Raw genomic sequence first — 72089 nt, 5'->3', positions numbered from 1 at the left:
GGTACTGAATCCAGCATATGAAGATGTTATTTTGTGTAGTAAATTCTTATTGGATTTAACCATCCAACTGTAGTCAGTGTGACTCCCATTTGTGATTGAGCAGTGAGCTCTAGGCTATTGGCCTTTCTGCATGTGCAGACCCCTTTTGTACACTTACTATCTGCAGTAGTATCATCTGATTGTGGGTAAGGTTTCCCATCGTGGTTTTTTCCCTTACAGGGTTTCCACATACAAATATTGGTGTCATGTGTTGTGGATGACTTTATGTTTATGTTTCATGCATTAATCCTTACCAGTATAGCGATTTATTGTTAACACTGTCTACCGGCATACTTAACTGGTTTACCAGCATTAAGTTGGTTAATTAGTTTTTGGTTTGAATTTATTAGACAACCGATTCACCCCCCCTCTTAGTTGTCTCCGGGACCTAACATAGATGTAATGCCCATACCCTAGTCGGACTTGTAAAAACTCGTTTGACCTTGATTGACTTCCTATGTGGCATCCTTGAATGGTAGTTAACCGTGATGCAATGTGTAGTTTAGATAATATAAATAACTGTGCATACTTATTATTGTGCTTTTGCATCGATTCTCGTATAAATGTAATTGTTCCTAACCCTTGTGATAAATCTTGAGCTAACGCCTTCATTGAATATGTATATGTATATGCATGCTTGTATGAATTCATGGGTGCAGCAGATTGCAGGTACAACACCGCTTAGGGCAAGGTTCATCTCCTTTGGGAATTGCAAGGTTGAGTATGCCTCCTTCATCTTTAGAATTCGGATTTGGTGGTCATATAACTCTCGTCTTTCCTTAGCCATGGTTAGGTGAGCATCGTGTGTGGATTCGTGGGGCTTTCTTTTCATTGGGATGCATGTCGAAAGATTTGGAGGACTTCCTCGATTTGCGTGCCTTGCACGAGGTAAGTGGAGTTTGTTATCCTAAGTATTAAATTCAATTTAATGAGTAAATGTACACATTAGTGATATAGAAATTTAAATAGGTAGTTTCTTCTATACGAGTAATCGTTAATTTAAAGGGATTGCTTTAATTATTATTGTAGCAAGCTTAAGGTATTTAACTTGGGTTAGTGTGCTCATTTACGCATTTGTAGTTGAGAAATTAGAATAAATAAGACTCTTGCATTAGATTAGTCATTTATTTAAAAATGTCGCTTTATTATGTTATAGCGAGTTAATTTAATAGCTAATTTTAAAATAACGAATTTATTGAGTTATGCTTTTTAGAAAAGAAAAAATTTAAAAGTCAATTGAGAAATAGAAATAAATTAATCATTTTCGCATGTTGGAAGAGAAAGGGTAAATTTTATTACTTAAAAAGAAATTATTTCCTTTTTACTTGTATAGTTGATATAGTATAAAAGTTTGGTTTTTAGAAAATTAAATTAATCAAAATGTAAAGTGTTGGCTAAAGTGATATGAAGAAATTTAAATTAGAGTTAAATAAGAAATGGAAGCTTTTAAATTTAAAAGAAAAATGAATAAGAAGGATTGAATAGTGGTTTCCATTTTGATTTTCATTTATTTTATTTTAAAAATAAATGCCTAAATTTGAAATTGAAAATTAGGGCAAAATTAGGGTTTCTCATTTTAACCTAGTTTTGGAAACATTTTGGGGGTTCTCTCTTTTGGGGAGATCTTTTTGAAAAAAAAAAAGGGAGATTGGGGGATTGGTTGGAAAAAAATGGAGTCTTAGAGCAGCAGATTGGGGAAGCTCTTCATCAAGATTCTTGCCCGGAATGCATTATGAGGTAGGATTCGAATCTACCTTTTTAATTCTTGTTGGATTTAAAAAAAAAAAAAAGAGATATTCTCCATGGATGTTTGGTTTGAAGGATAGATTCAGTTTTTTTTCTTTACAAGTTTGGTTGTTCTTGAAACAAATTCTTGTTCTTAATAGATTTGGTGGCTTAAAACCTGATGTGGAGATGTTTGTTCCATAATGGAATATTTGGGTAAATCTGGAAACGAATAGACCTGTGAAACACAAAAAAATGAATGATGCAACAATGAAGGATTTCATTCTGGTTAAATTTTTATGCAAAAAAAAGGGGATTATCTCGGACTGTGCAAACGAATTTTAAAAAAAAAAAATTAATTAAACAAAAAAATATATATATATAAATTTAGGGGTTTCGGGGGGGGAGCCGAAGCTCAACCCGCCCCTCCCCGCGCGCCGCTCGCAGTTCACTATCGGCGCCCACACACAGTGGGGGCCGAAGGGGACTGCGTCTCCATTGGAGGCCACAGACCCTTCCGGCACCACTGTGTGGGGGAGCCGTAGGGACTGCGTCCCCCATGGCGGACGCAGTAACCCCCGGGCTGCGCCTGTCATGGTGGCCGCAGTTCCTATCGGTTAGGGCATGGCTAGGGTTTGGCCGCCCACCAATTTTTAAATTTGTTTTTTTTGTTTTGTTGTTGTTTATTAATTATTAATTAGTTTTTTAGGTAAGTTAAAAATTGGTGTTAGTTTGTTTTATTTTATACAATCAAAAAAAAAGATGCTTATTAATATAAATATATTATAAGCAATATTTTAAATTAAAATTTGAGTTGAGATGTACATTCTAATAAGTAATGATTTTCTATTTTAAATGTTAAAAAAAAGAAGGGGATAAATAGATATGTTAAAATATATGTTAATATAGGTAACATCTAATTAGTATATATACTTTGATGACCTATATGGACTTTTCTTTTTGAAATATAATATGGAAATGATTTTCATTATCTCTACAAATGTTGAAATGTACATTTAGGCTTAAATTCTTTTATGTAGGGAGATGTTGGGACTCTCGTTAAGGTGCTAATTAGTAAATCGGATGGTGGTGTAGTCCTTAATTTGTTTTTATGTATGCAGTAGAAGCTTCATTTAGCTTGGAAATGGTTTTCTCATTTCTTTATTTACTCTTAATTTATTTTGTTCCTATATAGTAAAAAGGTAAATTTTTTTGTGTAGTCAGAGAAGGGGCTAGATTGTTTTTGTAAAACCAACTTGTCATCTGTGTGACTAAGGATTGAATAATCTGTTCAAATTTTTTAGTCAACTTCAGAAAATGTAGTATTTAACCGTTAACGCTTGAGCATGGCTTATTAGTTTGGTAATTTGATGCGTCTGTTATAATAGCACGGCCTTGATAGGTAGGTTGGGTCCCCGTCATCTGATTGCTTTGTCTGACCCACGTTGGTCAAGTCTCCATTTAGGGTACCACCAGTTAAGAAATCCTTGTTGTTTTTGCTTTGAAGTGTTTCAGTTGGATCCACTCTAGAAGGGATCATTATGTAAACTCCGAATGAGGTGTCTATTGTTTATTGGTTGAGTTCGCCTAAGAGGCAAAGATGTAAAGACATGTAATTTATGTATTCCTGACGATATTAAATGCCAAAGGGGTCTTGTAGTTGAGCAGACCCGGAGATGTAGCCCTTTAGGGGTGAACTCCGAGATCATATCTGTGTTATGCGATGTTTTTAGCTTACTTTGTTTTATGCTTTAAACTATCATGGATGGTTGTATTCTTGCATAAGTGTATGGTGGAAATTTAATGAATTCAAATCTAAGTGCATAACATTATTCATCTGGATAAATGTAGTTATTTAGGTTCATAAAACATTGTAAATTATGATGATGGCAAAGTATTTAAAATATTGTAATTAAAGTTGTGGAAAAAGTATTTTGATAAGGTTAATTAAAAGTTGTAATAGTGGAAAGAATCTTGCTAGATTACATCATTGGATTAACTTGTTATTAAGCATGTAAATTGAGCAAATGAGTAGGGGAAACCAAGATAGAATTAATGTTATAATTTCTAAGTTGGAATTTAAAGGGGTGATCAACATATAGGTAATTACTTTTATCTTCTTAAATGGGCAACGCCATGTTAATTAAATTCCACTATATTGGATGAATATATTTAGTTAATTATGTTGTAATTGTAACCAATAATCCTCACCAGATTAATTTTATAATTGGGTGAACTCAACTAGATATCCATATTTTAACCCTTATAAAAGGAATCCCTCATGATTGCTAAAATTGATCTAAAATGGGAAATAATTGATTAGTTGTTTATACATTAAATCTTAGTAAAAGTATCTCCCTCCTATTAACTTCATTTAACAAAAAAAAAGAGATATGCAATAAGATAATTGTATTTTAATCCTAATAGAAGAATGTCACTATGATCTTAATTATTCTAATCTTGAAATGATGAATGCCATCTAGCTAATGATATTTTAATTTAAAGGATGCTCTCGTGTGTCCTAACGCATATCCACCTTAATGAAATTAGTCCATTTATTTGCATTATCAAAACTTCAAATGAAATCTATGGCTACTCACATTTTATCTTTCATATAAGAACTGCAACTCATTAGTTGGCTATGCATGAAATCAAATGAAGGGACCTCACTCTATTAATTGTAGTTAATCCTTAATGAATGAATCTCGTCTGATTAACCATACTTTTAATATTTAAGAAAGATATCAATTGCGGGTGGTTACCTTAAAACCAAATGAATGAACTTCATTATATTAAACGCATGAACCTTTTTGGAGGCCTCTTAATGTAATTATGAATTAAAGTGCAATGAATAAATAACCTCTCAATGGCCTCCTAACCACCCAGAGTAAGTGAACGCTTCCTAAAGTTATAAGGTGTCAAACCATTGAACACATATATAATCAAGATCTATGCATTATCTCGTAATTAAGATATCCAGTTTAATGGATCTAATGACACAAGTTGAGTTAGGTGTAAGGTTATGTAATCACGTTGGGAAACTCCTTAGGATCGTTTTAGCCTTCCGCTGTGTTATCTAGTTAGGGATAACTTGAGATAACTTCAAACTATCTTAATATTGTAACTTTTCATTAACGCTCTTAACTATTATTATAAAAAATATATTTACACTCTATTTGAGTGTTTTTAACTTAAACCCTTAGGGGTTTCCTGGCGGGGCATGACAATAGACTCGGTGTCTCCACCAATGTCTATGTCCTCATCTCCTCCCTCATCTCCTCCCTCATCTCCTCCACCCTCCTCTCCTCCTCTTCCCTCCTCTCCCCTGTCATCTCCCCTCCTCTCCCCCATGTCTATCCTCAGTCGTTGTCTAGGATGGTGTATCTATTGTGTTGTGATCAAAACAGTTAATGGAATAGGCCTATGTCTAGCCCACCATGCATCATACTCCAGAGTAGTCCCTAGATCTACTGCACCTACACTCCAACCCCACAGTAATGCTTGAAGAGCATCAAACTTGACAGTCGCCACATGTGGTTGTATACATACACCCCAATCAGAAACCTCACGAGAAACACAAGCAAAGTACGTTGTAACAACATGTGTCACCTATATCTCTCCAAATTATCTGAGTACCCATCCTAGAAGAGACATCTCAATAATCCTCTACCTCAACGGTCCTCCCAATAAGATATCTTTGTTGTCTGCAGAAAGGCAAGTGTCATGCATCATCTGCCCAACCGAGGCAATCTAAATATGGTCTCCAAATGAAATGCTGCAAGATATCAAGTTGATGTCTCTAGTACAAGGTGTTACCAAAACCCCTGTGTCTAATACCAGGTGTGTATCTGAACGTATAAGGCTCACCAGGCTACAATTCAACATGAATAACAGGTCTCGAGATAGAAATGTGCTCCCAAACCCAAGTCTAGAGCAATGTCACACCACAATTGATAGATCGGTATCCGAGGTATACAATGTCGTGCATCTGATAATAAACCATGGCTAAAAGACAAGGACCCCAAGCATATACTCGACGATGAACAATCATATCATGGAACACTTTTCCCCATCCAACTGGAAAACCATGACCCCGTCTGTCAGGAATCAAAAAACCACCTATGATACTGCATAATATGATTGTCAGATCATCATAGTCCAATCGAGCCCAAGGGATATCATAATGTCCACTGATCTGTAAATCCTGCTCCTCACACTCAAAAAGGGCACACAGTCCAACAACACCATCATCATGATCATAAAAAACTCTTGCACCATGAATGGGAATATGCAATATATGCCATACATCCTCTAAGGTAATGGATGCCTCTCCAGTAGGAAGATGGAAGGAACACATCTTGGAATGCCATTGTTCTACTAAAGCTGTAATCAAGGCCCTGTTGGTCGTAACCTCTGGCAAATGTAAAACATGATATAGTCCAAGATGTCGGATATGTACAATCTCCTCATCAAGTAAATCAGCATGAAGATCAAGTCCGTTGGGTTTGCTCTGTCGGCAGTATAACTCCAATATTCTCTTGCACAGAGAAAATATTGAAAATGTCAGATATCGAAAAACGGGATTGAAAAAAATTATCAAGCGTGGGACAAAAAATTCAATTACCAACAAATGCGTGAAGTTAAACACTTATGTGTGACATTTAACACCATTGTGATATAATTAATGCTTATGTGTGACAATTACAATGTATGCATGGCATTTGCAACTAATGCATAAACAGAAAAATAAATGCGTAACACTTAAGTTTTTGCGGTACATTTAGAGCATTTGCATAACACTTAATGCTGATGCGTTAAAACTGACAGGAGAATGCATGATGAATAAAAATTAGGTCTCTGAAATTTTTTTGAAAAAATAGGCAAAAAATCAGGCAAAAATTTAGAAAAATACCATGCCGCCAGTCCTCGAAGGTCTCTGTTAAGAACGTACTCGGTCAGGCAAGTGCACTCGTGCCCTATAGCCAGCCATGATGATCAAATACTCATAGGAAAGCACAAAACTCATAAGGATTCCCAAGAACTCACCACAATGCAAATGAGAAAATGAAAAGCTAAAATCTCTATTTATAGCTCAAAATTAGGGTTTTTTACCACTCTGACGCCTGTGGTCCACATCAACTTCAAACAACTTGTAGGCTACTCAAAAGATCTCAAAAATGCATGAAACTTCACATGATTTCTCATTATACTGATATCAAAAATATGGTCTCAATTTCTGAATTTTTCGACCACCTTTTGCGAGGGGGCATATTTACACTATACAGTGGTACCAAGGCATACTGGGGCAAAAATTTTCCGTTTTCTTTGAAAAAACATCATTCTGACTTTGTCTCAAAGAGGGTGAAATGTAGACACCTAAAATGTCTCATTGATCATGTACTAATTATTCCTCTAATTGATTATATAATTATTTAATTATTTAATTAAGTTAATTAATCTTATTCTTCTAATTTCATATTTCCTCGTCATTTTACTAATTATTCTATTTCCAATTCTATCATCATTTAATCATTTTAACCACTTTCTAATATTAATTAAATATTTATTATTTAATTAATTCTGATTAATCCCTCAATTTAAATAATCTTTATTATTTAAATAAATTAATTCTCAATCTCTATCTCTATTCAACTAATCATTAACCCTTTTCTAAATATTAATTAAATATTATTATTTAATTAATTTTGATTTAATTCTTTTAATTTAAATAATCTATTATTAAATTAAAGTCCATTTCTAAATAATTAAATAGTTTCTTTAAATTATTTAATTAACTAATTAATTCTTCTAATTTCATTTAATTTCATTAATCCCCAAATTCTAATTTCATTTAATTTCTTCTAAATTCTTCTAATTTCAAATACATGTGCATGATTTCAAAAATCAAATTGAAAATCAAAGTCAAGTTCTAAATATATTCAAATAACAAATTGAATATAAAATAAATTCAATATTTGAATTAAATCTCATGCAAAGATTAAATTGAATATCAAAGTCAAAGTGCAAGAACATGCTAAATTAATTAATTCAATCAGTTAATTAATTAAATCAATTATCTTTTCAAATCCTATTTCTATCTTCCACTTTTCTTTTTCTCAATCAACTTTCAAATAGTTAACTATCTCCTCCTCTTTATTTCCTCCAATCACTCTTTTTCATCTTTCAATCATCTTTTTCCTCAATCAGTTGACTCAATTAATCTATTCAATCTATTATGTTTCACCTCCAAATCAGCAATTCAACTATCAAATAGCATGTGAGCTCACCTAAGTTTCACCTCTTGATCAATTTGTTCCACCTTTCAATCAATTCTCTCCAATTATCTATAAATTGAGCATTCAATCTCCATTTTCAATCCTCTCACAATTACTCTCTGAATCACGAACTTTGAATCTTTGTATCAATTGCAGGTTGCTAGCGCAATATCTAAGAGCCACCATACCACAAAGAAGAGAAGAACAATGGAAGCTACATGCGATCATAGAATAGGGAGTTTTAATTAATAATTTTGTATTCCTATTTGATTGATTGCATTATTTCATTGAGTTTGTTTAGAATTCTTTGATTAGATAGGGATTCATGATTTCCTTTTATTTCTAGTTGAATTAATAATGAATTTTACATACGACAAGACTGTTTGGGGGCAGCTTGGAATCTTGCAACCATGCACACTGCTTGTACTATATCCGGTCTAGATGTTGTTAAATATAATAGGATACCAATCATAGACCTATACAGTGTCTTCTCTACATCTGGTGACTCGTCATTCTTTCTCAATTTACAACCGGTCACCATGGGAGTACTTACTAGTTTGTTGTCCTCCATTTGAAACTTTTTTAACATTTCCTTAGAATACTTGGTTTGGGAGATGAATATGCCTTTCTTCTATTGTGAAACTTGCAAACTAAGAAAGTAAAACAGCTCACCCAGCATGGACATCCCAAATTTTGTCTTCATCTGATCTAGAAAATCCTTGCACATGATGTCCTTGTCTCCACCAAATATGATGTCATCCACATACACAACAACTATAATCATATAATCTCCATTTACCTTGATGTATAATTTGTTGTCAACATTTCCTTTTTGGAATCCTTGCACCTTCAAGTATTTGTCTAACCCGAAATACCATGCTCTCGGGACCTGCTTCAAACCATACAGGGCTTTCTTCAATCGGCACACAAAAATTCATCATCGTGTAACTGAAACCCTTCTGGTTGCTCCATGTACACTTCTTCTTCCAAGTTTCCATTTAAGAATGCAAATTTTACATCCATTGGATAGACCTTATATCCCTTGTAAGATGAGAAAGCAAGAAACATTCTAATAGCCACAAGCCTAGCAACCAGTGCAAATGTTTCTTCAAAATATATTCCTTCTACTTGAGAGTACATGTTGCATACTAGTCTGTCCTTATGCCTAACAATCTTACCTTCCTTATTCATCGTGTTCTAGTAAACCCACTTGGAGCCTATGACATTCTTGTCTGTTGGTCTAGGAATGAGTTCCCAAGTCTGATTTTTCTCAATTTGTTTTAGCTCTTCATCCATAGCATCTACCCATTTTTCACTTTTGCAGGCCACATCAAAAGTTTTGGGTTCCATTTTTGTCATGAGGCAGAAATTGACCTGCTCACTGTTCTGAGCAAGTCTCCTCCTTGTCTGCACTGATAAGTCGATGCTTTGACATGTTTTTTTATTAGGACTCTTAGGTTTTTGGTATCTTTTGGGTTGCATTGTGATATTAAAGTATTGTGAATTGATTATATGTAATCCATGTTTTAAAACTGAACTTAAGAAATCATGTTTGAACTTTGTTGGTTAATTCCTGCAGCCATGCCAATTTATTCCTGCAGCCAAATGATTTGTCCCTGTGATATGCGGATTATTTAGGATAATGTCATATGTGAGTTAATGAATGTATTAATTAAGTAAAATACATATGCATGTCCTTGTATGTTGTTTTTGTTTTAGTGCAGATAATAATTGATGTTGCGGTGGATGATTTTCTTTCGCGCCTAAGAATTGGAGAATCAAGTTCAGATAACTGGAGGTCAAAATGAAAGAGATTCAAGCAAGTGCAATGTATGGCATAATTAGAGCATTTTTACTTCACCATGGGAGTTTAACTCTGGTGCATATTGAATTCGCAAAATATCGCTTTGGCGTGCAAAGATTGTGGTTCGGTTTCAGATCCACGGTTCCTGCAGCCAAGCTCTCAGTTATCTCCTTCATTTGACAATTATCCACCTCTTCTTCTGGACGTAAATTGAGTTGTCCATTGTAGTTGATCTTTTCTTTATAATAAGCTCTTCCTTCTTTCTGAGAGTTAGACAGAATGGAAAGGAATTGAGCAGAGTTTTGTTAAGCATTCTGAATTTTTCTCTTTGAGAATATGTAATCATTTTCAGGAAGAAATGAATAAGAATATGTTGTTCTCATCTATTAATAGTACTTTGTTGAGAGTTTGATATCACTCATCCAAGGGGGGCCACTTGGTGAGTGATCCTATGTTTATGATCATTGAAGTTAGTTTTTACTTAGTTGTAGTAGAAGTTCATGACTGGATTGTTCCTGCAGCCACTGGAAATAGATCCGTTGACTATTTCTGCAGCCAAGACAGAATAGTGTGATTTCTGTTACTTTCATTAGATCATTTCATCATTGTTTTGTGAAGCTTTCATGTAGCCTTTTATGATTTCCATTCATGCCTTTCCTTTCTGCATAATGTTAGTCACTGCAGTAATGTAGAATAATCATTTAAGGAGCTTAGTGCATATATATTGCAGACCCGTTTCAAGTTTTATGTTCTTGGATTGACAACTAAATGAACACCAGCCATGAAAATAGTAAACTCTACCATATGAATGTCCAAACTTTGGATTGAGATTTCAATTAGAGGTATTATTATTGTCATTATAGTTGGGGTATACATTTTTGGCGCCGTTGCCAGAGATGGTGTCAAGCTAAGAACCTTTTATGATTATTTTAGTTTTTAGTTAATTGTTTGAAATTTCATGAATCTGCATGCATAATAGAAGAAGAGATGTCAGAAGTAGATTTCTGCCCACTCATACTACTCATGCAGAAGATAATTTTCCAGATATAAACCCTTTTACTAAACTGTATCAAGTCCCACAAAATTTGAATAACCCTGAGTCTGAATTTCCAGAAGGTAGTCTTCGGTTCCTTTTTGGTCCACAAGAAGAAGAATTGCCTATTGTAATAACCCCCACAAGTCCAATGCAAGGGAACCCACCTCCTATTGGAAATAATCCACCACCACCACCTGGTCCAACATTTAAGTTTCCCATCTCTGACCAGCATGATAATGCTAACCTCAAGAACATTCTAGCATCTTCACTTCCTAAATTCTATGGGTTGGTGACAGAGGATCCGGATACATTTCTGTTTGAGTTTGATGTTCTCTGTAGGAGTTTTGACTATACTACAGATGCCCATAGACTCAAAAAATTTCCAGCCACTTTGAAGGAGTCATCCTTGAGATGGTTTATGAGCTTGAGTAGTAGCACAATCAATACATGGGATGAGATGAAATGGTTGTTTCTTGCAAAATACAAAGATTATTGTAGAGGCACTGATCGTCATGGGGATGATATCTTTAGAATGACACAAATTGAAGATGAGAGCCTTGAGGATTATCTGGAAATATTTTTGTTTAGTGTCAAGAAGTCCAAGCATAGTACTCTGAATGAAGATTCCCTCAAATTGATATTCTTGAGGGGTATCAGTGATGAATGCACCGATTCCTTAGATCTCATGGGGGGAGGTGACATTACACAATCTACTTGGGCTAAAATAGGACAAATTTGCAAGAAGTATTTCAAATCTACTTCTAAGAAGAATAGGAGATTTAAGCCAGGGGCACCATCATCATCATCTAGAACTGGAGTTTCTAGATTGGAACTTAGCCATTTGTTAAAATATTTCAAGGAGGACATTATAAACAATATTGCTACTCAGTTGGATACATTGGCAACTAAGAAGAAGCATGAGGAAGTTGATGCATTTCTTGTAGAATTTTGTCCTCATTGTAAGCAGGGAAAGAAAGATTGCAGATGTAAGATGGTTGCAAATGTTGAAGTACCTAATTTTAAACCAATTCAAGGTGAGGATGAACAAGTCTTCTATGTTGCTCAAAGAAGACCAAATTTTCTAAGACAAGGTATGCCACCTGATCCACTTTCCTTTTCTGGTTATAGTGGTAATTCTTATGCACCAAATAACCAATGGCAACCACAGTATTCTCAAAATTTTGGTAATTATCCACATTGGTATGGATCGCAAGGCCAAGGACAGCAATTTGCTAATCAAATCCCCCAGTGGCAGCAGCCATAGGGAAACTGGTATCCACCTCAGGGTTTAGGGAACCAGTTTCAAGGGAATTGGCAACCTACCTCTCAATGGAGGGGAAACCCATCATGGTCATCCCAATCTTCTGGATATCAGCCCCCTTCTTAGCAGCCACAACCTCCTGCTTTAATGCCACCTCTTGCAACTATAGCACCACCTCCTAAGCCAACATGGCTGTCTACTCAATCGTTGCCTAATCCAAATATCAAATCTCAGCAACAACAACAAGCTTATTCAGCTAATGCTAATCAATACCCAACCTATTCTTTATCACTAGATGATATTCACCTTTGATCTGGCACAACTCTACCTAATCCCTCTCAACTAGTTATTACTGAGCTACAAGAAGAGCAGCCAATCTCTGATCCTAAAGATGTAATACCTTAGAATCAAATATTACCACCATTTCCCCATAGACTGAAAGACAAAGAAGTTTCCACTGAACAACAGCAAAGCTTTGATATTCTTGATCAGCTGAAGCATATTTGTGTTAAAATTCCATTGTTGCAAGCAATAAAGGATGTCCCAATATATGGTAAGGCATTGAGAGAAGAATGCCTAAAGAAACTTGGCAGAAAGAAAAAGGATACACAAACAGTTCATGTTATGGGTCAATTGGCTGATATTATGTTAGGAAAATTTTCTATTTCAAAGTATTCTGATCTAGGTAGTCCTGTTGTGAGTATAGTCATTAATGGAAGTCAAATAAAAAATGGTTTAGTTGATCTAGGGGCAGCCATTAATGTAATGACACGGGAAGTAATGAAACATCTAGAGATAGATAGTTTGAGGGCTACACCCATAGTTCTCCAACTTGCTGATGGCTGTATAGTAAGACCTGATGGTATCATAGAGGATATAGTAGTTATTCTAGATTCCTGGGAATATCCTGCAGACTTTATGATTTTATCTCTAAAAGCAATATTGGGGGGATATCCAGTCATTTTGGGAAGACCATGGCTTGCCACAACTGATACATATATTGGGTGTAGATCAGGAGACATGACTATTTCAGATGGCAGTTCCACAAAAACATTAGCCTTGTATTCCCCTGCACAACCTCAACTTGAGCAGCAGCAGGTTGTTTTGCCTATTTTGGGAGAGGAATCTGAAGAAATTGACTCTATTAATTACCTTATGATGATTAATCGAGTGCCACTCATGCAGTTATATGATGAAGAAACAATTCTTTATAAGGTCTTGATAAATGAATTAATAGAAGACCAAGAATTGCAGGAATTGGTTCTGAATATTGCAGGGTTGGACTTTCCTGTAGCCACTGATATTTTGCATACCTTGTTGCCGCAAGAATTGTCTTATTCTCATTTTTTTGATATAAATCAGATTGATCTTACTATCAAGATAGAGGTTGAATTGAATAAATATTTGAACATCAATAAGAATATAGCAGATACTCAAAAGGATAGCCTAGTGGACTTGTTGAAACTCCATAGAAATGCTTTTGCATGGGATTACAAGGATATGAATGGAATTGATCCAACAGTTTGTACTCATCGCATTTACATAAAGGATGAGTGTTGCCCCCTCAAACAACCTCAAATAAGAGTCAATCTTGCCTTGAAGGAGATAGTTAAAGAAGAATTGCAGAAATTGTTGAAAGCTGGATTTATCTATCCTATCTCTGACAATCAATGGGTATCACCTTTGGTGATAGTTCCTAAAAAGGGAGGCAAATGGAGAGTATGTGTTGATTATAGAGCCTTGAACTTAGCCACAAGGAAGGATCATTTTCCACTGCCATTTGTGGATCAGGTATTGGATTCTCTTGTTGGTAAGAGATATTTTTCATTCCTGGATGGATTTAGTGGCTATAATCATATACAAATAGCTCTTGAGGATCGGGAGAAAACAACATTTACTTGCCCATGGGGCACTTATGCATACTATGTTCTTCCTTTTGGGTTGTGTAATGCTCCAGCCACTTTTCAAAGGGCAGTGATCAGCATTTCTTCTGATATTTCTCAAGATATTATGGAAATTTACATGGATGACTTTACAACTTATGGTTCTGAATTTGATCAAGCATTAGGTAATTTGAAGAAATTTTTGCAGCGGTGTGAAGATTACAACTTGTCTCTAAATAGTGGAAAGTGTTTCATTGTGATGGAAGAAGGAATAGTCCTTGGTCATCATATATATGTACACGGCATACAAGTGGATCCAGCAAAGATTGAGTTTATTCAGCATATTAATGACCCTGTGAAGCAGAAATATGTGAGAAGTTTTCTTGGCTATGCTGGATACTACAGAAGGTTTATCAAAGATTTCAGCAAAATTGCAAATCCCTTATATACGCTGCTTACTAAAGATGCAGAATTTAAATGGACCTCAGCATGCAATCAAGCTTTTTTAAAGCTTAAGCATGTTTTGACTCAAGAACTAGTTCTAAAAGGACCTAATTGGTCTCTACCATTCCAAATCCATACCGATGCATCTAATTATGCCATAGGAGTAGTGCTGGGACAAAAAGTTGACAAGTTGGAAAATGCAATATATTATATCAGCAAGAATTTGCAAGGACCTTAATTGAATTATACAGTTGCTGAAAAGGAAATGCTAGCTGTCATATATGCCCTTAACAAGTTTAGACACTATATTATAGGGTATCCCATATTTGTGCATACAAATCATACTGCAATTAGATATCTCATGAATAAGCCATCAATCACTGGTAGACTAGCTCGCTGGTTATTGTTGATGCAGGAATTTGATATCACAGTTGTTGATAAGCCAGGGAAGTCTAATGTTGTTGCAGATTATCTTTCACGTCTTCAATCACAGGAAGATTCTACAATGAAAGATGACATTTTTCTAGATGAGCATTTGTTTCTCATACAGGCTCATACTCCTTGGTATGCTGATATTGCCAACTATTTAGCTGCAGCTAAGATGCCAATTTCTTTTTCTCCTAAGGAAAGAAGGTTGCTAGTTGAAAAAAGTTTTAAATTTTCATGGATTTTTGATTGTCTATTTTATACTAGACCTGATCAATTCATGTGAAGATGTGTCAGAGAGGATGAAACATATGACATCTTGCATGCATGTCATGATGAGCCATGTGGAGGTCATTTTGTTGCCAAAAGGACAGCACTGAAAATACTCAATACCGGTTACTATTGGCCTACATTACACAAGGATGCAGCTCAGTACACAAGGAAGTGTGATAGATGTCAGCAAATGGGCAGACCTACAAAATCTAATGAGATGCCACTGTATCCTCAAATATCTGTTACACCATTTGACAAGTGGGGATTAGATTTTGTTGGCCCCATTGATCCACCTTCTAATGACAAATCTTATATCTTAGTATGTACAGACTATGTGACAAAATGGGTAGAAGCAAGAGCTATGCAACATGTAAGAGATAATAAGGTGGTTGAGTTTCTCTACGAAGAAATATTTACAAGGTATGGAGTACCAAGGGAAATTGTCTCAGATCAGGGACCTCAATTTATATCAACATTGATAAGAGCTTTGGTCAATGAATACAATATAAGACACAGGAAATCTACTACATATCATCCATAGTCTAATGGACAAGTAGAAGTTACCAATAGAGAGCTTGAGGCTATTCTTACAAAAACAGTGTCTATCCACAAGAAAGATTGGTCTCATCAACTTTCAGAGGCGATTTGGGCATATAGAACAAAATGGAAAACTCCAATTGGATTCACCCCTTTTGAGATGGTTTATGGTAAAACAACAATGATGCCTATTGAATTTGAGCATAAAACCTTGAGAACAGCTCTACAACTGAATATGACATTGTCTGAAGCACAGAAGGAACACATTCAGCAGTTAAATGCTCTTGATGAATGGAGAAAAATAGTTGTTCAATAGACAGAATTGATTCAAAACTAAAGAGCCAGATGGCATGATAAATATACCAGAGAAAAGAAATTCAAAGTTGGTGACTAGGCACTCCTGTATGATTCCAGATATAAGGATGATATGGGAAAAGTCCAAACAAGGTGGTTAGGTCCTTATGAGGTAGAAGAAGTTTTTCAGAATGGAGCAGTCTGGTTGTCCATAATAGATCCTATTCGATTTAAACTCTTAGTGAATGGATACAGACTACGACTTTATCACAAGCCAACTATTAGAGAAGAGTTCCTGCGGCAGTTTGCTCCCCAAAATGAAATACAAGTTCCTGCAGCAAATGGCAAGGTTCTTGCAGCAACTACCAATGATTCGGTATCAATTCATGAGCTTCCTGTTGCACTTGATCATGTTGATAAAGGTGATGTTCTTGCAGCCTCTGCAGTGAACTTATTCACCATATCATAATAAAATATTTCCATGGGAATATTGTTCTCCATACATAAAGTTCCATCCACTACATTCCATTCCACTTTTGTACCTGTCACTTCATTTCATTTTGCCATCATTTTCGCCAAATTGTAGGTATGTGTATATTGTACTTTATTTTAATTATGCATTTATTAGTTCATTATGATTTTTATCCTGTTTAAATCCGCTCCAAACCCAAAATCTCGTCAGCCTGTGTGGACACGTGCTAGGTTAAGTTGGGGGGGGTACTTGATGGTCCTTTTTCCCAATAAATTTATTATCAGTTTTTTGATATCCCGAATTGATTTCCTAACTGTCATTACTTATAATGATTATTATTTCACATGAGTGAATAATAAGGTTTGCTGCCAAAATTAAGATATGTAGATTTTAGTTTTTGTGAAACTGTCAAACATTTTGGTGAAGCTATGGAAGTATTAGAGTAAAAGATGGGTGGTGATCTAATTTGCCATGAACCAACGGTCCATGAAGGGTTGTTGCAGGATGTTGTCTGTGTGCATTATTTCCAAAACCATGGTTGGCTAGATTATTTCTTGAAAATCAGGGATTTCAATGACGAAATAGCTGTGGAATTTATGCATTCCTTTGATGAAGGAGAAGCTACAGTTAAAGGGTTGAGGGTAATTGCTATGGAGCAATGAATTGCAGAGGTCACAGGGTTGCTGCAGGAAGGAGAACTCTTTCCAAAATAAAAGGATGCAAGGAGTGCCAAGGCAGAGTTCACAATTTCTACTGACAAACCCTTAATGGTGGATAGACAAGGGACTAGAAGGGTTTCTTTTCCAGCACATTGGCCTCAGGTAGCTCTGTATATTATGAAATATATTACATGTGAAGGATGGTATTCAAATCTACATTCACCTCATTTCAAGTTACTTAGTCATCTGTGTCATGACCGATGAGTTAATGTCCCAAATTTCTTGTATCATCTCATTTCTATAAATGCTAAGGAGACTAAAAAATATGGAAATCGCTCTATTAGGTATCATGGACTGGTGAAGTTGCTTGTATAATGGTCCCTGAGAGATGTTTCACAAATGGAATGGGGTGTGTTTGAGGATATTCTGCAATTTAGGGTTGATGAAGCCCCTATTGTGAATAATCCACCAACTCAAGAAGAGATTGTTGCAGAAAATCTTTCTGGTAAAGATGAGGGTTTGTTGGTTGCTGAAGGAGCCGCAATTATTATGGAAGGAAATATTGAAGTAGAGTCAATCAAAGGACAACCCTCTACCTCTCTTCAAAGAGATTCACCTATTTTGCAAAGGGAAGGAAAAGAATTAGAAAAGGATGAATCAAATGAAGAATTTGTTATCCAGTCGTAGGAAGCGCATATTCCTCCTGTAGCCAAGAGGCGTCGAACAAAAATAAAAACTCCTACATTTGTTTCAAAAGTTTATGTAAGGAGAACAAGAAGGAGGACACAGAAGACTTGACCTGTGAGTAATCCGGTAGAGGTTATTGTAGTACAAACTTCAGAAGAAGAAGATGCTGCAGAGAAGGAAATGCAAGAAAACCCTGTCGAAGAGGAAATTCAAGAAAACCCTGTGGAAGAGGAAATTCAAGAAAACCCTACAAAGGAAGAAAACCAAGAAGAAATTCAAGAAGAAGTTGTAATGGATAAGCTAGAAAATCTTGCTTCAGTGGCATTGCAATGTGAAGAGTTTGTTGATGATGTTCTACAGCAACCTGAAGAAAATGTGGGAGATATGTCAATTCAGAAGGATGATTTTATTGAAGAAATCCCACAGTCTAAGGTAGGACCTATTAGAACTCCTTCATCCCTAACTAGTTTACCAATTGCTTTAACATTTTTTAGGCAATGGGAAATAGAGAAGAATAGGTTGCAAGGGATAATTAATAAGCAGCAAAAAGAGATTGAAAAGAAAGATAATAGAATTAAAGAATTGGAAGCTAAAGTAGAAGAGATTTATGGCATGGTTCCTGAGATAATGCAATGTAGGGCACCCCCAAAAATTTATGCAGTACATTTGAAAGAGTGGTATCTGAATTTCAGACTAAACCGCATTGTTAGGGACATTAATCCATCCTTGGAAACACCTGAGGAATTCTATCATTCTTATCAAATCTCTCCACATTCTATAAGGAATTTGTTATGTGAATTATATTTACATAACTATGTTGTACCCCAAGACAGAGAATGGAATCCTTTATTGTATATTGGGGATATCCATCTCAGAACTCTAATGTCATGGATCCAAAATGAGATGATCATAAGACCACAAGCCAGGGAGTTTGAAAATTGGAACTTGACTGTCCATTGTCATTGAGGAGGGGATCAAAAGCACCCAGGGTTCTGTATTATGATTAGCAAAAGTTGCTAATAAGAGATGATGTTAGTAAGATAGTACTTCCAATGTGAGAGGAATTCTATCAAGCGTATGAGTAATTGGTTCAGACCCACAGGACAACTGCACTAGAAGGGCTAACTCAATGCTGGAATCATCTACCAGATCATTTAAAACTAGGAGAACCTTACTCATTATAGAATTTTCATGTAGCTATACAAAGAGCCTCCAGATACATATAGCTAGGCAAGGAGAAATCCAATAACTGGTTGCCATTAATCTTTCAGCCTCCGATCCTTATGTGGCCACTTTTGGCATGCTAACCAACAGAACAAAATTATGATGCAGTTGTAGAGGAAACAGCTAGATGGTCTAGGTTGGAGAAAATGAAAGGATTTTATTGGAATTTTCCTTCCAAGGGAACTGGACAGGGCACTATTGGTGATTTCAGAGTTTTCGCAAAAATCAGAAATTTTCCTTTTGTTGTAGGAGCAGCAAACCCTTAAAGTTGGGGGGCATGATAAGTCGATGCTTTGACATGTTTTTTATCATGACTCTTAGGTTTTTGGTATCTTTTGGGTTGCATTGTGATAGTAAAGTATTATGAAATGATTATATGTAATCCATGTTTTAAAACTGAACTTAAGAAATCATGTTTGAACTTTGTCGGTTAATTCCTACAGCCATGCCAATTTATTCCTGCAGCCAAATGATTTGTCCCTGTGATATGCGAATTATTTAGGATAATGTCATATGTGATTTAATGAATGTATTAATTAAGTAAGATACATATGCATGTCTTTGTATGTTGTTTTTGTTTTAGTGCAGATAATAATTGATGCTACGGTGGATGATTTTCTTTCACGCCTAAGGACTGGAGAATCGCGTTCAGATAACTGGAGGTCAAACTAAAGGAGATTCAAGCAAGCGCAATGTATGGCATAATCGGAGTAGTTGTACTTCATCATGGGAGTTTAACTCTAGTGTATATTGAACTTGCAAAATATTGCTTTGGCGTGCAAAGACTGTGGTTCGGTTTCAGATCCACGGTTCCTGTAGCCAAGCTCTCAATTATCTCCTTCATCTGACAATTATCCGCCTCTTCTTCTAGGCGTAACTTGAGTTGTCCATTGTAGTTGATCTTTTCTTTATAATAAGCTCTTCCTTCTTTCTGAGAATTAGACAGAATGGAAACAAATTGAGTAGAGTTTTGTTAAGCATTCTGAATTTTTCTCTTTGAGAATATGTAATTATTTTTAGGAAGAAATGAATAAGAATATGTTGTTCTGATCTATTAATAGTACTTTGCTGAGAGTTTGATATCACTCATCCAAGGGGGCCCACTTGGTGAGTGATCCTATATTTATGATCATTGAAGTTAGTTTTTACTTAGTTGCAGTAGAATTTCATGACTGGATTGTTCTTGCAGCCACTGGAAATAAATCCATTGACTATTCCTGCAGCCAAGACAGAACGGTGTGATTTCTGTTATTTTCATTAGATCATTTCAGCATTGTTTTGTGAAGCTTTCATGTAGCCTTTTATGATTTCCATTCCTACCTTTCCTTTCTACATAATGTTAGTCACTGCAGTAATGCAGAATAATCATTTAAGGAGCTTAGTGCATATATATTGCAAACCCATTTCAAGTTTTATGTTCCTGAATTGACAACTAAATGAACATCAGCCATGAAAATAGTAAACTCTACCATATGAATGTTCAAACTTCAGATTGAGATTTCAATTAGAGGTATTATTATTGTCATTATAGTTGAGGTAGACATGCACGACATCATCTTTATTTCCTATGATCTGGTCTTCTGGATGATTCTTCTGCACATACTGGTTTGATGTCTTGCTTGGTGCTTCTTCTTCCGGTTCATTTTCAAGTTGTCTTTCATCTTCATCATCTGAGACTTCATTGTAAGGTGTCGATAATTGATTTCCCTTAAATGAATCCTCATCCACCTTGACATTCACACTTTCAAATACTTTTCTTAGCCTCTTTTTGTATCAGTTATAGGCCTTTCTATGAGTTGAGTATCTGATAGGGAGATTGCTAGGTAAGTGCTCAATAAGGATGTTTTGAGTCTAATGGTTCAATTTGTTCCCCAAAGACTTGTTTGAGACTGTTGTATATGTTTGAAAACTCATTCTTGTGGTTTTAATGCCAAACAACTCATGCATCACTTTCCAAACAAACTCCCCTTTTTAGTGAGCTCATTCCCTTGCTCATCCACTTTAGGCTATATCCAACCATTACAACTTACCTACACATTCCTATCCTTTGGGCATTATTCTGATTTTTCTTTGTCATTACAAACTCCTCCAAATGGTTTAGGAACCTAAGCAAAAGTATTGTCTTTGACCTTGTGTAATCTGGGGGTAATTAAGCATTTTTGGTCTTCTTACTCAAGCCCTTTGCTAGACTACAAACCACAAATGTCTCTGTCATACTGTCAAGAAGGTGGATGGTTTTCCTTCAATGTCCCTATATAGCTATCATAAGGTTCTTCAAGTTCTACCAAACCCAAACCAATCGGGTTCTTGAAAAGTGTGTGTTATGCAGTCAAAAGGCTTGTAACCCATGGAGGCCTAATTGGCCTAATTTTGCTCACCCTACCAAATGATGGGCTTCTCCTCCAACAAAATTGATTTGGATGGTGTTTTAGAGGTATATTCTAATTGAGTTTCATGGTTTATGCCACCATTAGAGAAAAATGAGGAGTGTCCACTATTTGTGGCATAATTGTAGGGTTTGGTAGGGTTTAGAACCAATCACTTTGGAAAGTCATTGCAACTCCACTAACCAAGCTTCCAACCTGAAGTATACCTTCTACCACATCATGGAGGGCCTTTTCTTACTACTTTACTATAGGCATTAACCCAAACACATGGTGCACAAACTCAAAAATAGAAGTGAAAATGCCACTGTCACTGTTAAATCACTGCCCTTTACCAGTCAACTATTGCTACATCTTTGGACCTACATAACAAGGAGTTTGAACTATAAATATACCTCAATGAGGTCTACAAAACATAAATGAATTTTCCTATTACATTGCCTTCACAATTACAAGCCTTGGTTAATGCTCTTGAAGCATTCCTTGAGATATTTGACAATGCAAATCACAAAAACAGTGAACTTGCTGCCAGTTACAAAAATTGATCAAAATTGCAAATTACAAACTTGTCAACTATTGAAGTTGAATCAAGTTAACTTGTAACACTTCTCAGACTCCTTGCTTGGCAACTTTAACACTTCAAAGCATTTTGATTACAAGAATTTGAGTTTTCAAGAAGGATATTAGTCAAGTTCCAAAACTTGTCTAATCTTCACTCAAATTTATCCTCCAAACATAGTTCTGACTCAAAAGGAAATATATACACAATGTAAATGCATAAATAAACTTCACCCAATCCATTTTGGTGGGAACCCAGGCCTGGATTAGTCAAGTTGTGGCATTTTCCAACCCCGAACCCTTGACAGGGCAGTGAGCACACAGAATGAAAGAAATTATATTTCACCAACTTGAAAAAGAAAAACCAGTGCAATAATCACTTGAGGAGAATTTAATAATTAATAGGAACACTTCTTATAAGGTAAAATATGGACAAGAGTGCTATAGTACGGTCTGTTACTCCAAGGAAGAGAAAAACAGTGGAAAAAACTAGAATTTCATGATTTTCTATAAGGATTCCTTTGCAAATACAATCACCAACCTTTCTCAAGGAAAAGGGAGGCCTTTTATAGTTTTTCCATTTGTTTATCAAGCCCCAGTATGGACATGAGGCTTCCACAACTTCATTTTGCAAGAAAAGTCAAAAAATGACAACTTTGACAACTTTTCAAGCCCAAATGACAACATTTATTGCTCCAAAAGGCATTTTTGATAGCCTAACCTCATAAACTTATCTAAACACCTAAGACATGCTTAAAAACACTTAGTAAACATGTTTCAATTCTTTGGAAAGCATTTGGATACCTCTAAGGCAATTTTGCACATTTTTGCCAAAAATTGTCAACTCAAAGCTTGAAAGGCAAAACTTGACCTCTTGAGCCCAAAATGAGATCAAAACCACTAGACAAGACACACAACAACCTAAAACAAAATTATAAACTTAACACAAGACATTACAAATATGAAATCATAAAATACTCAAAAAGAAGAGTTTTACTTAACTAGGTGCTCCTGCACCAGTATCCTAACAAGATACATTCATCACTCCGAGACTCAAATCCACCTAAATCTTGTTAATCCCTTTTTATGAAGCACTTACTATAGAACATCTTAAAGTGCTTTGATGATGGTTTTTTGTCATACCATAGCTCATAAGGTGTCATGTTACTATTTACTCTCAACTGCACCTGGTTCAATGTGTATATTGCAATATGAACCGCTTCCTTCCAATACCTATTTAGTAGGTTGGATTCATTCAACATAGTCCTAGCCATCCCCTTTACTGTATGGTTCTTTCTCTCTGCAACACCATTTTGTTGTGGTGTCCTTGAAGCTGAGTATTGCCTCTAGATTCCATGTCTCTCACAATAATCCACAAATTCATTTGAAGTGTATTCTCCACCCTGGTCAGATCTCAAACACTTTAACTAGTAACCACAGTCATTTTCTACCATCTTCCTGAAAATATTGAATCTCTAAAATGCTTGTGACTTTTCATGGAGGAAGGTTACCCGAGTCATTCTTGAGTAATCATCTATGAATAACATGAAATATCTCTCACCAGCCAATACTATTGTTCGTGTTGGCCCACACAAATTTGTATGTACTAACTCTAAAGGTCTTGAGGTGTTATATTCCTTTTTTTTGAAGTTGACATTTGCTTGCTTGCCTCTGACACATTCATCACAAAAGGTGCTTTCCAATTTTATGATCAGAGGTATGTGTCTCATATACCAGTTCTTGCTTATCTTCATGATATTATCAAAGTTCACATGGCACAACCTTATGTGTCATAACCAGCTTTCATCTACTTGTCCCATCATACATCAAGACTTAAATAATTCCTTCAAATTGTATAATTACCATCTGTCCTATTTCCTTCTGCTACAACCTAACCAATACTCTTCTTCCTTATCTGACAACTAGTAGAGTCAAAAGTGAATTTGTATCCTTTGTCACACATTTGACTCACACTAAGCAAGTTATGTTTTAGTCCTTTTATATAATAAACATCATGTGCCTTCAATTTACCATCTATGTTCAAAGTACCTTTTCCTTTTATCTTTTTGGAGGAGTTGTCTCCAAATCTCACTGAGCCTCCATTCTAATCTTCAAGCTTGATAAGTTTCTTCTATCTCTGGTCATGTGATTTGAATATCCATTGTCCACTACCCATAAGTTCCTTCTTTTTGCATGTAGGGAAGTCTGCACAATCAAGCTTGATTCAAATTTGTTCTTGTCTTTCTCAATCCAAACTGGTTTCTCTTCTTTCTTCTTCTCAGTTGCAACATTTTCTTCTGGTTTTGTTTCTACCTTCTAATCTAGTACTTCCTTCTTCTTCTTGTCAGTCCTTAGTTTACAATGCTTTTCTATGTTCCCAAAATTTTCTTTTGCTTGTCAGTCCTCGGTTTACAATGCTTTGTTATGTGCCCAAAGTTTTGACACTTATAGCATTTCGCATTAGCATTAAAAGGTGTTTTCAAAATATTCTTGTAGGACATCTGCAAGTGTATCCTACACTCATAACTCTTATGACCAAACTCATTGCAATTATAACATGTGACATTTGTACTCTGTAATTCAACAAATGAGTTTCTACTCTCAAAACTAGGGGTTACATTCATCATGCCACATTCCGCCACTCTATGACCAAACTTATTACATCGGTGATAATAACCATAGAATTCAGGTACATATTGGTTTTGTCTCCTAGGAGTAGCATGATTCTGTCTTACCAGATATTTGTTCCTCAACTGATGAACTCTTGTAAACCATTGATCATCAAAATTCTTTATGCCTTTGTATCCAACATACCGGTTTGTATGTTGACCCTTCTGGCCCACAAAAACATTCTGGTTTACAAATTGATTCCTTGTAGCAGCAGCATATGTCCTCTTCCTCTCAAGCTTGCTGACAATAAACACATGTGTGTCCTTGCTCTCTTTTGATGTTGTGAATTGTAACTCCTTACCAGCTGAGTCCTTCTTCAAACCCAAGTCCATTAGTATCCTTACATTGCTTCTGATTGCTTAGCATTTTGTCTACGGCCTTTGTGTTGCTTTCATACTTGCTTCTCATCACTAATTCCTTTTTGCTCTTCTCTAATTCCTTCTGAAGATTAACAATTTCTTCTTCCAAATTTTGATGCTCCTTCTCCTTTTCACTCAAACCGGTACTATTAGCTTCACCGATCCTCTTGGCCTCTTCTAGTTGAAGTTTTAGATCTGTAATTGTTTTCTTGGATTCATCAAGAGATCACTCCAGCATATCTTGTTCTTCAGCTGCAGCCTTTTTCACCTTCTTCAGATCTCTTCTTGTTTTTTTCAGCTCCTCCAAGGCACTGATGAGCTCTGCTTCAAGATCCACTTCATCTTCTCCTTCTTCTTCTTCATCTACTTCCTAAACCAGGACACCTTGGGCCATAAAGAGATTTGCTTTGACTTCTTCTTCATTGCAGCAGTCATTTGAGACACTCTCCTCATTTGTGACATCATCTTCATGAGTGTAGAGACTACTTTTCTTTTGGTTGCCTCTTCCTTCTTGTCGGTAGACATTCTTCTTTTTATCTTTACCAAATGATCTACTAACAATTTGTTGATCATTCGCATCCTTATCATTATAGGGACATTTGGCAGAAAAAATGTCCTATCTTTCCACAATTGAAGCATTTAAAGGGCAGCTTGCCTTTGTATTTGTCGGAACCCCTCTTGAGTCTTCTGACATAGTTAGCCATGATATCATCAAAATCTTCACCGATTCCTTCTTGAGTATAATCTTCTTTCCCTTTCCTTGATGTGTTGAATGTAGTGTCTTTCTTCACAGTCTCAGTACTGGTAGTCCTCATCTCATAAGCAGTTAGGGAGCCATATAGCTCGTCCATTGTAAAGGTTTTCAGATCTTTTGCTGCTTCTATTGCTAAAACCTTTGTATCATACTTAGATGTGAGAGATCTAAGTACTTTCTTCACTACCACCTAATCTTTCACTTCTTCTCCAAGCTCTCTAATGGTGTTTGTAGTTTCATCAATTCTTAGGAGGTATTCAACAATCTTATCTTCATCTCTCATCTTCAAACCCTCAAATTGTGCTCTCAATGTCTGAAACTTGGCTTCCTTGACTTTAGCATCACCTTCAAATATTTTATGCAACTTACCCCAAGTTTCTTTGGCAGATGAGTAGTGCATAACTTTAACAAACTCATTATCAGACAACCCACTAAGAATGACATTTTGTTCTTTAGCATTGTTCTCATATTCTTTCTTAGCATCTGGATCAGTAGGGGGTACATTTGGGACTGTATACCCATTTTTAGCTGACATGCAAACATGACAACCTAGAGAGGACAAACAGGTTTCCATTCTTCTACTCCAAAAGGCATAGTTGACACCATCAAACATAGGAGCTTTTGAGGAGGAAAATTCATTTCTTGCCATTGTGTACACTTGACAGGATCTACCCAAGCTAGAGAATGCTTTGACAAAATAGGGAACCTACACTCTGATACCAATTGTTGGACACAATGGATCACTGAGAGGGGGGTGAATTAGTGATTTAAACACTTTCCTTTCGAAGGGATATACTGGTAGCATATAAAACAAACAATGGGTAGACTGGTTACTCAAGTAATACAAACTAAGTGTGAAGGAAGAATAGTTACTGGATCAATAATACACACACATAAAAATTGCATCACATAACACCAGATATACAAGGAAAACCCAATGTGGGAAAAACCTCAATGAGAATAGTTGTTGGAGATCTTCTGCTCCAATCCAGCCTCACAATTAAAATGATTTGTTTAGAATTTTAGGGCACTAACCCAAGGAGCACCAACCCCTGATTTATGAGCACCAATTCAAAGGAGCTACAACCCCTGCACTAAGAACCAACTTAGTGATCAAATTGATATATTTCAAATACAGTGATAAATCCTTGTTACAAATAAATTTTTGTAACTCTTATGTACTATGTTCTATCGGTTTCACCTTTATCAATCACTTTCACAATCACTTATGTTGCTCTCCCTCTCAGTCGAATCTCACACTCTACTTAGTTCTTTTTGCCTCTGCTGGATCTCACTAAACTTCTACAACATATACACTGGTTCTAACTCTGCATGTATTTCTTCCCTCTATATTCTTCACACACACTCTACCAGTATGAGCACCTTTACCGGTTTCCTTCCTATGCTCCAGTATCACCTACACACACAATCACTCAGAATTTTATTTCCAATTGTTTTGACTACACACTCATCACCCTTCTTCGCACTCTCTCATCATCAATCAAAGTCTCAAGTTGGCATAATTAAACTTGAGCCTTCCCGCCAAAAACTAATTCAAAACATAGGGTGGTTAGGGTTTCTTCTCAGTGACCAAATCTATCTCCAAACTGATCCAATCTTCCTTGGATCAATCATCTACATTGAGGAGATAAATTTGTATGCGTTTTTCATTTGTCCAATGCATGTATGCTAAAAATAGAAAACCTAACCCTGCTCTTCTGTTTTGATTTTTGTTGACCGCATTTAAGATCTAGTTGTTTATTGTTAGAGGTTATCCTATAATCTGATTACATGCTTTGATTATGAAGCCAAGAACTCTTCAATCTTCTTATGTCGTTCATTCTTCATCGAGCCACAAAACTTCTGATCTTCAATCCACGAATCAAGGGGGACTTCATTAAATGCTTACCTGTCCCTACAACTACCTTGCCTCGATGATGCAAACACACCGACATCTCCCTTCTTTCCACTTGGCATACAACCCACTCACTGACATGGGGTCAGTTCATACTTGTTCATCCAGCAAATTCTTCTACTGGTACATACCCACACCGGTATGTCCAACACACTAAACATTTTCTTTTACCAGCAACACAACACATCGGCAACTCACCTTATCCTCTGGTATACTACTTCATTGTGACCTTGTTAACATTATGCCTCTTCATTACAAACTGGCAAGCAACCTTCATACATATCGGTTTCATGTCTTGCCGGTATTTACTTAACATGCCAACACACCTCTTCATATCACCTCTTACCGGTGATAACTCATGCTTAAACCATATCGGTTGACATCAATCTCTAATACCAACAAACTCCTACTCATCGGTTGACATCAATGGCAACTCAATGCCAATAATAAATTGAACCCAATCCCTTGACATTACCCCATTTCTTTTATTTGGATACTAATCTATAAATCCTTTTTAAAGTTTTGTATTTGATTGCTTATTCTAAGATGTGCCTTCTGTACTTGGATAAATTGGATGTACTCTTATTTGAACCAAATGGTAAATTCTCCACTCAGAGATAGTCCAAATTAATAACAAATGTTTTCCCTCATAACTTTGCAATGTTATTTTTTACTTTATCATTGTATAGAGGCCTAAATGTAGCTGTCATTTGAATATATTGTCCAATCTTAATGTTTGTCCTCAAAGTGAATATCAAAGATTATTGGTCCAGAGCACCTAGTTCTTGTTCAAATTTTGATGTGATTTTGGGCTAAATCGATAGGGTCTAGGCATAAGCAATCCAATTTTTTATTTAATAAGGTCCATGTGGACCACTTTTAATGTATTTGATTCATTCTTAGGTCAGTAGGGATGATTTAGAGGTTAAGTACAAAATATTATCAAAATTGTATAATGTTAACGACCAACTTTAGACATTATCTTAGCATAAAGTGTTATAATGAGGTATTAATTTGAAAGGTAGTTAAGGAAAATTGAAAAAGGATTGGGAAACCTTTTTAAAATCCTTGTATCATCGATCATGAGGGGTTGATTCCTTTTGGGAAGAAGAAGCTCAATAAAAAAATCTCTATTTTCCTAAAAAATTTGGATATAACCGTTCTATTCTTTTTATTTTCACATGTGTGTATGGATATATAATGCTAGGTAAGTGATTGGGGATAAAATTGCATTGAATTATCTTTCATTTTCTTTTTATGGCATCAAATTTGGTTGAGATTTGAAGGAGTTATGGTCATTTTAATGACTACAATTTCCATATTTTTACAATAACAATCTTGTTGCAACATTCATAACTTTCTTGTATGGATGAATTAAGATGTGAGACCAAACTCATTAGAAATATTTGTGAACCACCTTTCATTCAATACCAATTTTGTAAGATTTAACTAAGTTTAATGCATTTGGTGGGCATTTTTCAGAAATTTGTTCTGAAACCCTAGGTGTAAGGGTTTGGATTGAAAAATGTGAATAAATTACCATTCCCTTGGTACCAGAAGGCCAAATCTTTGAGAATGGTAGATAAGGGAGTCCTTCAGATTATTTTTTGTCCATTTTTTCAGGGTTCAATTTTTTATGCATTTTTGAAGCATTGATCGCCTAACATCCTCATGTGTTAGGCCAAGTAAGCATGTAAGTGGGGGTTGAAGTAGGTCTGAGACAAATTTCAATGTTTAGGTACTTAAAAATGGTTGAATTGATGGTTTGGAGGAATAATATAAGTGTTGGATCCATTGGTTTGTTGTTTGCATAAGTTTTTGGGGTACCTCCTTTGTAAAAGAGGCTTAATTGGAGCCTCAAAACTAGGATAGTCATACTTTTCACCATAAAAGTCTGAAGAAACCTTATGTGAAAGTCTCATATGCTATCATTATTCCTAATATTTTTTTGATAAAGGTCTCACCATGTGTCTTTGATCAATCTTTTACAAGCCAAAGTCCAATTTGGGTCTAGTAGACCTAGTAGGCATTAGAGAAGGAATTGATTGAGTAGGTGGAAACCACTCAATGCCAAGGATGGGAATGAATTGTTTGAGGGGTCCTAATGCTCAAAACATGCCAAAGATAGCAGTTTCATGTCATGGAAGACCTTCCCCTTTGTTTCCCTTTTGCTGCCCCTTATGATCCATTTGGAGTATTCATATGTCACCCGGTAGGTTGACCATTGAAGGGTTTTGTAATTCCAATGTTTTGCTAGATTTGTGAAACCTCCATTTTTTGAGTTTGAAATCATCCTTATTGCCTCTACAACATATTGGTATTAGATCTTAGGGAGTAGATCTCTTGGAGGAGATAGATTGAATTTTGCATAGAAGAAGGTTGGAAGTTGAAAGGACAAGATGGCAAAAGAGAAGGAGATGTTGCAAAGAAAGGCAATTTTCAGAACTAGATGCAAGTGTAATGGAAAGGTATGTAATGTAATGGTAGATTCTGGTAGTTTGGATAATATGGTATCACAAGAGATGGTTGACAAATTGGATTTGGAATACCTCATGAGAATCTTTATTATGTTTCTTGGTTGAATGGTGAACATTCTCTTTTGGTTAAGGAGAAAGCTTTTGTTGAGTTTCAGATTGGTGGCTATAGAGATAGGCTTCTATGTGATGTAGTACCTATGAGTGCATGTCATTTGTTGTTAGGGATACCATGGAAATATGAGAGGTATGCCTTGTATGATGGAAGACAAAATACATATCAGATTGAGAAGGATGGGGTTTCTTCTACATTGACTCCATTGATGGAAACTGAAAAAGGACAAAGTGAAACAACAAGGGTGTTGATGTGTGGCAAGAAATAATTTTTTCAAGTAGAGGATTAAGGGGAGATAGAGGTTGAAGACACTTTAAGGCTTGAAGATGCTAAGACAACAATGTTGCAAAATGATGCAATGGTAGATGAGAAAGAGGATAAAGCAAGTAAGAGTGAGTTGCCTATGGGAAGGAAAGATGGGTCCTGAAGCAAGTTAAGATCATGGTGGGAGTAGTGTTGTGTCCCTTAGTGACAAAAGACATGATGTTGGTAGAGAAAGACCAAGAGAATGCCCAAGGTAGAGTGTTTGAGAACATTCCAAGTGAGTTGGAGAAGTATGATGAAAGTATGGATGGGACAATGCTATGTCCCACGGAGAAAAGAGAGGTTGGTAGTGAACCTGTAGCAAGGAATGCTAGGGATCAGGTTGATGATAAGATTGTTGATAAAATAATTCAAATAGCTCTCTCAGATGGTGTCATGTGGCAGGAGGCACCAAGGAGATTTTAGAAACAAAACAAAGATTTCTTGTATGGCATTGATACTAATCAAATTGTTTTTTATCAAAGAAGTTGTTATTATATATTTCCCGGTGCAGGTATCAAGAGAAGCAGGTTGGAAGAGGCAACAATATTCCTTTGACAGGTCCAAATACCTAAGCAAGAGATTGGGTAGACTAAGATCGAACCCCACTTTAATTCAACACAAATTGCCATATAATAATAATTTTCAAGACCCATTAAAAAACAAGAATAGTATTTTGCAACACATTAAATCAGTTATTGAAATACATAGTAGGGTAAACAAGGTTTGGTGTAAGAAAAATCATGCGTGAGATAAATTCGTGGGCATCATTTCAAAAATATATTTTTATTTTATTTTTAAAACAATAGATTCTCAATTATATTTGTAGTTTTTTAATATTAGTTATTATATTTTTATTTTTTGGATTAATATCAATTAATAAAGAGAAAATTCCATATTAAATTTATAAAGATAAATAAATTATATATATTTACTATCCTCTTAATCATTGCACCTCATTAAAATCCAAGCGCTAGTAAATAGTGTTTAGTATGCCACAATAGTTTCATATGCATTTCCTTGAAAGGAAGTATTTTTAAACAAGTTAAATAGATAAAAAAATTACCAGATTCTTTTTCCTCGGAACAAATTCATTTTTTTTAATTCATTTTTAAAAAATAGATATTGAATTCATGTTAATACATCCAAAAAAACATCGTAGTAACATATTTAATAGATACATTACACAATATCAAATCTCATTGTTTGTAATTTTTTTTCATTCTTGTAATGTGTGTTCTAGGTGGGATGACAATAAAACTATGCACATTTTGTATGTAACATGAAGAAATTTAACGATAGTTAGCCTGTCATCAGAATTCGGTGCTAGGAAAAATGCCCACGTGAGACATATGAATTCTCATGGGCAGTTCCCACCATATAAATAGCCTATCGGCTAATAATAATAATGTTCATATTCATATTAGTGACCAAAGAATTATTTTGATATGCCTCATGAATAATTTAGGCTCGGTCCATCCAATATTAGTCTTGTAAAATTTTGCGGTAAGACCATCTATACTGAGGGACTTACCAATTGTTGGCCATTTGGTGGAATTGATTATGTGTTGCATTGATGTTTTGTCATTGATGTCAACACTAGTTTTTTGGATGCTTTACCGGCACCCTTCTGGTCTTGGTAGGTTGAGTGGTTTTTGGTTAACTTAGATCTAGCGTGATCTGGTTGACTCTGGTATAATCTGGTGATGGAATTGGCTTGGTCATGATACTTATACTCATATTTGATCAGTTAGTTTTGGTCTGGTGATTGGATGCTATCCTACTTACTTAGAAGATTGGTTTTTGGTTCCGGCGAGGGTTTCACCGGTAGAGCTTTTAGTGGAGATCTTTGATACATTGCATAATTGGTGTTGATGTAGCTTCTGATAAAGTTTTAGGATGTTGTTGGTGATCATGTTCGAGACTTGGTGTTTGGAGATCATTGCTAAAGTGTGTGGACCTATACTTGGTTTCGGTTGATCTAGGTTATGGACCGACATTTATGTAACTTGTAGATAGGACCTATTGTTGTATTTCCTGGATGTCTTTTGTATTGGATATTATTTGTTTTGGTCTCAGGCCGATATGGTTTATAATTATGTAATTGGTTTATTGTCTGGTGGCCAACCTGGTTGTTTATGGTCGAGGGTTTGTATAAATAAGATGTAAGATCTCATTGTAGATCATCATGGTTATTGTAAGAGGTCATGGTCAAGGAATGTAATGTGCGAATAATGTAATATCATCCAAGCAGAGGAGTTGGTCAGTCATTGGAGATCGAATTGGGTTTATAGAAGAGGATTTAGTCCTTCGGTATTGAGCTTAACCAGAACTGTACTCAAGCATATGAGATGCTATCTTTTGCATTTCAACACTTCTCTGGATTGTAGTCTAGATTTATATGTAGTCAGTGAGGGTCCTTTTGTGATGAGAAGTGTGCTCTAGGCAATTGGCCTTCCTGAATATGAAGGCCCCTTCATTGTAAATTCACATACTTACTGCATAAGTATTATCTGACTGTGGGTAGGCTTCCCACCGTGGTTTTTCCCTTTACCGGGTTTTGCACGTACAAATCTTGTTGTTGTGTGGATGGCTTTTATTTTGTGATTATTGTTTATGCTTAATTGGATTAACTGCTATTTTGGTATTATTTCTTTGGGTTCTGGTATTGTTGTGTTAAATTTCTAATGCTTCTGGTAATTTGTGACAACTGATTCAACCCCCCCCCCTCTCAGTTGTCTTTTGGTTATCTGAACTGTCTAACACCAATACCCATAGACCTAATAGTATTTTCAATTTATTTCATAGTAAGATCTTTATCCAATGTAGACATAGTTTTTTTTGAGAAAAGAGGTTGAATACTCAGAGAAATCCCATTAGTTGTGTTAGCAATCCAAGAAGTACAAAAACAAGATCTAGCTGGATATAGTGCCTAGGAGATAATATTCCTCAAAAATCTGCTAGCTACAATAAGCTAACTCATAATTCTTGCATATATGAGGTGAGAATTTAGTGTAATCATTATGGGATGCCTATAATAATTTATACCCTTCACCAAAAACTAGATAAAAATACCAAGTAGAAAAAACAACTCATAGGGAAAGCATAAGCAACCTAAAGGTCAATCCAGCACTAATGTTATTTCTCGGTTCTACTTCACTATAGCATTAGATTTCAATTTCCTTATTCATATTGAATGAAGTTGTTTTGTTTTGATAATGTAAGTACTTCACTAATATTGAGGCTAAGGTTAAGATTGTGATATTCTACTCCATGTCAAAATTTGATAATTTATTCAATTTTGACATCTAATAATTCTTTTTTATCTTTCCACGGCTTTCTAGTATTAATTGATAATTTATCAAGTGCAATTCATAATATATAATCAATTGAGTTTCAAGGTGCTAACTTTTTTATTGAATTAGCCATCTATTTATATGTAATTTTAATTCAAAATCATATATCAAAATCTAGGTCGAAAGAATTCATACGAGCGGCATACAGCCCAAAAAGTGAGAAATGTCAAAATAGTAAATACCTTTTTATGCTTCTATAGATTTTTTCTACTATTCTTAAACTGATGAAGGTTAGAGTTATAATTAATAATTTCAAGGTTATAATCAAAATTTTATATATAATTTACAATTATGAATCTTGACCTTCTAGATAATTAGGTCATTGATCTAATGATGGATATTGTGTGTGTGTGTTTTGTTCTGGAAGGAAGGAAACCCTATATTATGAGGGATTTGTATTATAACTATGTATTGTGATGTATTTTGAGAGTCTGGTAGTTGTTGAGTTGCCTCTGGGTCTCTGTTGGTGATACTCCTATTAGAAGCTTGCTCTACAAGTATATTGTAATTTGTTGTTGATTTTTAAATAATATATTGGGTGGCTTTTGGAGTGTGGAGTTTTTGTCCCAAAAGGGTTTTCCACACATAAATCACTATGTTGTGGTATGCATGCTATTTATGTTTATTTTTGTTAAGTTTCTGTAACAGTTCTAAATATTTGTAAAAGTTTTTCACTAGTCTCCTCTCAAGAATAGTGTAGGAAGTTATTTTTCTAGTTAACTTCCTTACAAAATGCTTATGCATACAAGTAGATCTTTATATTCCTCTAAAAATAAGATCAACCTATAAATTATCGAATGCGCTCTAATTTGATTCAAATGTATATACACATGTTGTCTTATAAATGGTACTAATAATGAAAATTAACAACAAAAAATGAAAACTACAATATAATTTGGTAAAGAGAAGAGAAAAGCAAATATGGGAATTCATGTGAGAGATTTTTCAACTGAAAAGCTAAAGAAGACAATGAAAATTGTACATAAATTCCTTTTATTTTCTCCTCATCTTTACTTATTTTAGAATGTTGGTACTATAATTATTATGGTATCTACATTCATTACAACTTAATTGGCTTATATGTTTATGGCCATAGCCTTTTGAGTGACTAATATGACATTTTTTAAGTTTCCATTCTATTGTAATGTGGAGAAAGCATGACCATGAGTCAAAAAAATTAAATCCACTGGAAAGGGAACTGTGTGCGGGAAAAGCGGGTCAATGGAACTTAAAATATGAAAAATGAAGCTCAAAGGGACTTATCCACACACCCACAGGACTTCTTGGTGCAAGCTATGGAGTCATGAAGGATGACTCAACTTCCCAAGGTTGGTTCCATGGTTCTCTATCTCACAAGGTCCCTCAAACCAATGTTTTTGCTCTCAAATCACTGAGCAAAGTGGTTTAGAGATGACAAATGCAAGAACGAGGGATGCTTTGGTTGATTTTAACATGAAAATGCATCCTATCTATGCATGATTCTATAAATGCAACAAACTAGATTATAAGATGACAAGATTAGTATAAATACTATCCTAACATGCTATATTAGTTGTATGATTTAAGCTAATGATAAAGGAATTATTCTAAGATGTTTATTAGATTAATTTCTATTGCAAAGAGAGAGTAGATGTGCTAAAATTGAGCATAAGTATGATACTAAAAGTTTGCATGGATCCTTAAAATGGAGGAGGGAGAACTCTATTTATAGTGAAAATAGGGCAATGGATGGCCAGGATTGAAAGAGTTTATCAAAGGTCAAGATTGAAAGTTTATCAATCCATGTTTGCAATTTGCACCAATGAAATGGTGACAATCAACATAAGACTAGTTGAGAGGGGAGGGTGGAAATATTAAATGCCTGAGAAGACCTCATGGTTACCCTAGGTGGTAAGGGTTAAGGTTAGGTTAGGATTATCCAATGGACCCAAAGGATAAAATCTTGTGCAAGGGTTAAAGGGATAACTATGGTCAAAGCAATGAATGCTTGATGAGACCCTTGGGTTAGATGAGGGTTAAGTTAGTCAAAAAGTCTCTAACCATGCAAGAGGGTTGAGTTAACCATTAATGGTTTGGAAGACTTTCAAAGTTAAGTTGTTGAAGCCTTTAATGGTTTTCAAAGACTTTGAGGGTTTGAGAAGTGACTTCCCCTTGCTTAGGGATGTGACAATATTTAGGAGATGGGTTAGGCTAATTTAGAAGTGATTAGAAGAATATAGAAGGGGGTTAGGAAGAAGGTTAGGATGCAAGTGGGAGATGTAGGATTTTGCAAGTGGATGAGGAATAAAAGGATTTAATTAAAATAAAATGTTTTATTTCAATTTGGTTGCAATTTGGGAAATTGAATAAATTAGATCTATTCAATTTGGGGTAAACTATTAATTAAATATAAATTTAATTAAAAGTAGAGAGAAGGGGTTTAATTGAATAAATGATTTATTCAATTTAAATGACATGAGTGAATTTAACCAAGTAAATTTGATAATTTACTTAATAAAATAGAAGAATGTAGGTAATTTAATTAAATTAAATTTAACTAAATAGAGGAATGAACATAAAATATTCATTTAGGAATATGGTCATATTTATACGTCTATAGGAACTATTCTTGAAATAGCCTGAAGATGAACAAAAGAGTTAATTGAAACTCTCAAACTCCTCCTTAGATATAGATCGATATCTTATGAAGCCAAATATTGTTCATCAACTAGGGATGACCCTAAATTGAAAAATCTCTTAAATGTAGATATAGATTTTTTTGAGAAAAGAGGTTGAGCATTCACGAAAATTGTCATTAGTCATTTCAAAAATCTGAGAAGTAGATAAACAAGATATGAGTGGATACAATGCCTACAAGGTAAAACATCAAAAGAATTTGCATAGACTATTGATGGAATTGTTGAAAGAGGGGAGATGACCAAAGGAGTTAAACTAAAATTCCTCCTTGCATAGACATCGATATCTTATGTAGCCAAAGATTCTTTGTCAACTAAGAAAGTTCCTACATCAAGAAATGTCTTAATTGAAGATATATATTATTTTAGAAAAGAGGTTGAGTATTCATGGAAATCCCCATTAGCCATGTCAACAAGCCAAGAAGTAACAAAACAAGATTCGGGTGGTTACAATGCTTATAACATTATAATACGACAAAGTCGATTGTTGGAGTTCCTCATCTAGTGCTCAACTTTGACCAAGGCAAACAATGTTGGTTATGGTTATACTTCAATTTATTGACTAAATAAAGTTTCATTCTCGAACTTATTAAATTACAAATAAATTCTAAACCTTGATTTTCCAAATGTTTACACACATGTTTGTATATAGATGCTACTTACTTAAAGGGATATTATATATTATTGTATTAATGAATTACATGGTAGGTATTAGGAAGCTTTTTTTATTTTTTACATTATAAACGATGATGACAATGTGGTATCACTTGCTAATGAATTTGTATTAGACATTGATACATTTGGCTCTTTGTTCACTGAGAAAGTAGATAATTAGTCGACCTATAATTTATAAGCATCTAATTAACTTTGAATTAGAAACATTTGCTAAGTATAAAAGATGTTAAGGGTCAATTGGGCATGATTGATAAGATGATAGAAAAAGAGAATTTGATTGGGACCATGGGTACAAGTCTACCTCTTCCATTTAAGAATTTTGTTGAAGCCTTTAGATAGGCTTCTAAAGATGATAAATTAACCATTGGTATATTATGTAAGAATGTGCTTTAGAAAAACAAATGGATGACACAATTTGAAGGGCATCGTGAATCTTTACAAAGTGCCCATGGAAAAAAATGCAAGTGTAGTTTGAGAAAGGAATATGACCAACACTAAAAGTATTTTCTAAAGGAAAATTGTGGGAAGAGAATATGAATCATAAGAAATAATAAATCATTCGGTACACAATGAAATTAGAATTTGAAACTCTAGTACATTTAGTTGCAATATTTTTTTCAATTTACGAGAACAACTAAAATCATTGATGTAGTCTCAATTGCAAATTAGGTTTCAAACTTACAAATTTGATTTTCAAAAATATAGTAGTACTTCCAAGATTGATATAGAAATTTTGATGTTTTCATCATAGTGGAAAGGAATCTAAAATTAAGAATTTTTATATATTTTTAATATGAATTAAATGTTAACATCATTTATACTCTACAAACACACAAATGGATAAATAAATAGATGAAAAAATAGATAGATGTGAGATATTTTATTTCATGTAAAAGAGATATTTCTTAGTAATAATCTTGTTTTATTTTGTAAGTAACTTTTAATTTTACTTTTGAAAAATCTTCTACGATTCTTTTATTTTGTATAATATTATTTTTTTAATAATTTTATTTATATACATTAATATATATTTTAAATTCTGGATTTTCTCTACACAGAATACTTCTTTCCCACTGGTGCCACGACAGTCTTTTCAATCTGATTAGTGGGCTTTATTTCCTTTGCAGGTGCATTTTTCCCTATTCACAGTCTGCAAGTTGATTGAGATTCGGCTTTTACCACAATTCATTCTTCCCTCCTTTCTTTCATTAGTTCTTTTTGTAGACACTTAAAAATAATTATTTTTAATTCCTCACGTAATTAATTAATTAATTATGTTAATTCAAATTCTCCTCAATATTAATTAATTAATTATGTTAACTCAAATTCTCCTCAATATTAATTAATTATAATTAATATTGTCACTATAGTATCTGATTGATTTATTTAATAAATCAATCTCTCTCTCTCTTTATTCTCCTAAAAATTTAAAAATCCTCACAAATCTTCCTCTTAGCTAATTATTTTCAATTAATTAGTTAACCTACATGATTCCTACAAATCATCTTCCTAATGCATCATTAACCTAATGAATCCTTCTAGAAATTCCCTAAACTCACTTAATCTTATTCTTCTAATTTTTAATTCCCTCCACTCATTCTCTCGCCTAGTCAAATCCTCCTATAAATCCTATCCCACCTAATCTTTCCTCTAATCCCCCTCCTAATGAGTTGATAGTGGCTAATCATCACGATTAGCCACAAAGTCAACTCCTTGTCCCTTCCATCCAACCACTAGCTTTAAATGCTCTTTTCTTAGGTGAATGTGAGATTTTCAAAATCTCACATTCCTCTAGGCATCTCCTGTCCCAAGGAATTTTAATTCTTTCTTATTCCTCCAATCCCCATGATCATCCCTTTTTGGAGAATTTTAAATTCATCCTCCCCATTCTTCAAGGAATGTCCCATCCCTTGCTTTTTTCAAGGCACATTGGGAAGTCTTCCCAATGCACCTTGAGGAGTTTGGAGACAAGAAATGCCTTTAAGACATATCTCTTGGTCTCCAAACCCTCTCTTGGGCCTTGTGTGACCTCACAAGAAATCCTAGCCCTTCATCTTGAATCCATCCTAGCCATCCATTTTTCCTCTCCTCTTCCAATAAATTGAGGACTCCATCCCTTCAATCTCCATCTCCAAGTTTAGTAATCTTATGCTGCTAATTTAAGCCTAGAAAAGTCATCTTAGCACCCTTACCATGTCAAAATCATCTCCCATCCATACTTGATCATCTCATCCCTATCATCCCTCAAGATCCATCTCATTTGTGCACAACATTGGAGAGCCATCCACATCAAGCAAGCAAAAGGATCACATCAAGTGGAGCATCATCCAAGGGTGCCTTCACTTCATCAAGCTCCATTCAAAGGAGAAGGCATAAGGTTTGTGAGGTATATGCATCTCATTCTTGTTTTTGTGTGATTCATATGTTTCTATGATTGATTTGCTAACTATCCTACCTCATCAATCTTTTCCCCTCTTCATTTTTGCATGCCCGGTGGGACCCACGTCCCTAGAAACTAATTATTTTGTGAGTTTTTATGAGTTATGAGACAAAGATTCTGGAACAGCGCGAGAGACTACAAATCAGCATGAGTGACTTGGGTTTAACGCGACAGAAAAATTGTTTCAGCGCGAGTGCAGGCACATCAGCGCGACTGCATCCTAACATTTAATTTTTTTCTTGCTCGCTTTTAAAAATTTTAAAAATTCACTCTCTATCTATTTCTATGTCGTGTGCGCAGGCGTTTTGGCACTAGCGCAAGCATTTCGGCGTGAGCAATTAAAACCAGCGCGATTGCTTTTTCAAAATTCCCGCTCCGTTGTTTGAATTTAAGTTTTGAAAATTTTACTTGCTAATCCCCCAAGTTTATGTTTTCAGGATTCAACGCGAGCGTAGGCGTTGCACCGTGAGCACAGGCATTTCAGTGCAAGCGCAAATGTTTCAGCGTGAGCATTTCTTATCAACGTGATAGACAGGTATAAAATTATTCTTTGTCCTATGTTGGCTATCATTTTTGTTTACTGGTTTTATTTAGTTCAGCGCGTATGCAGGCGTTTCGGCGCCTACGTAGGCGCTTCAGCGCGACTGACTGCACTTCAGCGCGTCCGTTGTATGTGCAGTGCAGTAGGTACTAATCTCATTTTTTTATTTTTGTAGTTTAAATCGATCGTCCAAGACCTCAAAATTTTTTTTAAAAAAAAAAAAAAGATCTCGTCTAGCTAGACGATCAGAAATCCAAACCCTCCAACCTTTTCTTGTTTGATTACATGTTTACCTTTATCGGGCCTGCCCTCCCAACTTTCTCTTTGAGAAGGTAAGAGGGGAACGACCCAAGTGAGTACACCCCGACTTGGGGTTCCCAACTCACTATAATAAATAGGCCATTGACTACGAAAGGGTCAATGGTTGGGGCTATATGAGAGTTCACTCTCACATTGGGTGCTTAGTAGGATCCTAGAGATCTCAATCATGCTTGCATGACTACTAAGTTCTTGGTGCTTCATTGGGCTATAGGCCTCAATTGCGCTTGCGCAACTACGAAGGGTAGTTCCTAACGGGAAGACTTACTAAAAACCTTGTTCATACTGGCCCAAAAACCTTCTAGTCATTGGTGCAGGAGGTCGCACCTTCGAAGCTGCCCATATTTTTACGGCCCTTAGTAGAGACACAAAGTTTTTCATGAGGAGTTTTCATGGGAATTGATGCTTGGCTGCTCTAAAGAAGTGAGTGTCGTGGAGGGGAGCCAGTGGGGTCAAACATCTAAGTGTCTGCTCTGGGTAAGCGTAGCTGGGAAACCAATTGGCGTCCAATGACTATTGTCCTTGCCAGCCTTAAGAGTGTTGTACATGAGCATGAGTGTCTTTGAGATAATATGCATTTTATCATTGTGTTTGCTTTGTTTGATACATACTTGCCAAGAGTAGACTAAAAACACCTCACTAATCCCAAACACTTTGCAAAAACACTTGGCAAGACACAAACAATTATCCAGGTCCTTACCCACAAAGTCCAAAATTGCATCCAAACTTTGTTTGTCCCATGTCTCATAAACCCAAGTGAGAAACTAAGAGTCCATGCTCTCCATCAAGGTTTAGATTCGTCCTTTAAAATACCAACTATCGTCAAAATCAGGGTGGTTGTGTCCCTTCATACAACTTGCCATTTGAATCGATCCTCTATTGATTCATGCTCATGCCAAGAACAACCTAGTCATCAAGTTTCTTCTAAGTCATCACTATCACACCTCCTCAATCAATCATCCTCAAATTTACTAAGGACTTAGCACATCAAATCAATCTCCCACCTCTATCAAATCAATTATCAAAATCCAAATCCAATCATCCTTTAATCCAATTAAACCTCACATTAAGGTTGCATACCTTGTGAAGTTCCATTTAGACCTCATCATTAATCAATTGGCTCTCGTGCTTGAAGAAGAATCCTCTCCAAGTATCTTTTTCCTAATCCTTTTTGAGTCGATCAAGACTCTTAACTCACTCCTTCACTTTGCTTAGGGTCATTAGTCAACCCTTGGTGGAAGAGAGGCTTTTTAATCATCATTCCAAGGTCTAAATTCTACCCAACTTGGTCATTACCTTGCTTTTGGTTTCATCCACTACCTAAAATCCTCATTCAAGGACTAAGGTGTCAATCCTAATCAAATCTGGGCTCTAATCCAAGAACCCCACCAATCAGAAAAATCCCTTGTCATCAAAGACAATATCCAAAATTCCACAAACATCTTTCTAAGCCCTTTCATCAAAGATTTCCTCCTCCAAGCTTTTCTAAGTTTATTCATGTATGGTCACAACTTGATCCCAAAAGAAAAAGATGGCTGAACAACAATATGGCATGTCATACATTAGTGTCTTATATGAAGATCCCACACAAGATCCTACACAAAGTGGACAACCTAGCAATCAAGACCACAGCCAAAATCCTAACATGGTTAGCCAAGATGAACTCTCCCTGGAAGTGCAAACTTTCCTAGCAAACTCTTATAACCAAAAGATGATTGAAAAGTTCATCCAACACAATCCTACTGCACTTGTAAAAACTCTCCTTGAAAATGGAGCTCAACTTCCACCCAAATTTGATAAATCCACCCTCGGCCAACAACCACAAGGAGACCTTGCTCCCACACAAAATGTTGCACCTATTATTCAATCTCAATCAATTTCAGCCCCACCAATCATCCAAACTCAATCAATGCCACCCGCGACACCTCCCATCATGGTCTCCATCCCACCTTCTTCCTCTTTACCATCTATACCACTATCAAATCTGATCTCATCTATTCTCCAACAGGCTTCTATACCACCTCCTTCCATTCAACCACATATTTCTATTCCATAAACTTCCCTTCCTATCAACAATGTCACAAATTTTATTCGGGTCGTACTCAATCCCATCACAACAGTTTGCGAACCACAACCAACTATCACCCAAATCCCTGCAACATCAGTCATCACATCTCACGTTCTCGCCTCCTCATCATATCAATACATTGGTGGTGTTGCACCTTCCTTGACTCATACAATTCTTGGGGCAAATACAATTCATCATTATCAAAATCCACAACAAGACCTCATCAAGGAAATTCAAGACATGAAAAATATCATCAAGGACATGAAAGAAGGGACTAACAAGAGGAAACCTTACTCGTTTGAGGAATTTTGTCCTTTTCCTTATGACCTGTTTATATTAGTTGCACCTTACCCTCCAGGATTTGAGATCCCTAAATTCACCAAGTATGAGGGCAAAGGAGAACCCTGCGATCATGTCTAGGAATTTCACATCTTATGTCAATAAGTATCCTATAGTGACCTATATCTTCATAGACTCTTTCCTAAGAGTCTCATAGGAGATGCCTTGGCATGGTTCTCATCTCTACCACGAGGCTCCATTGTCTCCTTTCCAGACTTGGCAGAGAAATTTGTAGCTCACTATGCCTACAACATGGCTAATGGCGTTTCCATGATGGACCTATATAACACAAAACAAAGGCCCAAAGAGACTTTTGCCAACTTCTTACAAAGATGGTGACATCTTATCAAGAAATTCCAGTGGGACATGCTAGAGCAACATCAAATTGAATTATTTCAAAAGAACTTGGTACCCGCACTTTCAAGACCTTTGACATGCCAATGTATCAAATCCTTCTAAAAATTGACCGATAAGGGCCTCACTCTCGAACATGTCTTGTTGGAGGAAGGAACCTTGAAACATTACCAGAAATTGACACAAAGTTCTTCCTCTTATCATAACGACAAGCCAAAATTCTAGTCTAAAAACAAAAATGTGGTCAACGATGGTGTAACTGATGCAAAGCGGGTCCAAACCGTGGCTGCTCCCCCAAAATTCACCACCAATAATCATCAATTCAACAATCAAAACAATCAAAATCAATCCCAAAAACCTCACAACAATGTCTCAGTCTAGGGACAACCACCTCGATCAAATAATAGGACTCCAAGAGATTTCACTCCTCTTGTTGAGCCTATTGAAATGGTGTTTCAAAAACTTGTCCAAGTAGGCGTAGTGGTTTTTCTGATCACTCGTCTGTTTGACCCCAATCAACCCAAACCTAGATGGTATAATGAGAATGAGTATTACGAGTATCATCATATCAAGGGACATGACACACGAAAGTGTATGAAGCTCAAAATTTACATAAAAGATCTCATTGATAGGGGTGAGATTGAAGTAGCAAATGCAAAACCTAGTAATAACAATGACAAACTTAAAATGTACCAGGAACCCTTCCTGAAGCATGATAAAGGAAAAGGTTCATCATCTAACGTAGTGGGTTATGACTATACTAATCACATAACCGGCTTTGAATCTTTAGTAGGTCGCATTGAGCCTGCAGACAACCATGTTAATATCATAACTATCCAAGGAGTTAACCCTCCCCCTCCCCAAAGTAGACCAAATCCGACTAGGATAGTCATCCAAGGTGTCATGCCTTCCACCTCCCATCCCCAAAATGATTGCAACGTAACCACATGTCGAGGAAAATTCATCATCCAAGGAGTTGCTCCCCCACCAAACCCCCTACCCATGTCTTCCACCCACCAATATGACCTCCTAGACCAACTTGGGAAGACCCCCACACAAATTTCCATCCTAGAACTTCTCAAGACTTCCCCAGTACATAAAGAAATTTTGGAGCAAGCCCTCCTTGAGTCTCGCGTTCCTGATAACATCAATGCTACTCAATTCCAAGCTCTCATTGGAAACCTTGCTGCCTAGCAACACCTTGTAATTACCTCCAAAGATGCTCCTGTAGATGAAGATCACAACAAACCTTTGCACATTGAAGCCCTTATCCAAAAACACAAGGTTAAACGTATTTTGATAGACGGTGGATCCGGACTTAATCTGTGTATATACAAGTTAATAAAACAATTGGGACTTTCTAAGGACTTGGTAGACACATTAGGAGGGATCACCATAAAAGCATATGATGATGCAAAGAGAGTTTTGAAGGGCATGATCACCTTACCTCTTCAAGTGGGCCCTATTACAATTGAAACCCCTTGCCAAATACTAGATCTTGATCTCCCCTATAACATTCTCCTCGGACGGCCATGGATTCACTCCTTGCAGGTCATGCCCTCCACCTATCACTAATGCATCAAATTCCCCTTTAATGGAAGAGAGATCAGTATCAAAGGTGATCCCCAACCTTTTCAATATTGCAAACTCTTAGAGGGGAAGCATCCATATCATTTCCCACTAAATAGACCCTCGCCAACACCTCCATCTGACACATCAAATGTTTCCTCCACTTCATCCCAATCAGATACTCAAATCAAGATCTTAGACAATGGTTGTGGAGAGTACAAATTGGAGGACGTTTTATTAATAGGCAACCTCCCCCTCTCTCCTAAGTCTTTTGGCAAACCAAAAGAGCTCAAAAAAAACCCGAAACTAGTCATGCAATGCCAAAGCACCACCTTCTAGCAATGGGGCCCACTTGATGAGGAGAGCCTCGAAGCAGATGTCTCTTCATGGTTGTACCAGGAAGAAGATGAAGATCCAGCAAAAATATGCAAAAAGATGTACCCAAAAGCATTAGCCATAGTTGAAAAAATGGGTTACAAAGGACACAGCCTAGGACCAAAAGAGAAAGGGAGGAAAGAACCCATAAATCCTATCTCCTACAAATACAACATAGGCGTGGGGTACACCCCGGTGCCTAAGATTACTATCACTAGTGCCCCTTCTAGTCCTTCTTTGGATATTGAAAGCGTTGACGAAGAGGAGTTCCACGAAATGTCTTATGAATATGAAAAATTATATCTTCTTTGACACTCACGCCAATACCATTTCCCCCATAACCCCTTCCACTTTACACGAGCTACATCTTGTCCATCCTGAAATCATAGATTGGGGCCAACAAGACAAACTCACGTTAGACATATGCACCGATGATAATGCTCTCATTACTCTCCTGATGATGCGAAATCTAGAAGATTGTAACAGAGTAGAGGGTATTCAACTTCATGAAAAGGGATACTTTGCTAGTTAGGTCAATGCCCTTAGTCACAAAAAATATAATCAAAGCAAAAAACATGATTCCCTAGGTGAAAACCTCTCTGAGGCACCTTTGGATGAGCAAAAAATAAAAATAAAGGGTATATCCGAAAGTGAAAACCTAGAAAAGGCACTTGATGATGAGGGACTTGACCTCCCTACCATTGGTTACCTTCCACAGTATAGATTGAATTTGTTGATAGAAGAAATAGATAGCATCAACATGGGCACCAAAGTCATCCCACAAAATGTGCTCATTGCTAAATCCCTCATGGAAAAAGAGAAACAAGAATTCATCAACTTCCTTACAGAGGTAAAAATCAATTTTGCATAGTCCTATGTCGATATGCTAGGGTTGGATCCTGCCTTGGTGGTTCACGATCTTGTTGTCCACCCAAATGCAAAACTTGTAAAACAAAAATTGCGCAAAATGCACCCGCATATTGCTCTCCTAGTCAAGGCGGAACTCCAAAAGATGTTAGATGTAGAATTCATCAAACCAATAGACTATGTTGAATGGGTCTCCAACATTGTACCTGTCAGCAAACCCATCGGGGGCATCTGTATCTGCATAGATTTTCGAGATCTAAATAAAGCTTGTCCCAAAGATGATTTCCCACTCCTCAATATAGATATGATTGTGGACCTTACAACAGGACATGAGATGTTGTCGCTTATGGATGGATTTTCTGGATACAACCAAATTAGGATCAGCATAAAACCGCATTCACAACACCATGGGGTACCTTTTGTTACTGAGTCATGCCTTTTGGCCTCAAAAATGCGGGAGCTACATATCAACGTGCCATGACAATAATTTTTCATGATCTCTTGCACAAAATTATGGAGGACTATGTGGATGATCTGCTAGGAAAATCTAAGACAAGGCAAGAACACATCCCCATCCTAAAGCAGATCTTTGAAAGACTAGAAAAATATAAATTACGCCTGAATCCCAAAAAGTGTGTGTTTGGAGTCACATCGGGAGAACTATTAGGATTCATTGTTTCCCATAGAGGCATCGAGGTCGATCCTACAAAGGTAAAAGCTATCATGAAAATGCCTCCACCAAAAACTCTTAGACAACTGCGCAGTCTCCAAGGGAAACTCCAGTCTATTAGACGCTTTATTTCACAACTAGCAGATAAGTGTCATCCATTTGCACACCTCCTGCACAAGGACACAAAATTCAAATGGGACTACTTATGCCAAAAGGCATTTGAGAAACTAAAAGAATATCTAGCATCACCTCCAGTATTGATGCCTCCTACACCTGGAAAACCCCTTATTTTATATATATGTGCTACTGTGGTGGCATTGGGGGCATTAATCGCACAGACAGACGATCAAGGGAAGGAACATTTTATTTACTAGATCAGTCGAACACTAGTGGGGTGTGAACTTAATTATACCCCCATTGAAAGAGAATGCTTGGCATTGGTTTTTAGCACATAGAAGCTCCAATACTATATGCTAAACAACAAAACAAAACTAATTGCTAAGATTGATCCACTTAAATATCTCCTGTCAAAAGTTGCTCTCACTGGCAGAACTGCTAAATGGGTCATGCTCTTAAGCAAGTATGACATTGAATATGTGGATAGAAAGGCAATCAAGGGACAAGTCATTGCAAATTAGTTGGTTGAAGCTCCACTTCCAGGTGACCATCCTCTTCTCGCAGAATTACCATATGAGTTCATTATGACGGTTACCACATCCTCCACATGGCGATTGTACTTTGATGGCTCTTGCACCCAAAATGGATCGGGGGCAGGAATATTATTGATCACACCTCAAAAAGATGGCATCCCAAAATCATACAAGATAGCCTTTGCATGTACCAACAACATAGCAGAATATGAGGTACTCATCACAGGTTTGCACTTGGCTATCCACTGGAAAATAAAGGAATTACAAGTATATGGCGATTCCTAGCTCATCATAAAACAAGTCAATGATGAGTACTAGACAAAAGATGATAAACTCCTTCCCTACCGTACAATGATTGAAGATCTTAGGCAACATTTCATGACAATCAAGTTTGATCAAATCCCATGAACAAACAACAGGGTTGTAGATGCAGTGGCCACCATTGGCTCCCTCCTTCAAATGCCAGTACACAGTCAGAAGTGCGAGTTCTTGGTTGAGAAATTTTTTATACCGGCATATGACCTACCAAAGTTTGAAATGGTGTGTGTTCTCATTGGTCCCGAGTCCCCTTGGTACCAAGAAACCTTCACTTTCCTAAAAGACAACACCATTCCCCACATCTTACCAAAACCCAAAAACAAACATTCATTCGCCGATGTGCTCATTACACCATCCTTGGAGACACCCTATTCAAAAGGCATTTTGATGGTTGCCTCCTAAGGTGTTTAGATAAACAAGAAGCAGAATGGGCATTACGCAAAGTACATGAGGGCATCTGTGGGGCACACTCAAGTGGGCTCACACTGGCTAAAAAACTTTTGAGGATGGGATACTACTGGCCTAAAATGGAAGTAGATGCATATAACTATGTGAAGAAATGCATCCCTTGCCAGCAACATGGTGACAAGATTCATGCACCATCACAAGAATTGTAGCCATTTATTACACCATGGCCCTTCTCACAATGGGGGCTCGATCTCATTGGGAGAATTCACCCTTCATCCTCCAACGGACATAAATTCATTATCATCGCCACTGAGTATTTCACCAAGTGGGTAGAGGCTATCCCTCTTACTTTTACCACTGGCAAGCAAATATCCAAATTCATCCTGAACTACCTAATCTGCTGATATGGCATCCCAAAAGTTATCATTACAAATAATGGTAGACAATTTAAAAACCAGGATGTCAAAGAACTTTGCCAAAAATTCAACATCCAACATCGCTTTTCCACCCGATATTACCCCAAAGGCAATGGCCAAGCTGAGGCTTCTAATAAAACCCTAATCAAAATCCTCAAAAAGACAATCAATGAAGCTGGTCATGATTAGCACCTCCAACTCCATCCTTCTTTGTGGGCCTACCGCACTTCCATTCGCACCCCCACAGGCACCACCCCTTATTCCTTGGTCTTTGGCTTCGAAGCCATCCTTCCCCTTGAGATCGAGATCCCCTCTCTAAGGGTATTGCTACAAAATATCTTACCGGACGAACAATATAGAATTGTCTACTTACAAGAGCTAGAATTGTTAGATGAAAGGCACCTCAAGGCCTTGAATCATCTCCAGGTATATCAAAACCGTTTGCGCATGGGTTATCACAAAAACGTCAGAACCCAAGAATTCCAAATTGGTGACCTTGTCCTCATGGAGAATCAGAAAAATCTACAAGAAAGAGAAAAGAAAGGCAAGTTTGAGCCTAATTGGCTTGGACCATATGTAATCATAGAAAATTATGGATCAGGAGCTTATCAGTTGGCTACTCCTGAAGGCGATCCTTTGGATGATCCAATGAATATCATGCACCTCAAAAGGTTTTATGCCTAGTCCTCAGAAAGTCTTAAATTTTTAAAATATATATATATATAAAGAAAACAATTCATCCACCAGTGAAAACCACTTTGTGGCGCTATGGACAAGTACCTTGGTGAAAACCTACATGCAGGTGCCAAGGTAAATAACCAAATCCACTATCTATCAGGTCGACACTACAAATCACCTGCCATCCAGTCCTCCCATTTGCAGCATTCCTTCCCTTCCGCCTCCCAATAAAACACGCATATGATGATGAGTCTTCGCTAGAGTCATGAACAAGGAATGTCCCATTAAAATGATTTTCTGTGCCTTTGTGTGAGCTTCAAGAAGTCTTGAGAAATAAGCCCAAGTCCACAAGTCACTCTTCAAAAACCATAAAATCACTTGCCTAAATCCACAAGTCCACTTTGTCCTAGGGATGATTCCTTCCCTCGCCTGGCAACCTAATCCTCCATCCTAGTCCTACTCTTTGCAAGAGGTATCATTTGGTCACAAAGAAGTGACTTGTTAGATTTTGTTGGATCTTTTCATGTAGACTTGCATCTTTTGCCCTACGACTACAACTATTTACAATTGCCTAGATTTGCCATATCTAGGTATGTTACAATAGGCGCATATTGGGGCATATTTTTCATAGAATGGAATGTTTTGGATTTCTCTTGTATAAACTGATGACCTGGTATTAGTGTTTGTTAATACTTACCTTCCCGTGTACAAGAGTTATCGGTGTGTTTGAGGCTCTCCTTGCACATACCCACAACTTTGTATTAGTGTTTCTTAACACTTGCATAGCTGTGTGTAAGGAATTCTCATTTATCTGAGAGTCAGTCCACGCCTTGGGTTTCTCATGGCATCCTGATTCCTATAATCAGTGGTGCAAGTCACCCAAGGAAATATCAAACTAGGTTGGCTCTCCACATTTGTTGTGCACCAAAATCTCACTATCATTCCATAAAATCCTATACTCAATAAATCCAATGGAGTTCTCAATTTCCCCCATTTCCCATCTATTCCATATTCTTCTATCTAATATTATTGTGTTATTATTGGAATATTCCCTCTTTGTATTATTCATTCACATCATATAGATTGCATTACTTATTTCATTTAGATAGTCATTTTTTCACAAAACATTTAGATTTCATCATAAATCATTTTCACATCTAGGAATCCATCACACATTTGCATATATACATAAAGCATAAAATCACTCATCCTGCATACAAAAACATGTCAGCAACACATCATAAACATACATATATAAGCATCCACTCTGCATCACAAATAAGTCAACATAACACATCCATAATTGCATCCATATATAACATCATAAGAAAAACAAAAAATCCATCACAATAAATTCTACACATCATCTATCACCAATCAAATCATGTATATATATATATAAAGAGGAAAATGTGACTATCATGATACAATGATTGCCCCAAAGGGTCAAAATATAATACACAAGCAAAACAAGGAGCTTGCTCTCCCCTCCTATCTCTCCACCCCCCTCTGTTGTACCTCCCCCACCTGATCCTCCTGCTCCCCCTGCTGGTGGCTGAAAACCCACTGATCCTGCTCGTTGTCCTCTAGGCATTGCTCTATGATATATCCCCCTATAATACTGTGCCTCTCGGGCTGACCTCTCCGCCCTCTCCCGTTGCTGCAAGCTATCAAAAAATATATGTGCCAATACTGCAGGACCCAATGTCTGGTGGGCTACATCCCTCTCCCCCCCCCCCGCAGCCATGTCGCATCCACCTCTGCCCTCTACACTCTGGCCTATAACCCCTCTATCTCAGCATCCTGTCGATGAAGAGAATCTTGGAGCCCTGCAATGGTTGTACCTGTCCAGGCCTCCTCCAACATCCTCTCAGCCTCCTCCCCCTCCACCCTCAAGGCATCCACCTATGTCCTGGCAGTATGGAGATTCTCTGTCAAATCATCTATCTCCTGTGTCAATTGCTCCACCTCTACCCCCATTCTCTCCCTTTGAGTCCTCTCTACCTATAGCTTGTCCTCCACTGAATGAAGCCCCACTCTATAGGTATCCTTCTCCTGCTGAACATGGTCAAAATCAGCTTGCGACACCCCTCCCCTCCCCTCTACCTGTGCCTTGGGGACATCCATAGGTACAGCCTCCCCTCCCTCGCCAACTGCAACCTCTCCCACTAGGGCATCCTCTCCCTCTCCCTCCTCCACACAACCTAGGCTCTCCTCTGTTGTCTACCCACACCACACCCTACGCAAACCAAAACTCTCTCTCTTGGGCCATCATCCTCCCCACCCACCACCTGATCAACCCCTAGTTGCAGCTCCTCATCATCCAAAACTCCAAGAATGGTAAGTCGCACTGGCAAGTGCCCCTCCCACCAGCTTTTGCAACCACCTGTCATGCCTGGATCCTCCCCTACCCCCATCCACTCATCCCAAACTATGTGAAATGTTGTCTGGAAGCTCATCCAACCCTCCAAGGGACTCGTTGTAGGCCCCCAATACCTCACCTCCCATGTAATCTGGGGATACACTGGAATATCCCCTATTATATCTTGTACCTGCCCAAGCTGTCGGGCCACCTTGAATGGAGCATAATACTCCATGATGTAGACTGATCTTCCAAATCTCCACATCTCCACCTATCACCCAATGAAGCTATCAGTCATCCCTCCACCGCTCACATCCCAAAAATGATCTCTAGGTGAACTATACTAGCTCATCCAAAATCCTCCTCCAGAACCACATGGACATTGTCTATGTATAGTGCAGCAATCCCTTGTATCTGTCCACAAACGGCTATCTTGGCTGCCTCTCCTGTACCCCCACTGGCCGAGTCACCGCAATATGCTCCCACGCCCAGATGTGCAAGAGTGTGACCCTAGCAAACAAATTGGCATACTCTGTGTAAACCACTAGATGCATGTCATGATACAACTGGGCTAGCATCACTGACCCCCATGCATATTGAATGCCATCATGAACCATGAAGTAAACACATCTGCTCCACCCCAGAGGGAATCCATGTCCGCCCAAATTCGGAATGATCCGCCCACTCAGAAAGCCGCAAATCACCAACACCTATCGAGGAATCTGACGAACACCCATCACCTGGCCCAAGTGCATCCTTCTCCTATCTAACATCGGCGGCATCTCATACTCGCACACCTCCCGTAGATAAAAATCAGCTACATCCAACTGATACTCAGGGATCACGCCATGAACGGGGATCTTCAAAATCCTCCAAACATCTAACAAGGTGACTGTGGCCTCTCCAGTCAGCAAATGAAAGGTGTTATACCGAATATCCCACCTCTCCACTAGCACAGTCATCATAGTAGTATGCGCCTGTATCCTTGGCTACCTGCCCACATAATGCAATCTCAGTGCATCTAGAACCTCCATCTCATCGCGGCCTAGCTCATGATACAGGCTCATCGTCGCAGGCCAATTCTCTATCGAGGCCAGTGGTCCCCTCTCCACCTACATCCATTACACCAAATCATTACTTTCACATCTCAAAACCCCCTCCTGACCTCTGGAACAAACCATACCCTTCCCCCTATTCCAAAATTCTAAGCCAAAATTGCATTTCCCCAATCTCAGGTTCACGCGCTGATTTACCAGGCACTCGCACCAATATCATGACACTCGCACCATTTTCCAGGCGCTCACGCCAACAGAAAAACCCTGCCCTCTTTTGACCCCCTCCCGAGCCTGTCAACGCGAGCACGAGTGCCCCCGTAATCCCTTGGGCACCCGCGTTGAAGTGCGAGCACCCGCACTAATCCCCCCATTTCCCTCCCAAAACTTATGTTCTACCCAACCCCCTAGTGAGTGCCCACGCTCGTGCTGACCTAGGGGCGCTTGTGCTGAAACAGTGATCAGCGCGTGCACCTTGCCTAACCTAGACCCCTATTTCTAGCCTAAAACTTACTCAAAATTAAAAAATTTAAGAGGGATAGTCCTACTCACTGGTGGTCCATAGCTCATCGATCGATCTAATCATCGGATCCTCTCGACGCGATGATCACAAAATGGAATGCGGTCCATCTCTCCTTCTCCTCTTCTTCGCTCTGAGTGGCTCGAATGCTTGTGTGTAATAATGAACCCTCATTGGGCTCGTTGTGGCTTATATGGGTCTCCGTGAGGGCCCATTTTCCTCCGCAGTCTCATATCTCCTATTCTTCTTTCCAAATTCTTCACGACTGCTTCATCTTCCTCACTTACCTCTTCCATCCATATTCTTCTTCCTTTATTTTTGAAAAAAAATTCACTTTTTTTCCGAAAAAATTCTCAAGGGGGCATACACCTCCCATGCTTTACATTGGGGCATCCTTTTCTTCTTTTATCTTCTACACATCGCCAAAATTGTCGCTGCATAAAAGAGGGGCAAAATGTAGACACTTAAAAATAATTATTTTAATTATTTTTAATTCCTCACAAAATTAATTAATTAATTATGCTAATTCAAATTCTCCTCAATATTAATTAGTTATAATAAATATTGTCACTATAGTATATGATTGATTTATTTAATAAATCAATCTCTCTCTCTCTCTCTTTATTCTCTTAAAAATTTAAAAATTCTCACAAATCTTCCTCTTAGCTAATTAGTTTCAATTAATTAGTTAACCTACATGATTCCTACAAATCATCTTCCTAATGCACCATTAACCTAATGAATCCTTCTAGAAATTTCCTAAACTCACTTAACCTTATTCTTCTAATTTTTAATTCCCTCCACTCATTCTCTCTCCTAGTCAAATCCTCCTACAAATCCTATCCCACCTAATCTTTCCTCTAATCCCCCTCATAATGAGTTGCTAGTGGCTAATCATCATTATTAGCCACAAAGTCAACTCCTTGTCCCTTCCATCCAACCACTAGCTTTAAATGCTCTTTTCCTAGGTGAATGTGAGATTTTCAAAATCTCACATTCCTCTAGGCATCTCCTCTCCCAAGGAATTTTAATTCCTTCTTATTCCTCCAATCCCCATGATCATCCCTTTTTGGAGAATTTTAAATTCATCCTCCCCATTCTTCAAGGAATGTCTCATCCCTTGCTTTTCTCAAAGCACATTGGGAAGTCTTCTCAATGCACCTTGAGGAGTGTGGAGACAAGAAATGCCTTTAAGGCATATCTCTTGGTCTCCACACCCTCCCTTGGGCCTTGTGTGAGCTCACAAGAAATCCTAGCCCTTCATCTTGAATCCATCCTAGCCATCCATTTTTCCTCTCCTCTTCCTATAAATTGAGGACTCCATCCCTTCAATCTCCATCTCCAAGTTTAGTAATCTTATGCTACTAATTTGAGCCTAGAAAAGTCATCTTAGCACCCTTACCATGTCAAAATAATCTCCCATCCATACTTTATCATCTCATCCCTATCATCCCTCAAGATCACTCTCATTTGTGCACAACATTGGAGAGCCATCCACATCAAGCAAGCAAAAGGATCACATCAAGTGGAGCATCATCCAAGGGCGCCTTCACTTCATCAAGCTCCATCCGAAGGAGAAGGCATAAGGTTTGTGAGGTATATGCATCTCATTCTTGTTTTTGTGTGATTCAAGTTATGTCTTTTGATTTCATATGTTTCTATGATTGATTTGCATGATTTGCTAACTATCCTACCTCATCAATCTTTTCCCCTCTTCACTTTTTTTTGTTTGGCAAGCAAGTTTGTTCTCTAGCGTAAGGCCCACACTATGAAAATGACTTACGACAATCTTGGTCATGTTTACATTTGATAGGAGGTGATAGGTTATTCTTGTTCCATCCATAGTTCGGTTTGTTTCTTGATCAGGCGTATTGAGATATTCACAAGCAGTCATTCTTTGCTACAGAGATGTACCTTCTTTTTGTATTACGAGTGCAATGTTTATTTTGCAAATAAATTTTAGTATTTTGTTGGTGTATTGACTAGCAGTGAAGCAGTGAGTTTGGCCCATAAGTACTATTGGGTGATCTGATTGCTACCTTGTTCTGTAGTTGTGAAGATGACCATCTAGAATTAAACATGAAGAGTGTTTGAGTAACACTTAACATTGGTTGGCTTGAAGTCTGGTAATCAGCTCTTATTATTCAGACTAGCATCTTTATTAACCAGTGTATTCACTTTTAAGAAATCGACTATATGCTTTGAGGCCTGCATTAAACTCTAATTGTTTGAAGTGCAGTATAAAGTTTCTCATAAATATTCTGCTATTTACTTGATGTTTCTTTTGCAAAATATTTCATCCTTTAGGGATTCTCACAGGTCGTGGGCAGATTAGAGGCAGACCCACAAATTTATTGGTTTGAGTTTGGCCATTTGTTTGTTATCTTGTGTGCTCTTTTTCTATTGCATTCATTATACACTATCTTTGGGGATGAGGTCAATTCAATACAATTATTTTTGATATACAGTATTTATCACAAGTACATTATTGACTCCAAAGTTAGTGGATCTCTTATGTGGTTTTTCTTATATGTTTTACGTGATCATTATCCTTTGATTTATCCTTTCTTGGGGGCATCTCATTGTGGTAATGTGCGTGTCTTTTGAATGCATGCTACCTTAAAGTCAATTCTCCCGATAAGGCATACACAATTGCTTTAACGTGGGGGCATACACTCTACTCAATGTTACATTTATGCACACAACAATGATGTGTTTTCAATTCAATTCAATATTCAAGTTACTTTGTAAATTGAGCCTTTTGTTTTGCAATTTGGTGTTTCAAAATTTTCATTTTCATGACTCATAGTAAGCACAAGTCTTACTAGGCCAGTATAGTCATGCTCTTTCCCCTTCATGTGTTGTCCCTTTTATCTCGATATTAGATTTATATGATCCTAAATTCCCTGGTGACTTGGTGTGTCTTGTCTCTTTGGTATCTTGGTGAAAGTTTTTCTATGTAAATTTGTACTATATTGTGAGTATGGGGCTAAATGTAGCTTCAAAAATTATATCCACATACAATTTCATCCTCACCTAGACCGTACCTTGGTGTTTTGTCTTTCAGTGCCTGAAGTCTGCTTTGATTCTACTCACACCTTCCTAAAATATATATTTTCAACTCCCTTTTTGATTCCTATTCAAATCCAAGTCTTGGTTAACAGGATCGGGGTACCTCCAACACCCTGGTTCTCCTAATTAGGACCCAAAATTGGTCCCATCAATGGTCTCTTCGATTGGGCGGGAATTTAGATCTCGTGTCGGCCTTCTCCAAAAATAATTTTTGGATGATTAAGTATTAAAGGAATCCTACCCCTCTCATTTGAAGTCTAAGATGGATGGATGTCTCTCTTAATTACACTCTAGCAAAATTCAATTCAAGTGAGCACGCAATCAAGCATTTGTCAAGTATTAAAGAAGAGGTCAAGTCAACTTCAAACATTCAAGATGGAATCCATGATCAACCTTGCATGAAGACATTCTACATGACATCCTAAACCCTTGGCATGAGGATTCAAGCAAGCTTCATCAAGGTATCAAATTCAATTACAAGCATTCAAATTCAAATCTAGTCTTTCCCTCAAAAGGAAATTATTTTGCTACAATTTTGTTCTATTTCCATTTCAATTTTAAGATCAATTCCTAAATCGGGGTTTGACCCAAGGCAAACCCCTATCCACAACCCTTTTCTCTCTTTCTTTGTGTAGTAACTTGATTTAGGTGTTGCAATTGTAGATTCTAATAGAATAGATGACAACAAATAAGTTTATCTTTTACAGACACAAAAAGTGGAGGACCAGGTAGCTCCCATAGCCCTGGTGCTGAGAATTTTGCCCAATCTTCTAATAGTAGATTGTGCATGTGTCTCCCTGATCTAGTATACATCCCACTTGCCTACTCAGGAGTTACGGGACCAAGTTTCCCTACCCTCTTAGTCCCAATAATTCAACCTGGATTTTCAACTATAAGTATGATTCATTTTTCCTTCTTATATTTTTGTTTGTGGCTCTGTGTGAAGTCTGTAACGTTCTATTATTACTATTTTTCTCCAATTCTCTATTATTTTACCCTATAACTTTACAATTAAAATCCAATTTCTACTCTCTAAAAGGGGAAGAAATAAACAAGTAAATCCAATCAGTATCTTAGTAGCCCTTCTCCCTAATCAAGAATTATAGCTAGATTTATTGGGTTTTCAATCTCACTTTTAAATGTAAGGTTAATCTTGTTAAATTGGTGGTTTTACTATCTTAATTGGTGACACCCTAATTTCACTACCTTACAGGTCCATTAGGAGTTTGAAAGACAGGCATCAGGATTGCTACTACCTTGAATAACAATAATGAGTTTATTTGTTGGTTCAGGAGTGCCTTGACAAAGATGGACAACAACTTTAGCTTTTTCAATTTAATAACCATTCACATGTATCAAGTTGATCAATTTTTGGAAAAAGGATGGTTTAAGAGTCATAAAGGAAGACTTAATAGAGATGAAGTCATCAAGGGATTCATCCAACATATTAAAGTCATCACTACTAAATGGCTCATCAAAGGGACTAAAACTTTGTAAAAATAAATTTGACATTTTTCAAATCTAAGAAAGGAAACCTTGCAATAAAATTAACTAATCTAACAAAGAAAAGCATCAAATGACCTAATGCATAGAAGGAAATGTTTTGTACTTTTCTCTTTTTTGCCTCTTTATGAAAAATAAAATAAACACATAAATGAACACAAATGCAATATGATGTAAGTATGTACATAAATAAATCAAAATCAAGATCTTGCCAAGAGTTGGGTTCACCAAAATGTGATGGTGGAAAAATGGGATAGGCCAACCACGTTGAGAATCCCCTCTTCCAATCACATTAGAATATGAAGTGACCAAGAGATGAATATGATTGAATAACCTCTTATAAACTAAAAATTAGATGTGGAAACGAAATGGGAAGAGTACAAAACACCCGTGATTCAAATCTAAATTGTTTCTATAGAGATTGGGTCATCTAGGACGATTGGTTCCTAAGACTGAGAAATTGACTAAGACTCAAAAATCTAGGTTCCTGGAGGTCTATCCTGACTTTGGGTAAAATCTAAGCTAATTCTAAGGGGACTATGGTGCCCAAGGTGCCTTTCTCCCAAGATTGGGTTGCCCTAGGCAATTGGCTCCTTGATAATAAGGTTGAAACTTGAGATTCGAGTCTGTGACAATTTTGAAAGGCAGTTTCTTCCACCAAAATATGACCTATACCTGTAGTTGAGCCTGCAACATATAAAAAATGGTGTGTGTGGCTATATAGGGGTTTACCTTAGTCAACCCACTATTTTGGTGATTTTCACCTCCACAAATAATCAATGTTGAAATTAGAATTGTGTGTTCTCTTGAATCTTAAGTGTGTCTAAGATTGCTATGAGCTAAATATGCATAAAAATAGGCTATAGATCTACTCAAATATATTAAAGTAAAACCCTAAATGATATTGAAAATGAGATTACATGAATCACATAACTGGAAATAATGTAACTTAGATCTTGAAGCTTGTATGTAGAAACATGAGAATAACATGAAATCATACCACACCCAAAGGGAGAGGTACAAGCCAATCATCAATTGGTAATTCCTTATTATCCTCCAACATCTCTTGAAGCTTCCATGTTGTTGATGAAAAAATGATTGAAGTCTTGATTTTTGTTGATCTTCCTTTGATTTTAAAATCTTCATTTCATATGATGTCTTCAAATTGTAGAGCTAAATATTTCACAACTATTTCCCCTCTTAAAATGAGATGATATAACTTTCCTTTATACATCACCAAGCATTTTGGGGTTCAAAACTCGGAGCAGGTCGACATGGTTTCTTATTTCCCACTTAACCAAGTTGATCGGTATGTGGTTCAAATATTTCCCTCTAATACGAGCCCAAATTTAAATCTCAAGCTTGAAATGTTGAGAAGGTAGGATTAAATCTAAATTGGGATGTGATGTCAGAATAAGATACAAAATGCCACACATGTTGAAATAGGGCCTAGGTAGGTAAAAATAAATGAGGATCTGAAAGGATTAAAGGGCACATCTATGATTAAGGTCCCATTTAATAACTCACATATTTTAAATTAATCATTAAAAAAGTGCATAATGAAGTCCTCTAAATGCACACCGGAATGAGACATACTAAAATGAGTGCTAAACATAAAACAAGTGTGGAATTGGACACGCTAGGAAAGGTGTACAATTTACAATTATACCTATCTTATGTGTCTCTTTCCTAGAAGCCTTACAAGCTAGGTCATGGAATGGTTTACACATTTACCTCCAAATATTAGAACATGGAACAAATCAACTAATAAATTTTTGTCACATTTTTATTTTAACATTGAAAATGGGATAAACCTGATGGACTTATGCAGCACCAAACAAAGCAATGGGGAATCCAATATTTTTATAAAGATGGAGAAAAATCACTAGTCAATGCCCTTGTGACATATATGAGGATCAAATGATACAAACATTCATAGGAAACATGAATTTTGAAATGTTGTTCCATTTACAATTTAAATATCCTCAGACATTTGAAAAAATAATTCAAAAGGGAATAAAAATGAAAAGGCCCTCATTTCAAAAGGACTTGCAAAAATCTTCAAGGAAAACAACAACAATGCAATAAATTCAAATGATAAGACAAAATTATGGTCTAGAAAAAAATATTATCAATGATGGAGTAGTGGATGCAAAAATTGTTAACAAAGCTCAACTAACAATTAGCCTCAAAGGGCCTACCCCGCCAATAAATCACATGTTTAACAACATCAACCTCAAAACCAAACAATAAACATGACTCAACGAAACCCCCAACAAGACCTACCAAAGCAAATGTCAATCTTAAAAGAAAATTCACACCATTGGGAGAAGCACTTGAGGTGGTTCTCAAACAACTATTGCAATCCATTTTCATTCAATTATGTGATACAAAAAATTATGAACCAACATTCAAGCTTTCTTGGTGGAATGATAATGATTCCAGTGATTGCCATTAGACTAAGGGACACAAAATGACCACATGTTTCAAACTTTAAAAAATTATCCAAGATCTTATATTTCAAGGAGAGATTATAGTTGAAAGTCCTCTAGGATCCTCAAATGTAGATCATTCAATATTTAAGAATCCTATACAAGATCATGGGAAAGGGAAAGCTTCTAACTCAGAATCAAATTTGAAGAACGCCACTAATTACACCAATGCAACTTACAAATATATTGTAAACCATATCCAAGAGGTTTGTGATCATGTTGCCATAATAATGGTAAAAGAAAAAAACCCTTAACATACTATAACTACTCAGAGAACTAAAGTAACCCTGCAAGGGGCTCCATCTAAACCATAAGTTGTTAAGTTAGTATAACCTACTAGACCATTTAGGGAAAACACCTACATAGATATCCATTCTAGATTTTCTACACATATCCCCTATGCATCGGGTCATTCTAGATAAAGTATTGTAGGATTCCAAGATACCTATTAACATAGATGTTGATCAACTTTAGGCCATGATAAGACATCTTGTTGTAACACAGCACATCACTTTCACAAAGGATGACATTCCATCTCATAAGTCAAACCATAACGATCTAATACATTTGGAGGTATTTATCTACAAATTTCAAATAAGGTGAGTCATGATAGATGGTGGAGAAATACTTAGTATTTTTACCCTGAAAGTCATTAAAGCTTTGGGTTTTTCTGAAGACTACATTGATACATAAAAAAAGATAACAATTAAAGATTACGATGATGCAAAATGCCCATCAAAAGGAGTCATTTTTCTTCCAATCAGAGTGGGTCCAACAATTGAAGATACAATGTTTCAAGTATTGGACCTAGACCTTCTCTACAACATACTTTTGGGTCACCCATGGATCCATTTAATGAGAGCTATACCATCCACATACCATCAATGGTTGAAATTCCCCTTCAATGGAGTAGAAATTACTATAACTAGAGACCCAAATCCATTTTAGCTTTATGTCAACTTAAAAGGAACCAGGTTGAGCATCAAAATCCAATCAACAAGGAATCCTTGACCTTTAATTTCACCCACAATATTGATCCATATTTGTCTAAATATTTTAAAACCAAGGTCTAGGTCTAGGATAAAGGATGTGGTGAGTATAGTGTTGCATAATCATTTTGCATAGGCAAATTGCCAATTTCTCCAAAATCTCATGGCAAACCACATCTCCTTCAAAAGGAACCAAAATTTACTATTTAGTATCATCCTCTAACCACTTTTACCAAATGGGTTAAATAAAACAAAGAGAATATAGAGGATGATGTGTCTAATTGGCTCTAGAAAGACGAACAAGACGTACCACCTATGTCGTTACCTCTTGAAAAATATGGAAAATATTTCAGTATCATGCAAAATAAATTATATAATAGCTATAGTGGTCTTGAAGCATGAAAACAAGGTTTGATAGAGCTTATTTTTCCTAAAAGTGAACCTAGGCGTAAAGGGCTTGGGTGTGTACCATTGGTATCAAAGGGTCCTAGTACTAAGTTACCCTTGGGAAAAAAAAACCTTAATTTCTCTAGCAATGAAGAGACGTCTGATAAAAAATATGTTGAGACAAACTCTAATGAATGGGAGTGGGATTCGTATTCCTCTAGTAGCTATGAATTGGATAATATCTTTTGAGAATTTAATTCTTCCTCAAGTGATGATTCCCTTTCCCATTGTGAAACCAATAATATGAATAGCCACACTTAGATTGAAACTTTTTGGATCTCAATGACACCTCAGTCCTTACTCTAATAATTACATCCCTAGCTTTTAACAATACCATTGATAATGTGCCCCTATTATACATTGTCAAAAAGGATGAAGCAATCACTAAGTTTCTATAACTTAGAGAAGGTATACCGTTAGGTGAACACAAACTTGGTTTCTTCATAGATCTAGATGCAACTACTTATTTTGGGGAGTGAACACCATCTAGTAAAAAAAAGGAAAAAAATAAAGAAGATTAGGTCTTTTGGTGAAAACCGAAAGGCAACTTTAGATCGTGAAAAAGTGAAAATAAAAGATGTATGTGAGGGTTAAAATCTCTTTGAGGTGCCCAAGGATGGAAGATTGGACATATCTCCAAGAAATCAAGGAAAATCTTAATTGCTAATTGAGAAGACACGAGAAGCTAATTTTAATATAGTTGAGAACCCAAAGGTAATTCATTTTGTAGCTTCATTATTAGAAGCGGAGAAGGTATAATTCACAAAAATAATTTTTGAAAAAACAAATCAATTTTGAATGATCTTATGGTGATATGCTAGGTGTGAATCCTTAGTTGGTTCTCCATCATTTGTCACTTCATCCAGGTGTTAAACTAGTGAAACAAAAGTTGAGAAAAATGCACCCTCAAATTTCTTTGTTGGTAAGAGATGAGCTCAATTAATCATTAGATGTTTTCTTTATCAGACCAATAAATATTTTTGAATGGGTTTCAAATCCAGTACCTATTGCAAAACCAAATGGGGGCTTTGGGATTTATACAGACTGAAGATATTTAAATAAAGCATGCCCCAAGGAATATTTTCCACTACCCAACATAGACATCATTGTGGATCTTACAACTCGCTATGAAATATTGTCATTTATGGATGATTCTTCAAGTTACAATCAAATAAGAATTTATCTTGAAGATCAATAAAAGATAGCCTACACTTGTGCCTGAGGAACATATTGTTGGAATGTATTGCCCTTCAGTCTAAAAAATGCAGGAGCAACTTACCAAAGAGCCATGACAACAATTTTTCATGATTTCATGCATGTTTTAATGGAATATTTTGTGGATGATTTGTTGTTTAAATTACTCACTAGGGACCCTCTTCTTTCCACTTTAGATAAGATCATTAATAGATTGGAGTATAAAGGTACATTGAACCCTAAAAAGTGTATCTTTAGGGTTGTATCAAGAAAGATCCTTGGTTATAGAATTTATCATTGAGGCATTGAAGTGGATCGTGTAAAGGTAAAATCAATATTGGATATGCCTCCTACTTCCAATCTTAGTTAATTAAGAAGTTTATAGGGAAAGTTGCAATCCATTTATCAGTTCATTTCTTAGCTTGTAGACAAATGCCACTTATTTCAACATTTGCTTCATAAGGGTGTTCCTTTCAAATGGACCAAACACTACAATCAAACATTTCAGTTACTCAAAGACTACCTACTATCTCCACCAATTTAAATGCCTCCAAATGAAGGCAAACCTTTGATTCTATATGTCTCAGCTAGACCATCAACCCTAGGAGCTCTTCTTGCACAACATAATGAACAAGATAAAGAAAGGGCTATATAATACATAGTCAGATTCCTTGTAGGGTATAAGCTCAATTGTACCTATAAGGTGGTGAAATAAGGATATAGTAGTTCAGCTATTGTCAACAAGGAATGAGCCTATTTCACACAATGATTACATTAAAGGGAGATTAAATAAATAGATTCACTCCCTTAGGATGATTGTTGATGATTTCAAGTGGTCCTTTTATTTGAGTTGAATTGGATATTTTAAAGATGAAAATTAAATTTTATATCTAAGGGTTAATGATGGAAAATTAATGAAATTAACATAAACTAGCAGTTTCAGATTTGATATGAAGTTGTAAACACAAATCTAGAGTGAGGAAGATGAAAAAACCCTGTGACTAGAATTTTAGCCCAAAAAAGTGGGACAATGGTGCTTTAAATGACCCTATCCTCACAATGTTAGGTAGGGATGAAATTAAGCTTTTTGAAACCATAATTTTGCTGATAATCTACCCCATAAGTTTTGTCCAAAATTTGTTGAACATAGGTGTGTGGGGTGACCTTGTCATATGTTTTTCATGCCTATAAAATATATATTGGATTATCTCCATTTTCTCTACATAATTCCATATTAACAACTCCTAAACCTATAACCCGCACCTGCAAAAGAGAGAAATGTGTTGGGAATAGGGGTTTGCGTAAGTCAAACCTCAAGTTTGGAATTAACCCTTCAAATGAATTGCAATATTAAAGTAAATGTTGGATATTATACCTCAGATCTATTGTAGATGATTGTAGGTTGATGATACAATTCTCTTTGAATGTGATCACAAGTGTTGATGCAATAACACGACATGACATGACAAGACATGAATGGCATAATCATAAACACATTACTTGCATGAATATTAATAGAATTTTCTACTCTACAATGTCTAGATCTTGAAAAATGCTTGAAGGATATGGTGGGATGAAATGTTGCCTTGATGCTTAACGAATTCTTGATGATGACAATGTTTGATAAAGAATGCTTGTGATGATAAAATTAATTAAAGGAATGATATTAATCTAGAGTACTTCTTGATTAGATTGTGTGTGAGTTTTTTGCATCAACGTTTTGGATCACACTTTGTGATCCATCATCTTCTCATTTCTGCATGCTCTCTATTCATCCTAATGATGGATCATGGAGTGTGATCTAAAACTTTGATACAAAAAACTCATACACAATCTAGTATATATCCAATACAGTGATACCAGCTTGCCAAAATCCATATGGAAATAAAATGTCACATATACATAATACAAAACATATTCTCAAAGATGTCATTTAGGTATACAATAAAGGCCCCTAGTCTTTTGATTTCCCACTAGCACCAGGAAATAGATCACTAGTTGCCTTTGACTATCGAGGGGATGGAGATATATGCGATGTTGGCGTCTTTCAAATGCGCTCACTAGTCCTCCTTTCTAGACTTCTCTGGAGCTCCAACTGATATAATCAAAACTATAGACATCGATATATAATGAATTGTAGAATGACAAATAATAGAACAATTACTTACTGCAAACATATAACCACTCTGTTCATTCACAATGGGGGGATGGTCACGCTTAGGAGTGACAAGGCCCTACAACAAGCATTATGATAGAAATTAAATTACATACAAGTATCATTACAATTTTCAATATAGACAATTAAAAGAACAATTGAAATGTACTAATTTTATCTCATACCTCTGTCAAAGCTTTTGAACTTGCTACTACTGCAGCAATGCCACGATCCAATGTAGCTTCAACATCAGGAGGAGTATCAGATGTTAACAACTGAAAATGAAACAATAAATATTATTCAATTATCAAAACTACTAAACTTGGTTTACCACACCGTTAATGAATAAAGGTTACCTCGGTGTAAGTGTCTCGATGAACTTCACTGCGAGGTGTCGATGTCGAAGCTCCAACACCAAACTATTTGACATCCAAAGTGACTTATGAGAAAACCACTCATCTAATGTTGACTATTCACTTGTAATAGTTGAATTATTTACTGGATACATATTTGATCACTCAATGGTGTCATGTAAAACGTGGCTGGGAGAATGTCACAGGTAGTAAAAACACTTTGACCCTACATTTCTATCACAATCATTGTACTAATTTAGTTATTCTAACACTTCAAAATAAAATTTAATAAACAAAATTAAATGAAGTTGCAAAAATTTACCTCGGTATCAATGCCGAATGTCTCACTTAGCAGAGACCCTGTCATGACCATATTCTCTGTAGGAGATGGTTATTGTGTAGGTGCATGCTGACTACTATCAGGGTGATAAGTGCAAAGGCCCTGCATGACTGACAGTAGTGAGATGGAACTCAAGGCTTATAAGATTCACCCACATCAACATGTACTAGAGGCACGACATACTGTATGAGGGTCTAAGTCAATGAGATAATGGACGCTAAGGTATCCACCTCGACACTATCCTTCACGATGGAAGGAACGGTCACGTGCTCCACCATAGGTCTACCAAAGGGTCTCGATGCTAGGTTTGGGTCATGTTGTGCCCCTGCTTTGTCATGTTACGATCCCCCACCCCTACCTTGAAAATTTAGGTAGTCATTTAAATAGTTAGGGATCTCATCGAGAGGACAAACTCACAATAGAGTTTCCTCAAAAAATACTGAGGCACCTCATGATTATTACATGGCGGCTGATGAAAAACCATCCACCACCTATCCCAAAAGTTATTCCTTATCCCTTTGTGGTGGCACCAATGAAAAGGGAACCTCCTACATCGAGGTTGTAAAGGTTGATTGGTTCTAGAGTCTATGAAAAGTGCACACAGGTCAACTTTGTTCTTCTCTTTTTTTTAACCACATATTAATTTGACCACTCACTGAACCTACATGAACTACAATAGATTGCAGTGACTCTGCAAGGCTTGTCCTATGAGAGGTTGTGGAATTAGGAGGATCCATGGGACGGTTGAATGTGTTCCTCTTGTTGCTATGTTTTATTTCCCCCACTATTTCCCCCACCCTACCCGACCTTGTTTTAATCGCCTTAGTTTGAACCTAGTATATCATGTGTTGATCTCTTCTGTTCTACAGTAATTTGGACAACATATTTATGTCGATTAAATCTGCGAAGAAGAAGAGGAGTATTCATGGGACGGTTGGTCCGATCCAGACGGTGAATCCACTCTAATGTCACTCCAAACACTCATCACACTCTATAAATTCCGACTTACCCACAACAATTTTTCTTCACAGAAAAGAAGAATGGAATCATCAATAATGAAAGCGTTAATAATTAGCAGCGTTGGCTTTTCTGGCATTGGTAGTGGGCATGTCGAGTGCAGATATCGATCCGTGTCAAGATTCTGGTAATATGCAGTGCAGGGGCGATATTTTCTTGTAGAACTTACTCTTCTTCTTTTATTTTATCTTCTCATGCAATGGGACGTTGTTGTTGCTGTTAGAAACAACTTCAGCTTTCTCTGAAAATAAATGCTTTGGACATTATATGCAAAGTTTATTATTATTATTGCTTAACTATGTTTTATATGGTGTACAAAATATGATTTGCTTGGATGCAATAACGCCACTGATTTGCTTGCATGTAATACAGTAAAGATTTTTGTCCAGTCACTCACATTAGAGTTATCTATTATTGCTTTAATTATTCAAGATAGAAGAAAATCATTTGTATAGGCTCAATATCGTGATTTATTTCTTATGTTGTTATTTCCATTTTTTTGGTATAATAATTATGGCGACTCTTGATATTCCTTAGTATTTCTTGTAGATTTTCTATAGTTATGCCCATTCTTAGTATTGATTTCATAATAATAATTATAAAAATGCATTGATATCATTGACTTGTGGTCTTGTACGACTATAATGATGCAACTTTAAATGTTTTAAACTGTTCATATATGAAATGTGTGACTAGTGGAATAAAGTTATGATATAATTATAGTAAGGCAAGATATTGATAATATGATTATTATCTTAATTATGTTCCCTTTTTATGATTTGAGAAGTTACAAATACATTATTTTTTTCATAAAAACATGTTGTTATCTGGCTCTAATTCGTTCCTTTACTAATGCATCTAAGATCACGATTGAAGAAAGGTTTTGTGGACTCATGGAGTTAATATTATCTCAAGTGGGGATACATTTTTCTACTAAACTTTAGTTTTATGAACATTCTAATCGAGATGGGTATAAAACTTAAGATATGATGAATTTAGATTTGAAATCCTATTAACTTTGCATTTGATGATATGATGATTAGGTCTATATACATAAATATTGTTTAATATTATAATTTGAAAACATGCATGCATTGGGATTGTAGACATCTAAAAATGGTCAACGCTTGTGGAGTCATACTTTAACATTTGCGCAATACCTTATTTTAGGGTTCTTGCGTTGCATTAGCATTTCTTCTATGTTGTGCACTTGGTCTTTATCATTTGCGAGCATCGAGTCCTTCTTCTGCATTCCTTATTTTTATCGCTTTCGAATTAGGGTTTTGTCCTCTTGTCAATCTTGTCATTTTGCAATCGATTTGTCATCGATCTTTGTCCTTGTCAATCTCGTCATTTTGCAATCGATTTGTCATCGATCCTTGTCCTTGTCAATCTTGTCATTTTGCGATCGATTCGTCATCGATCGTTGTCCTTTTTCAATCATGTCAATTTGGATCAATTAGTCATTGTTCCTCGTCAATTGGCACCTATCAATTTGATCTCTTTGTCAATCTTGGTCAATTTGTCAACCAATCTCAATCGTTTATCAGCATTGGTCCTTTGTAAATCAAAATCATGATCGAATCGACATTAATTTCTTGTTGTCTTGACCTAATTCCTTATCCTCTTATTTATAGGATTTTATGATTTATTCATTTAATCTTGTTTGTCATTTTCCCTCTAGGTTAAATTATTTATTTATTTATCCTAAGTCTTCTTGTCACAATTAAATATTTATTTAAATGGCTAATTAATTCCTCCCTCTTTTTGTAAATTAATTAATGAATGAAAAATTATTAATTAATTTACCTAATTTTCCAATTTACTAATTTCTCCTAATTCCTAATTTTCTATTTTCTCCTATTTTTCTAATATTTCCCCTAATTTCATGGGAATGACATTTCAATCTTGTCATAATTTGTCATAATTTGTCAATCAATTTTGCATAGCAATCTTGTCAATTTTGTCATAATTTGTCAATCAATCAATTTTGCATGTCAATTTTGTCATAATTTGTCATATTTGTCATTCTTGATTTGAAATTTCCTTTCAAATCTCTTCATGCTAATCTTGTCATCTCTCCAATTTGTCTATAAATTGGATGAGTTTCTTCAATCAAAGGATCTGATCAATCAATTAATCACATTATCGAACTAATGAAATTTTCAGATAATCAATCACGCTTCTAGTATCCTTACGCTGCCATTTCATCTTGCTTTCATGCTATGCCTTTGCATTTGTAGGTGAGATCCACAAACAAAGCAATTTGAAGGAGAAAGAAGGACAATGGAGAATTATGGAGGAGATATTCACATTTGTGATGGTTTGCATTTGATTTGAATGTCTTGTTTTCATATCTCTATTGAATGTTTTTAGGATTTCTTATCATTGCAATTCAGTTTTCGTGATTGAGCTAGTCTAATTTGTTATTTGCTTTGATGATTCCCAAATTCCTATCTACAGGGATGATGCATGATCTTAAGGGGGATGAATGTCATGACCATAACTTAGTGTTTTATATGTGACCAGTAGAATTATGTTATGGTATTATTATAATAAGGTGGGATATTGAGAATATGATTATTATGTTAATTATGTTCATTTTTTTATGATTTGAGAAGTTACGAATCTATTATTTTTTTCATAAAAACATGTTATCTAGGTCTAATTTGTTTCTTTATTGATGCATCTAAGATCAAGATTGAAGAAAGGTTTTGTGGACTTGTGGAATTAATATAATCTCAAGTGGGCATACATTTTTCTAGTAAATTTTAGGTTTATGAACATTCTAATTAAGATGAGTATTAAACTTAAGATATGATGAATTTAGGTTTGAAATCCATTAACTTTGCATTTGATGATATGTTGATTAAGTCTATATACATAAATATTGTTTAATATTACAATTTAAAAAAATGCATGCATTGGGTTGATACAAGATCTTAAGGGGGGTGTATTTCATGACCATAACTTAATGTCTTAATTAACATATGTTTAATTCTTCTATCCATGAATTTTATTGGCATATTAGTGTCACTCTTCGAGGAGGTCTATACAAAAAAATACCAGGACAAAATATAAATACAAAAATTATTTTCTATCTATTCCTATGTTGATGGAGGTAACTAGAGATGAAGGATTAAATATAAAATTATTTACATATATTCTAAGTAAATTTTACTTGTGACCATTAATGTATTGATGATTATTTTTCTTGTTGATCTCATAGATGGACATGCAATGTTCTTGGAATGGATTTTCCAAATATAATCAAATTAAGATTTTTCTCAAAGATCGATATAAAACAACTTTTGCATGTCCTTATGGAGCCTACTACTAGAATGTCATGCCTTTTGGTATTAAAAATGTAGGAGCTACATATCAAAGAGCAACATGACCATTACTTTCCATGACATGATGCATAATCTCATGGTAGACTATGTTGATGAACTCTTGGTAAAATCATTAATAAGGGAAGATAATTTGAATTTCCTAGGCAAAATCTTTACAAGGAATGAGAACTATAAACCCCAATTAAATCCAAAGAAATGTGTCTGCAAGGTGACCTCCAAGAAACTATTATGATACATTATTTCTTCTAATGTCATAGAGGTTGATCTAGCAACAGGAAAAAGCAATACTTAAAATATCTCTACCTATAAGCATTAATCAATTGTGATCACTACAAGGCAAATTGCAATACATCAAAATATTTATAGATCAATTACCTAAAAAATTCCATCCCTTCACACACTTTTTAGATAAGGATGTCACTTTCAAATGGGATGATAAATGCCAACAAGCCTTCTATATACTCAAAGAATATCTTATGTCTCCTCCTATTTTCATGCTACCTATTTTGGGAAAACCTCTTCTCCTATACATATCATCAACAACTATAGCATTGGGAGGGATACTTGCACAACGTGACCATGAAGTAAAGTAAAGAGTTATCTTTTACATAAAAATTACTTTAGTAGGATATGATCTCAACTATACTTATATTGAATGTGTATTTCTTATTGTAGTATTTGTTTCACATAAACTACAATATTAAATGGTTAGCCATCAAACAAAGCTCTTTTCTAAGATTGATCATCCAAAATACTTTTAAAAAGTAGCTCTCACATGATGGCTAGCAATGTGGGTTATGATCCTTAGTGAGTTCTAAATTGAGTACATTGAAAGAAAGGCTATCAAAGAACAATCTATGGTTGATGATCATCCCCTAGTTTTATATTTTCTAGATGAATCAATCTTCACCATCACAGCTACCCAACTATCGTAATTATACTTTGATGGATTTTAACACATGGATTAGGTGTCGATATCTTATTTATCATACCACAAGGGGATTATATTTGTAGATCATATTGATTAGCATTCCTTTGTATTAATAATATTGCAATATACGAGAAACTCATATAGGACTTAGGATGGTTGTTATGTGAAAAATATAAGAGACAAATATTTTGTGATTCCCAATTGGTCATTCAATAGGTGAATATGATGATTAACTTATCATTTGATGATATGATGATTAACCTTGGATGGTCAATATTCATAATATTTTAATTTTATTTTAGATCTACTTTAAATTTTTGGTTAGTTCAATTTTCAAAATAGTTTAGCTTAATTTTTTTTTTATCAATTAAATTATATCATGTAATGATGTAGTCTTGAGATGAGAATAATTGAATAAAAAATTGTTGCTTTGATGTACGGGTTAGAAAGAATTTAGAGTTTCATGGATTATTGTTTTATATTGAAAGAAATTAAAAAATAATGTTTATTATTTGAGCCTAGTTATTAACGTATTATCGTTCTTGATTTCTTGATATCAACTTGATTTCATATAATATTAAATTATTATTAACCTTTTTATCATCCATTGTTACATTAAATTTGTGGATCAAATTCGATGGTTCTTACATTATGGTGTCAGATTATTTGGTTCAAACACTAGGCCTCAAATCCTACTACAACTAATGCACTTCCTAATAAAAATAAAATTGTTAGTTTATAATCAATGGTGATTAAACCTTATTTTGCCATAATTTTTAAATATTAAAGTTTAGCAATATGTGACATTTATGTATCTCTTAAGTGTGATTGAAAGCTAAGTTGCTTAGTAAATCTTGAAAATGTTCTCTAACTCATCAAAGATTTTGGAGATCTACATGTAGTGCAAGAGTTTACTCCCTTGTTTGTGGCTATAATTAGTCACATTGTAGTGCCCGCCAAGAATACAATAGAGAACTAACATCTAATTATAGATAATTGTGAGATAATATTTTTTTTCTTA

At 36.1% G+C, this 72089-nt stretch overlaps 1 protein-coding gene across 1 annotated transcript; it reads left to right on the top strand.

Moving 5' to 3' along the window:
• Positions 1 to 51033: 51033 nt before the first annotated feature.
• On the top strand, positions 51034 to 51417 carry LOC131857678 (vegetative cell wall protein gp1-like). The gene has a single exon (XM_059210380.1). The coding sequence runs from the start codon at positions 51034 to 51036 to the stop codon at positions 51415 to 51417; it is 384 nt and encodes a 127-aa protein (XP_059066363.1).
• The last annotated feature ends 20672 nt before the right edge of the window (positions 51418 to 72089 follow it).

The sequence above is a fragment of the Cryptomeria japonica genome, chromosome 8 (genome assembly GCF_030272615.1).
Source record: "Cryptomeria japonica chromosome 8, Sugi_1.0, whole genome shotgun sequence".
NCBI lineage: Eukaryota > Viridiplantae > Streptophyta > Pinopsida > Cupressales > Cupressaceae > Cryptomeria > Cryptomeria japonica.
This window is presented reverse-complemented; position numbering and strand designations above follow the sequence as displayed.

Bases quoted from the DNA above. Each gene is read 5' to 3' on its own strand.
- LOC131857678 (XM_059210380.1), top strand. From the start codon at position 51,034: ATGTCGCATCCACCTCTGCCCTCTACACTCTGGCCTATAACCCCTCTA.